General features: G+C 46.9%; 1 protein-coding gene across 1 annotated transcript; it reads left to right on the top strand.

The window, feature by feature from the left end:
- Positions 1–11,758: 11,758 nt before the first annotated feature.
- On the top strand, positions 11,759–58,290 carry TNC (tenascin C; the record flags this gene model as incomplete). The annotated part of the gene is made up of 23 exons (XM_082295404.1): positions 11,759–12,221; positions 13,177–14,397; positions 15,667–15,930; positions 16,948–17,063; positions 17,144–17,300; positions 17,891–18,160; positions 19,184–19,369; positions 20,077–20,166; positions 20,802–21,065; positions 30,678–30,950; positions 32,926–33,198; positions 40,342–40,614; positions 44,839–44,961; positions 46,166–46,309; positions 47,505–47,624; positions 48,177–48,320; positions 49,117–49,247; positions 50,175–50,307; positions 52,266–52,417; positions 53,246–53,342; positions 55,387–55,548; positions 56,788–56,951; positions 58,180–58,290. 23 exons carry the CDS (start codon positions 11,759–11,761, stop codon positions 58,288–58,290), a joined length of 5,331 nt encoding a protein of 1,776 aa, XP_082151530.1.
- Between the last annotated feature and the right edge of the window lie 13,317 nt (positions 58,291–71,607).

Below are 71,607 nucleotides of genomic sequence, written 5' to 3' on the forward strand. Positions count from 1 at the left end.
CTCCAGAGTGACACACCAGGCAGTGCAGGATTTGAAAAATATAAAAGTTAAAACCTAAGGCATCAGTATTCCCAGATTTCACAAAGGTCCATCCTCACAGCACCACAAACCCAGGCTCTGTGGTAAAGCAGAGGTGAGCTCTGTGCTCCCTTGTCTTCGCATCACCTTCCACATGTCCCTGCAGGACAAATCCAGAAGGAATTTGCTTCTTTCCTTATGCTGCCTGAGAACCAGGATCAAAATCACACCCACACGTGTGCCACTGTTGGAAATGTTAGCTGAAATACATTCTAAAAAATAAGATTACTCCAAATGAGAATTTGTTTGGCTTTTCCAGCTCAGCACTCAGAGTTTCACCTCCTCGCATCCTAAAGGGAATAAACCTAATTTGTAAGAAAAACCCTTTGCATTTCATGGCTGCAGCTTTTTCATTTCCTGGGCTTTGCACCTCTAAGAGAGAGCAACACAAACCATGAGTGAGACATTACTTCAGGCAACCCACTCCAGGCTGCATCATTCCCTTGAACTCATTCAGCAGCATCCTTTTTGCATGGCCTTATCCTTTTTCTGCCTCCAACAAAAACAGTATTTTTAAAATCATACTACACAGGCATATTTTTAGCTGCTGTGAATCCCTGCAGTGCCACGGGTCAAATCCACCAGCTGGTCTAACATGTTTGGGAGGCAAAGGGGAAGTGGAGTTGTCTAAGACACCAGAGCAGCACCATCAAATCCCAAGCCTGAGAAATCTCCGTGTCTGTCTCCTCTGCTGCCCCTCCCCAGCTCTGCTCTCTTCCCTTTCCCCGCTCTTCCAGGCTGTTTGTTTTACATCTCGAGCCAAGCTGACTCCCTGCCAAACATCCTGGGGGGGCAGGGGAGTGTTATTTATCCATAGTTACAATTCTTTGGTGGATAACAAGCAGAATCCGCCTTGGGAACAGGAGAATCCCTGTCCTTGAAGATGGTAACAAGCTGAAGGTAATTGGGCAGAGCAGCCAGCAATAAGGAGCCCTCTGGCTCCTGGACCAGCATTTTTGAAGTATCTTGCTGCCTGAAAATTCAGTTTGGTGTTTGAAAATGCATGGATGTGTTTTACTCCCCGGTGGGCACAACTCTGAGCTTTTGGAGGTGGGAGCGAACATGAGATTAATTCTCTTTCTTCTGTCCTGGGGTGCAGGAGAGCACAAGCACTGTGGGTTCACTTTCATAAATTTTCACTTAGTAATTGAAGGCCAGGCTGCTCTGACTTTTATTAGAAAAAGGAGCAGGAATCCTTTGAAGAAATGATTGAGGTGGTTATTCTTTCAAACAGCCCACTTGGTTCAAAGCAAGCCATTACTGGTTTCAAAGATTTAAAAGAAAGATTTGTCAGGGAATTTTTTCCCAAGAATAGGAGCCCCTGAAATGCTGCCGATTCTCTCTTGGTGTCCTTCTTGCTGAGTCCTCAGAATCAAGTGAAAAATGGCATCTTTCAGTGACCAAATATGTGTTGAGAAAAAATTTCACTTGTACCTGTTATTTTATCATCACTTGGCTCCAGTTCTTTTGTAAGAACAACTTTTATACATTTTTATTTGGACATCCTATGGAGAGGACAGGGAAATGCTGAATGAAATTGTACAGAATGAGAGGAACAAAGGTAATTTTTTTCCTCTAATATAGGGGACCACTAGTGCCACCAAATAGCTCATCTGAAATACTGTAATTCCAGTAAGTACAGCAGATATTTTATCATTTATAAACATCCTTGAGTGCTTACAGAGAAATCAGTGCAAACCAGCCAAGTCTTTCCTCAAGTCAAATAAAAAAATGGAGTGCAATTTGTTCCATAACGGAACAAAGTCCCAGTTTTGGTGAAGGATTTCACTGCTGCAGAAGGTGGGTGCTGGGTCACTCCAGCAGGGAGAGGCGTGGGATGGTTTGTGCTGTTTGGATGGTGCATTGTGACCCTCCCAGGTGCTATTTGCCACATGGATGGGTGTAACTGGTGGCTGCCACAGAGCTGGGCTCTGTGCCACTGCTGGGCTCTGTAGAAATCTTGAAAATAGGTGAAGGCTTTTGTTCTGCCATCTCAGAACAATGAATCCGTTCCTTATGCCCCTTTCCCATCTTATTCCTCTTTCATTTTCCTGTTGGCCAAAATGAAAAAACCAAAAAAAACCCAAAAAAAGCCCAACCAAATTCAACTTATTTATTCACTTCTCAATTCTGCCTGAGCCTGTTGTTTAAAGACCCTTCTTTTGTGAGTTTAATCAGATGCTTGATAAGAGAACAAGCGTTGCTAACTAACAGCGCTACAAAGCAGCCCCTTCAGGGAACACATGACCTCATCCCCAGGATTACTCCAGCACAGGAATTCAGCCTCCAGCGCACACCCAAAATAAACCTTTGCAGGGAGGTGCTTTATCCACCTCCCCTTGGCCCGGCATCTGCTTTGCCAATGTCCTCCTCAGCGGTTGGGACGAAAGACGTATGGAAATTCCGATTTTCCTGCTCCCAAGCAGCCTGCCCCGCTGGCTGGAGCTGCCTTTGGGCCGCTGCCCTGCTGCAGCAGCCAGCCCTGGCACAGGGCTGCAGTCATGGAGCAGGGCTGGTTTTCACTCCCAGCTCCCATTGTGTGCCCGGGTTTTGTTGGATGCTCGGAGCCTTGGCAGCCGGGAACGGCTCTGGGAACACCTGCGGGGTCACACACAGCGCTCCCAAAACTCCCCCTCTGCCAAAAGGTGGCATAAATCCCTCCCTGATGGATGAGAAGTGACACCAGTGTGTTGTCTCGGTGCCTTTAGCACCTAACACTGGACAGCACCAATGTCCTGAGGATATCATCCCTGCTTGGGAAGCTGGTGGGTTTCCAGCCAGCTGCTTTGGGATCTCAGTCTGGGTGTCAAGACTTAGCTCCTGTTGCCCCCACGATGAGGAAGAGGACGTGGTGAGCAGCTCCCCACCCTGGCATGCTTTTGCTGGACAAGGTCTCCAAGGAAAGGCAGAAAGGACTCCTGCAGTCCTTGAAGCAAAATGAACTGAAAGGCAATATCCGGTCAGGTCCCAAGCTGGTTTAAGTCCCGTTGCCCCTAGTCAGGAGCTCATAACCATGCTGGAAGGAAACACATCTGCGGCTCACGCTGAGATGTATCATTTATTTATTTCCAATTATGCACATTTAGCAGCAAGTTACATGAAAGATTAAACACCACGTTACGAGTGTGGTCTCATTAATTCTGCACCACGCATCTAAGTCACTCAGCAATTACCTTCACTCCTTTTTAATGTGGATAATTTTATTAAATGTGGTGATAGCAAAAATGAGTTAAGAGCTTTGGATTCCTGTTTTTCATGCGCTCTCTTTCCGAGGCTGGCTGGCTATATATAATTATTGCATAATGCCACGTTGGATGCTTCTCATTTAAACAACTGCTTAAATAGCTGCAAGGCTCTGACAGGGTTCAGCAGATGCCTCTTCCTTGGGCTCTGATCTTGTAAATGTGAATTCTTCATCGTGCCTGGGATACCTGTTGGTGACAGACGTTGCAAAGCCTCAAGATTTGAGTTTATTCTACAAAAAAATCGGCCTGAAGAGTAAATTCTGCCCTAAACACCACAGTGGTGGTGTCAGAGCAGCTCTGCTCCATCCAGGTTGTACCATTTCCAAAGGAATCTCCTTTGCCCTTTTCCCCACCAATCTTGTCCCCACCTGTGACCTATTCAGAAGGTGAATGTGATTAAACCTCATTAAGAGCTGCAGCCACTTGGCTCTTCTAATTTAACACACTTGGGGCTTCCTCTAATCCAGGTGATATATTAAAAGAATTAAGAGATTCTAGCATGAGGAGTATAGAATTCAGGCAGAAAAATTGAGAGCAGAGGAAGCCTTTTCACGGGGGTAAACTGAAGAATCTTTCCAGAGGAGCAATTGGAAACATAGAATTAGGGAGTTTAGTTATTTGTACTTTGGTTAGACTTATTAGAAATCAAGGTGAGAACTGACTGGTCTGAAATGTCTGAGCTGAGGGGTGATCTCAGCTCTCCCAAGTCCCAGCTCGGTGCCATTCCCACATTCCTGGTTCTCCCCTGAGCTCCTGCTCCTTTGCTCCCGATGGAGTAGCAATAGCAGTGGGATGTTCAGGCAGGATTTCTTTGCTTTTCTCATCATCAGCCAGGTAATTCCTAAGAAACATAAATCAGAAGAGTCCGTAGGACCCAGAATCTGGAAGGCACCTCTTGGTTGCTGAGTTCCATACCCTGTTATTGCAGGCACCTCGTCACATAATCTGTTTTTCACTTCTGTGTAATTATTGCATGTTTTCAGCAGTCATTTTCTCCCCGCTGTACCTCTGCCAGCTGATTTAATTTTTCATTTAATTCATGAGATTTGCTCAACATATTTAATATTCCATTGACCAAAGGTGTCACTGATACTGGAAGAAGCCCACCTCCGATCCCTGAACTTTCAATCTGCTTTGAAAATCAGCCAAACTCATTGTTTTGTTTGGAAAGTTCTGTTCTCTCTCTGAGATCCTGAACAAGGATAGACCTGGAGAGATTTTCCATGGCTAAGAGGACAAAACTTCTGAAACAAAAGTGGTTTATAATGGAATAATCACGCTAATTTGCCTCCAAACAGTCACTGCACAACAGAAGGTTTAGCCTCTCATGGGTCTCCTTTTATGCTTATCATTCGGAATTTACCAGAGCTCTTTCACATTTTTATGGATGTTGGCTTCACTGGGTTATTTCTCCTTTCCTTTTGTGGCACTGTCATGCTGATGGCTTTGAAATATGAGCCTTTGCTAAATTCTAAATTGTACACAAAGCAATTAATTAAAATTCCTTCCGAAACAGCCCTGGCAAAGCCCTGTCAGTGCTGCTTTCCAGCCAAGGTAGGATGGGTGGAGGCTAAAATGCATCCAAGTGGTTTTAGTTCAAGATGATGTACAGTAGGATCTGTGAACCAGAAACCCTGCAGCTTCCCCAAAGCAGGAACATCATCTAAGAGCTGTGGCCAAAGGTGAAAAGTGAACTGGAGTGAAGAGTTTGGGCTTAGCTGGGTGATATTTAATGCAGGACCTCAGGGGCTGCACGGGGCAAAAAGCATCCATGAATTGTTTTAATTGCTGTTCTTTGAATGAGTCTGAGGTATAAATGTGATCACAATTCCAGTGATCACCAGAGACTCTTGTAGGATTTAAGATAATCTAGAATTCCTTCTGTTTTTACGACTAATTCCAGTGGCATGGGCAAGGCCCTTGGAATGGATGATGGATGCATTCTGGGCTTGAAAACTCTAATCTGTGACAGCTCAGAAATCAATCCTGAATTAACTGTGCAGAGCAGTTCCCACCTCTGCACTCAGAGTGTTCTTGGTTGTAATTGTCCTCAGTCCCACGAAGTTTCACTGCTCTGAAATGTGCAGTGCCAGCACCAGATGGGACACAGGTGGCTTCAGGGGGCATCCAGAGCCCTGAGCTGTGGCTGCTCACCCACATCAAACACAAACTGCTGGTTGGCCCTGAAATGAAAAGAATTTAAGTCACAAAGGCAGAGAAAAATGTGCTTTTATGTGCTTTAAGTGCTATAAATGCCTTCTGGGAGCTGCTGGCGCTTGAACCACTGTGGTGGGACTCAGCAAAGCTGGATCAGCTTCCTCTGTCTTGCAGTGGGTAAAACACCTCAGCAAAAAAGGCAGAGGCTCCTGGGGAGCTTGGGAGTCTCAGCGTCAGCCTCTCCATGTCCCAGTTTTCCATATTTAAAGTGGAGGATTGTGCTTTGTTTATCCATCACAATTACAGAAGCTTTCAGAGAAGAGGCTCTTTGCCTTTCTCCAGCACACGTGGATGCCGTGAGGCTCCTGCTGTGGGGCTGTGGACATCCCTGAGTCCCTTCTGTGACAGAAAATGTGGATTTGTGTCACTTGTATCTCTAGACTCCAACTCTTCTACTGAAACGAGTTTTCAACCTTCCTTCCCAGCTGTTTCCTCTCTGCCTCTTTCTCCATGGAGCTTTTCCAGAGGATGCTTTCTTGCTTTTTCCCTCTTTTTCACTCCCATTGCACTCCCACAGACAGCCAGATCAGTTTGGTTAATGCTTATCTCCCTTTGTAATTTCCAGGAAGAGCTTTAGTCTGAAAATCTGGCGTAGGTGGGTGGCAAAGGTTTTCTATTCACATGTTGCTATTTATTAAAGGGAGGTCACTGAGCCTGGATCCACAGTTTTGTGTGGGCTTTCCAGATGTGGGATTTCTTATCTAGAAAACAGCAGAGCATTTGCAGGATGTTTATTCTTTATGACCTGGCCATGGAGGTAGAAGTGAAGCTGTTTGACTGTAAATTAAAGGTAAGTCCTCAACCTGGAACCTGGATGGATTCCTGCTTATCACTGTGCATTTTATCTGTTAGAACCATTGAGAAAAAGGCCATCAGCTTCTTTCTGTCCCCTTTGAAAGTTATGACCCTCTTTTCACCTCTTCATGCAGTTGATTTAAGACTTTGAAGAAAATTGCTGAATTATGAAAATTTCCCTTTGGAGTTTCACACCCTCAGGGCCTGTTCATATCTGCAGGGTCTGATTGGGGTTGAAACAATTGCCACATTTCTTTGCACCCACATTCTCCAGGAGCCTTGGGGAACACAGCAGAATTTCTGAATTACTCTGAATGCAGCTGCCCTGAAATTCCTCTCCTTAGAATGGATACAGTGTAAATAAAGAGGGGGGGAAAAAAAGGCGACAATTTGGCTTTGATCATTTCTGCTGAAAAGGTTCAGGACTGATGGCTTAGGACTGTTACGAATTTCTGCTCTCCACTGTGATTTCATGTAGTTTGATCTACACTGAGTATCCCTGCTGATTCCTTTGCCCTGTTGGAATTGGGAATGGAAAGAAAATGATTTTCTGCAGTTATGAATGTCTTCCACAGCAGTGGAAGATGATGAAGTCAGAGCTGTTCATGTTTTGGCCTCTCATGTGAAAACTTCCAGGCCCCCCCCAGTCCCTTGCTTTGAGAACATTTCAATTGACTTCAGCCTTAATCCACTTCTGCCGGAGAAGATTCCTGGAGCCTCGGGAGTCACAAGCTCTTGGCAAAACCACAGCAGCACTTTGGCTTTGAAAGGTTGCATCTTCTGAGGCCTTGCCTTGTGGAAATGCCCTCTGGCAGATGGTCTCAATTTAGGAGTCCTGTGTAACAGCACTGCCTGTATTCCTTGCAGAAAATGCACCAATCCCCCAGGTGTGCAGAGAGAGAAAGATCCGGGTCAGAGCCAATCCTGCTGTGGCTCTTTGGTCTTTGTGGCAGTGGATAAGGAGAGGGCCACAGTGATAGCGTGGTGCCAGTGCCTCCACGTGTGCTCTGCTGGGCACCCCAGGCTGGAGGGGACACACGGAGCACGCCTTGGTGGAAACTCTGGAAATGTGAAGTTCCTGCAGTTAACAGATCACAGAAAACTATTCTGGGGTTAGCAATCGACAAACCTCAAAATGCTCCTTGGTGTGTTCCCTGGAGAGGGCTTTGGCTCTTCTCCAGCCGAGTCTTCCTCCCTGTCAGAACCCAGCCCGCTGCTGTTTTGCCCAGATTTTAACAAGATGTGCTCAAATCCAGTATGTGCTGACAATATTTGATCCCCTCCTGCTGTAATGTTGGAAGTATCTGCTTAGACAGGAATTGCTTCCTTCTTTTCCTCTCTTTTTTCCCTGCCATTTTCATGTCTAATTTCCAAGTCATGACATGTACAGAGTGTCTGAGAAAATCTAATCAGCCTTCTGCCTTCGTTAGGAAGGACAGCTGAGATCGTTTCTAACACCTCCATTCCTTCCTCACTGCAATCTGTTTTGATTAAAATTGCACAGGGCTCTCATCTGCATATTTATCATCCCACATACCCTCAAATCATCTCACAACTCTGCCACCCCTGAACGTTCAGGAGAGACTGGATTGCTACACCAGGACTTTAAAGTACGCAGACATTAATTTAGTTTCTCACACCTGCTGCTTTCCAGCAAATGTGGCTTTGGGAAAGGGAAATATTCATACATTACCTTTGCTTAGTATTCCCCAGGAGTCGGGATTCCTGGGGCTTTTTTCAAGATTGATTGAAAATTTCCTATTAAGAAACAAATTTCTAATTAAATGGAAAGGTCCTGAAAAAGTTCTGATGCCAGGAGGGGGGCGAGGGGAAGGGGGGAATGTCTAAACAAAGAAATAACCCATTTTAATAACATTTTTTCAGCTTTTGACAGCCAGATTGTGACGTGTTTTCAGATCTTCAGATGAAAGGGCTGCAGTGGAAATGAAAATTATTCCTTCCCTTTGTGCAATTGACAGTCCATCTTACTTCCACCACATATTATTACGTGTATCACCAGGCAGTGATCAGGTTTTTAAGGAGTGCTTTCTAGAAATAGCCTTTTTCTGCTCTTTGGTTAAAATCTGACTTTTAAAGTTACTGTTTATATAAGAATTTTTTTTTTTTTTTAACCTGAATCTCCTTTTGCCCCAGCTGGTACTGCAGAGATGCTATGATTTGCTTCTCAATTCATAATCTCTATTTTTTAATCAGATATTTAAGATGTGTGAGAGGCCACAACAACTTTTCTTCTTATTTATATTGAGGTTGTGCTCAGGGAGCAGGAGATAACTCTTGCCCAAGGAGGGTGGAAAGGTGCCAATGATCAGATGGGGAGGACATGAGCTCCAGATTTATTGTCCTGCGTGACAAGCAGAACTTTTTGCAGACCATCCACATCATCGTTGCCAGGATTTTTGTACTCAGGGTAGCAGGAAGACCTGAGGGCACAGCTCATTAGGATGAGTGGTGTTCTCTATTAGACAAAATATTTGTAAAAATAGAAATACTCTGGGTCATACAAACCTACCTGAGAGATATCAGACATCAGCCAGCTCCTCTGAGAGACCACAAAGCCAAACTCATGCTGGGAAGGGTCATCTTTTGCCAACCCTTACTGCAAGACTTCTGGGTGCCCCTAAATAATCCAGCAGCTGATGTCTGCAAAGAAAATATTGAGAGGATTTCTCCAAGAGGCAGCTTTAAAATACAATCTACACGAGCTGTTTGGAAGGGAAGATGAGGAAAAATGAAGGGACAACAGAGCCTGGCAGACGCTGTGGCTTCATTTCTCTGCTGCTCCCGGGTGGTCCATTGTGGTGGGAGCTGTTGTTTGAGGAATTGGGGTTGGAGACAAGGGTGTCCTCTTTGTTCTCCCTGCCAAGACCATGGCTAATGTATAAATAATTGGAGGAAGGTGTCTGGTTTTGTAGATGTCAGACCCAGGAGTGGAGCTCAGCTAATGCTGCTGGGCCCTTGGCAGATGGGATGGGAAACACCCTTGGAGATGAACTAAATTGCTCAGGCATCACACCAGGTGTCAAAGCATTGGGGTCACAGAGCAGGCACGGAATGCTGCTCCTAGACCACCACAACGTTTCTCCAGAAACTTCAAAAGGACATCAGCCAAGACACATTCATTCTTCCAGTATCATCTATGGGCTGAAGGTTTGGCTGCCTCTAATGCAACGCCACTCAAAGTTCTGGTGTTCACGTGGATTTCATCAGTAGTGAAGGTGACAATGACAGTGGCTCTTGCCAGAGCAGGTTTTTCATTTTCCAGGCATATTAAAGAAATCAGTTTGTACCATCATTAAGTGATTTGTCAGCTCGCACCGGTCAGCAGCAGAAAAAAGTGCAATTTCCTTGGTTTGGGAATGGCCCATATTCCTGTAGGCTGGGATTTACAAAAGCCATAAGGAAATGGATGCTCAACTTTCACTAAAATTCAGTGAGAATTAGATGCAGAGCTGCCTCCAGTTTGTTCCATTTTCCATTGGTGATCCATCTGTCAAGCTGCTTTTGCCTTTAATGACTACTTGAGGGTTAGGCACTAATTTTGGCTGTAATGACCTTGTCCTGGGGCAAAAAGTGCATAGCAGCACATGGAATTGCATGGGAAGCAATTTGCAAAACCCAGGTGGGAGTGCTTGAGACCAAAATCCCACTTCAAATACAGTCCTGAACATGTTTTGTGAACTGGCAACCCAGTTTAGAGATTGAGTCAGAAATGAGACCTGGACCATGTCTGTCTCTGTTATTCTTTATTAACAACCTTGTGATCTCTTCTGGTGCAGGCAGGGCTTGCAGAAATATTTGAGCAAATGGGGTAAGTGTTAGAAATGCCTTAAAGCTGAATGGTTTTCCGTGACAGGGAAAAAGCCTTCCCTTCTGCTCGTTTAGTTCTGATTTATTCTCCAGTTAAAAGGGGCGAAGTTTGTCCTTTGTGAGCTCAACGTTGCCTACAAAACCCCCTAAACTTCAGTGAAGTGTCTGATGTATGATTGTCATTCCCTCACAAAAGCAGCTGGGATAGCACGGGAAGAACAATCCCTCCATTTTGGGGCAAGCAGAAGGGTGGAAGAGGCTGGTCTCTCATCTGACAGATAAATTAGCATCAAAACGATGATGTTTAGAGAATAAATTGGTGTTTCCTCCGTTACTGGCATTTCATAGCTTGCAACCACTGAAAGCACAGTCACTGATCTCACCATTAAACCAAGCCTTTCTGGGAGAGGGAAGGAAAACAAACGTTGAGATGACATTTATTAGGTGTGCTTGTTCAGACAGTCCATTACTGCTTTGGCTCCTCTCTCTACGTGCTGAGGGGTTATCCTGCACAGAAGTCAACGGATGTCTTTCCGCTCCCCTGGCTCACTCCACTGAAAAGGAACATGCACAGACCAAGAAGGAAGAGGAAATATCAGAGCTAATTGAAAAGAATGAGGTTCAGGAAGAGCTGTAGAGCCCAGCCAGGTGCTTGTAACCATACACGAGTTACTGTGTTAAGGCTGAGGAAAGATCAGACAGTGGGAAATGCTGCCTGGTGGAAAGGGAGATGGGCTGTTAAAAAGGCATTTTTACACATGTAGTTTTATTGCTGTCTCTGTCGTTGGAGTCTCAGCTTCTCTTGTGTCTCACTACTTTTATACTGAAATATCCCTGTGATACAAGCACTGACACCAGAACCTTCCACCTGCAGAGAGCTCCATTTATCTTCATGCTCTAGATAAATCATCACATAGTGGAACTTACTATGGAAATACAAGCCCTGGAGTTCAGATTCCGCAGCAACTGGAGTAATTTAAAACATATAGAAAAGGGATGGAATGAGCTGGTGGTGTTGATGCACCTTTTGACAATGTGTCAAGCTTCTTAAACAGTCCAACCTTCAGCAGGCTTCAAGCAGTGGAGGGGTGAAGGAAATACAGAATTTAACATTGGTTAAACCATAATAGAACATGTATTTATTTTATTTACCTCTGTTTTCAGCTGAGCTGAGACTCAGCAGGTGTCTTTGCCCCAGTCTTCTGCTTGAGGCAGTTGAACTTTCTACAACCCCCTGTATTAGCTCTAACCTGGAAATAACAGCAGCTTTCTTCATGTCTGGTGGCATTTGCTTCAGAATCACAGAGATCCTGGAAAACCACTGTTGTTATATATCAGAGCAAGCTCAGCAGCTTGGGTGAAGTGATGGTCCTGTTCTCTGAGGATGCAGCACACGAGCAGTGTCACACCTCCAATAGGTGCTGCAGCTGCAGTTCATCCCTTACACTGTTCCTTCTTCTTTTAGGAAACAAACACACTGGGAAAGAAAAGGATATCCAGCGTGGTTTGACCTGGCTCTTCAATTTCTGCTCCAGATTACCAAGGCCAAGCAGACCTAAGACTCTCTCAGCCTCGAAAGGGAACCGGGCACCACAATGGGACTCCCCAGCTGGGTCTTGGCCTGCGCCATCCTCGCTTTGCTGTCCCAGCACGTCACTGGGGGACTCATCAAGAGAATTATCAGGCAGAAGAGGGAGACTGGGCTGAACGTGACCTTGCCAGAGGACAGCCAGCCTGTGGTTTTTAACCATGTCTACAACATTAAGCTGCCCGTTGGCTCTCTCTGCTCTGTGGACCTGGACACGGCGAGCGGCGACGCTGACCTGAAGGCGGAAATTGAGCCCATCAAGAACTACGAGGAGCACACGGTGAATGAGGGGAACCAGATTGTCTTCACTCACAGGATTAACATTCCCCGCCGGGCTTGTGGCTGTGCAGCTGCCCCAGACATTAAGGATCTGCTGAGCAGACTAGAGGAGCTGGAGGGGCTGGTCTCCTCCCTGAGGGAGCAGTGTGCCAGCGGGGCTGGATGCTGTCCTAATTCCCAGGCAGTAGAAGGTAAGGCAGGCTGGGGAGCTGCTCTTGGGGGAAATTCTTTTGCTGGCTGTAGATGTTGTTTAGAGTGATACTCCAATCTGTTTCAAGAATGAGCACAAGTCAACCAGTTAAATCTGAAACATAATCAAAACTGGGAATGTGTTTGGCCAGCGTGCAAGGTACATCCATTCACAGTTCCACGGCTTTACGGACCTGTGGGTCAGGAGTTGGCCTGGGACCCTTTGTAGCTGTGGCATTGAGCATGGATGGCACTTGGGCATGGTGACAACCTGTGTCAGAGTTAAGATTAAAACTCACACAGTCCAAGCTCTTGGCTCCACTTTTTGTCCCCTTGAGGAAGCTGCCAATGTAACCATTTTTGCTTCCAAGTTTTCTTTAGTAGAGACCAATAAAAATACAGCAGGACATAAGGCAATAGACAAGCACAAATAGTTATAGAAGAGGGAAAAATGTGTCTGTCTGGTTGATTTTTAAATTGAGGGAAGGGGTTGGTCATGCAAGAGAAGAAACACAAGTCTTCTTCAGAGTGATGTGTCCCTCTGAGCTCAGAGTGGCCTCCCAGTTGCTGATACAGCGATGACACAAAGTGCTGCCTGGCTTTTTGGTGTTCTGGGGCGAATGGAGGAATGATGTTTCATGGTGCATGCCCTAATGAAGCAGTCAGGAAAGCTGCTCAGTCAATGGAAGAGGATTTTGAGAAGGGATGAGGAATCCAGCATGCTCAATTGCCAAGTCATTGGCAGGGGCTCTTCCCTGGCATTAGAGCAAATTAAAGCTTTCCTGGTAAAGTAAATCTAGCTAGAGGAAGCAAGAGATATTCTCATTTAAAAACTTAAAAAACTGATGTCCTGTAGGGAATTAGCAAACTCAGAGTCCTTTTAGGTCATATGTGCCGCGCTGGCCTAAGGCATCTGCATGCCAAGGGAGTAATGAGTTTTTGGGATCGTTGGTACAGGTCGCCTGGACACCACACCCTATTGCAGCGGGCACGGCAACTACAGCATCGAGATCTGCGGCTGCGTCTGCGAGCCTGGCTGGAAGGGCCCCAACTGCAGCCAGGCCTCGTGTCCCTCCGACTGCAACGACCAGGGCAAGTGCGTGGACGGGCTGTGCGTGTGCTTCGAGGGCTACACGGGCCCGGACTGCAGCCAGGAGCTCTGCGCCCAGGGCTGCGGTACCCACGGGCGCTGCGTGGGCGGGCGCTGCCTGTGCCACGAGGGCTTTGTGGGTGAGGACTGCAGCGTGCCCCTGTGCCCCCACAACTGCCACGGCCGCGGGCGCTGCGTGGACAGCGAGTGCGTGTGCGACGAGGGCTACACCGGCGAGGACTGCAGCGAGCTCATCTGCCCCAACGACTGCTACGACCGCGGGCGCTGCGTGAACGGCACCTGCTTCTGCGAGGAGGGGTTCACCGGCGAGGACTGCGGGGAGCTCACCTGCCCCAACAACTGCCACGGCAACGGGCGCTGCGAGAACGGGCTGTGCGTGTGCTACGAGGGGTTTGTGGGCGACGACTGTGGCCAGCTGCGGTGTCCCAACGATTGCCACAACCGCGGGCGCTGCGTGGGCGGGCGCTGCGTGTGCCACGAGGGGTACCTGGGCGAGGACTGTGCGGAGCTGCGGTGTCCCAACGATTGCCACAACCGCGGGCGCTGCGAGAACGGGCAGTGCGTGTGCCACGAGGGCTTCATCGGGGAGGACTGCGGGGAGCTGCGCTGCCCCAGCGACTGCCACAGCCGTGGGCGCTGCGAGAACGGGCAGTGCGTGTGCCACGAGGGCTTCACCGGGGACGACTGTGGCCAGCTGCGGTGCCCCAGCGACTGCCACAACCGCGGGCTGTGCGTCAACGGGCAGTGCGTGTGCGATGAGGGGTACACGGGCGAGGACTGTGCGGAGCTGCGCTGCCCCCACGACTGCCACAACCGCGGGCGCTGCGTGGAGGGACAGTGCAAGTGTGACAATGGCTTCACAGGAGAGGACTGCGGAGAGCTGGCGTGCCCCAACGACTGCCACGGGCGTGGGCGCTGCGTTGACGGGCGCTGCGTGTGCCACGAGGGCTTCGTGGGCGAGGACTGCCGGGAGCGCTCCTGCCCCAACGACTGCCACAACGCGGGGCGCTGCGTGGACGGGCGCTGTGTCTGCGAGGATGGGTACCTCGGGGACGACTGCGCTGATGGTAGGTGCGATGGCCCGCTGAACTGCTTCCCCCTGGGCCATCCAGCAGCCTTGGAGGCTCTCTGAAGCTTTTCCATTAGAGCTGGGCCCTCTTGCTGCTTTTCCAACACAGTCCAAACAGCAGGATCAGAGATGCAGCAACACCGGCAGATTTTGGCATCCCTGAATTGTCAGGACGAAGCAGTGTAGCAGTTTCTGGTGACTTTTGGTCGTTGCCAAGACAACAGGCTGATGATGGTGTTGCAGTCCCTTTGTTCTCTCTATTTCTGTTCCCACCACAATGTCACTGATGCTGTAGCCAACACTGGCTGGGATTTGTTACCATGACCCTTCAGTTTCTCATAGCACCTCTTGATGCCAGAAAAAAAAGCTGAAAGAAGTTGTTCTAGCTAAGGGGAAAAGGGACATGTTCCAGAGTCTTCTTACTCCACGTGTGTGTGTGTGTGTGTTTATATATATATGTATATGTATATATGGAGCTGTGTATATTAGATCTGACAGAAGCTTAGAGGAAAATCATGAGATCAGCTGGAGTGGAAACTTAGCTATAAAGTCACATGCTTGGTTTCCCAGGACCACTGACTCTATGGAAATTGATAGGAAATTCTGGCAGCCTGATAGTGACAGGCAATACACCATAAATGAGGTCGTTTTCTTTAGTGGATCCCCGGGGAGAAATTGGGAAACTAAATTTTGGTAGAGTAATCAAAGAGTACTTTGGGGCTGGGAACACTATAAAAGACAATGAAAAGCCTTTAAAAGAAATTCCCATCTTTCATCTCCTCCTTCTGAAAGATGCCTAAGCCCCAATTTGTGATCTTACACAGGCAAATCTATTGTAAGTATTTACTCAAATAAAAATGTTTTATTTTACTTTGGAAAATCTGTGCAAATCCCAGGACTTGTAGCTCTACATTCACGTGCTGCTGGCAGTTGAATTAAACATCTGAATCCCTCGGGACCCAGCTACAGCAGTCTTGTGCTGCAGCCATGAGAGGAGCAGCTGGAACACAGTCAGCCAGAGGTTGTGTGCAAGTGTGAGAGCAGAAATTGGCCCGTGGGTTCTGGAAATGTCTGTAGTCTCCATCAGCTGAGCATTCCTTTCCTCAGCAGCTAATTTGTGGGACATGCCTTCCCCATTCCCTGTGTGCGAGATGAGCCTTAGGAACCGCTGCTGGGAAAATGTGAAACTGGGCAAGTCATTATTTCCTGAGCCTTGAGAACTTCTTATAACTTCACTTTGGCTTCTTTTTCCCTCTCCCATTCCCAGTGTCTCCTCCAACTGAGCTGACTGTGACCAACGTGACGGATAAAACTGTCAATCTGGAGTGGAAGCATGAGAACCTCGTCAATGAGTACCTCGTCACCTACGTCCCCACCAGCAGTGGGGGCTTGGACATGCAGTTCACCGTGCCAGGAAACCACACAGCTGCCACCATCCATGAGCTGGAGCCGGGGGTGGAGTACTTCATCCGTGTCTTTGCAATCCTTAAAAACAAGAAGAGCATTCCAGTCAGCGCCAGGGTAGCCACATGTGAGTTTAATATTTCCTGTATTCATCCTTTTGTCTATTTCCTTTGCATCCCTATTTTGGGATGTTGCTTATTTTGTATTTTCTATTTTCGGTTCCTGTGTGTTGACTTGCATCCCTTTTTTGGCTGTATTTATTTTGCATTTTCTATTTTCAGTTCAGACTTGATCAGTATTGATTTACATCCCTTTTTTGGCACATTAATTCTTTTGATTTTTTCTACTTTCAATTCAAATGTTGGCCTGGAAAAAACAGCCTTCTGCACTTTCATTTTCTACTTTTTTCCAATGCCAGGGTCTGCGTTAGAAGCACAGTTCACAAGCTCTTCTGCTCTCAGTGTCTCTCAATATGGGGTCTTCGTGAATTAAGGACCTTAGCTTCTTTATTAGAATGCTCATTTCTTTATTATAATGCTCATTTCTTTATTATAATGCACATTTCTTTATTATAATGTGCATTTTAAAATTCTGGTAAGTCTTCCTGAGAAAAAGGTAAAAACATAGCAGCATGTAAATGAGCAGTATGAAATCACTTGAATTCAAACTATTTTGGCTAAAATGGAGGTTATAGTTGTTTTGCATCTTCACTGTGTTTTACTGCACCTTACCTTTTATCTGCCTGTCTGTCCTTCTGTTGTTCATCTTCCCTTTTGTTTTGTGCACATCCCTGTCATATCTAAACATCCCAATATCAAAAGATGCTCGCCTTCTGTCACTGGGCTCATTTCTAGAGAGCTGGGGCAGGATTCAGCTCTCCTGACTGCCAAAGTCCACACCAGCCTTCTTTCAAGAGGGCACAAAAAAGAGATTTCAAGGGTAAAATTCTATTCCAAGATGACATGTAAACCAGCTCAGGAAAGTCTCTCCAAAGCCACAATAACTGGATCTGAGAAGAGTTTAACCACCTCAGCTGCAGATCCTACCTGGCAGATATTTCTAGTGGTGGAAATATGTGCCACCCCCCTGCCCTATTTATGGGAATTTGCTGTTCATGTGAGGATATCCCTTTTTTCTGCCACAGATCTGCCTGCTCCAGAAGGTCTGAAATTCAAATCTGTTCGGGAAACGTCCGTCCAGGTGGAGTGGGACCCTCTGAACTTTTCTTTTGATGGCTGGGAGCTGGTCTTCCATAATATGGTGAGGAAGCACTTTCACATCCAGAGTGAGAAATCCTGGATTTTTATGCTTGTACTCACTGATTGTCCCATGTGTTCCAGAAAAAGGATGATAACGGTGACATAACCAGCAGCTTGAAAAGGCCAGAGACATCCTACATGCAGCCAGGTTTGGCACCTGGGCAACAGTACAATGTGTCCATCCATATAGTGAAGAACAACACCAGAGGACCAGGACTGTCCAAAGTCATCACCACAAGTAAGCACAGATCGTATTTGGTCTGGTTTTAGTTGGCCACCAACAAAACATCTGCAGTTTGGGGGTTTTTAAACAAGAGAAAGTCAAGTTCTACACTGTAAATTAATGGGGGGAGGGGGGAGGGAAGTAGTGGAGCTGCTAATGAAGAATACATGAGGAAAAAACAATTCCTCTCCACATTACCTGTTTGAAGCAGAAAGGAAATTTATGTCCAGCTAGAAGGTAGCAGGCAGTAGGCACTTTATTCCTTTTTCAAGGTGTACATCAGCAGGAGCTGAATTCTTACTAGAATTCCTTTCATCCTGGTGATATTTGCATGAAGAGTGTACGAAGGCGGAGAAGCTCTTAGAGCTCCTGCTCATCTTTCCTTTGGCAGCTTCTGGTGTGAAGGAGTTTTGATGGATTTGCTTCTGATGGATTGACTCCATTTGGAACCTAAAACTATAGGAAGAAAAGGAAGAGAGTAAATGAGGATACTAACTTTAATTTTGCTCTGAATCAGCAATTAAAGGCAGAAGAATGTGTGTGTGCTTTCATGGCAAGATTTCTTTAAAAAAACCCTTTTTTTCCTCTCTTTTGCTTGGTAACAGAGCTTGATGCCCCCAGCCAGGTGGAGGCCAAAGACGTCACCGACACCACCGCTCTCATCACGTGGTCCAAACCCTTGGCTGAAGTTGAGGGCATAGAGCTCACCTATGGCCCCAAGGACATTCCAGGGGACAGGACAACCATCGACCTCTCTGAAGACGAGAACCAATATTCCATTGGGAACCTGAGGCCGCACACAGAGTATGAGGTGACGCTCGTCTCTCGTCGAGGGGACATGGAAAGTGACCCTGTGAAGGAAGTCTTTGTCACAGGTAAGGGGCTGGGAAGGTGACACAGGCACCACCCATCCTCCTGTGCTGTTTGTGTCTTGTTGCTGGAGTTGGCAGTTGCTGATCACACCAAATCAGCCCAGTTTTAGAGGTACATGAAAGTAGAGAATGATTTCCTGTGCCTTTTATGCCTTGTTGGCTCACCAAAATGTTTAGACCCCCCCTACAAGAATCTAAACGTATTTTAAAAACGGGAATTAGATTATTGTCTCTCCTACCCTAAATCCCTACTTCAGAAAGCAAATTCCTTGGGATCATTTGTCTGAAGAGCTAAATGTCTTCAATAGTTCTTATTCCACCTTATTTCTCTTTGCTTAATTAGTTCAGAAGCAGAGAACTGGGTTTTTTTCTTCTTCAGTTCTGTAAATATTTCCTGTCATGCTTTTATAAATTTACTGTGCTCCTCAGCAATCCTGGGAATGTTTTTGGAAAGTGTGGGTCCTTTAGCAGGTTATCAAGGCTTGATGCATTAAGGGAGCTGAGAATTGCATCCCTTTTCATCCTAAAATACAGTTGTTATTTTGGAGCAGGATTTGAGGCTACAATAGGTGTGAAAAATGAAAGCTCATTGAATTTCTCTATAATATTCACCTTTTTTTTGGAGGCTTAGAGTTCCTTCCAGCCACGAATGCAAGATGTTACTGAACAGAAATTCTAGAGATGACCAGTTCTTTTTTCTTTTTTCCTTTTGAAAGCTGAGGTATTTATAAAGAAAAACAGTATTTTCATCCAAATATATTTTTCCACAAGCCTGTTCTGTAATAAAAACTAATTATTACAAGTGAAAATGTTATTTTTGTCTCAGGAGATAAATTTCTTGCACTGAAGCTGGTGAACTCTGCTTTTCATGCTAAAGGAACTCTGGCTGTTGTATTTAAGACATAACAGGAATCATGTGAGAGGAAACTTTATGGGTCATTTCACCTCCTGAAAAGCACTGTCACAAGAGACTGCTGTCAAAGAGAAATATTCCTAATTATTTCTTTATTGCTTGGTTGATTCCAGACCTGGATGCTCCAAGGAACCTGAAGCGGGTGTCCCAGACCGACAGCAGCATCACCTTGGAGTGGAAGAACAGCCACGCCAATGTCGATAATTACCGAATTAAGTTTGCCCCCATCTCTGGTGGGGACCACGTGGAGATCACGGTGCCCAAGGGCAGCCAGGCCACAACCAGAGCTACACTCACAGGTAGGGGAATGGAGAGATTGTCACCGATGTCACATTGCACAGGACACGGAGAGCAAATGGGCTTGTGGTCACTACATATTGGAGGTACAAACAGAGGTTACAAATGTTAAATTCGATGTTAGGAAGGAATTGTTCCCTGGGAGGGTGGGCAGGCCCTGGCACAGGGTGCCCAAAGCAGCTGGGGCTGCCCCTGGATCCCTGGCAGTGCCCAAGGCCAGGCTGGACATTGGGGCTTGGAGCAGCCTGGGACAGTGGGAGGTGTCCCTGCCCATGGCAAGGGGTGGAACAGGGTCTTTAATGTCCCTTCCAATGCAAACTATTCCATGATTCTATGATTATGAGTAGATCAAATTGAATTAAAATCCATGTGAAATGGATTTACACACCTGCAGATGGATAACCAGCCAGCAGAAGAACCATTTCACTTCCATGTGCATCCCTGAATCCAATGAGCCTGTTCCCTTAATTCTAAGCAGCTTTGTGGAAGCGGCTTCACATCCCGAGCTCAAAAGGTATTTTCATGTGCTAGGAATGGGATTCACTGGTGCCAGTCTGCAACTTGTCAGCTGGAGGGTCAACAGAAACCTCAATTTTCTGCATAGAGGAAAGCAGATCTCTTACCTTGTATCCATTCAGCCTTCCTTACTCCAACAAATGCCTGCAGGCATATTCCGTGGACAGGAACTCATATTCTCCTCATCTCATAGGTTTGAGGCCTGGAACTGAATATGGCATTGGAGTGACAGCAGTGAGGAATGACAGGGAAAGCGCTCCTGCTACCATCAATGCTGGCACTGGTGAGTGTCCTGATCCCCTCTGTGCTCTGGAGGTGGCAGCAACTCAGGTGGAGCCACTCCTTCCTTTCTAAGAGATGCTGGAAGAGATATTTTAGGAAGTTCTTGATTTCATTTTGCTACATTTTCCCTCAAGGAAAAGAAAAAAATTTCCCCAAAGGTCCTGACCTCTGACTTTGACTTGTTTTTCCTGTTCCTCTTAATGTTCCGGGAGTTTCATCTCCAGGTGAGCTCCTTAATGATAATTACGCTTACACTGATCACTGTGCCCATCCTCTACCCATGAGGGTTTCTGGCAGGAATGGTGGTGGTGGCCAAAATGTTGATGTGACAAAGAGTAGTTGCAGTACTCCTGACTGACCTTCCAATCCAGAATTTTTCTCACAGTATCCCCCTTTTCCTAGGCAGATTATCTTCTTGAGTGCTTCTGCTTCTTGAGTGTAAGTGGGAGAGATTTGTTCTGGCTTTGTCTGTAAAGGAGAACATCCTCATCCTCTACCTATTTCAAAAGGTCCCGAAGGTGGGCAGACCCTGAGCTGCTGCCAGACACCCTGTGGAGATGTTACTCTGCAGATGCCTGAAAAACTGTCCCAGAACAGTTCAGAGACACCTCAACTTTGCCTTTTTTCACCCTGTAGATCTCGATAACCCCAAGGACTTGGAAGTCAGTGACCCCACTGAAACCACCTTGTCCCTTCGCTGGAGAAGGCCAGTGGCCAAGTTTGACCGGTACCGCCTCGTTTACACCGGTCCCTCCGGGAAGAAGAGCGAGGTGGAGGTCCCTGTGGACAGCACCTCCTTCCTGCTGCGGGGGCTGGATGCAGGCACGGAGTACACCATCAGCCTGCAGGCAGAGAAGGGCAGGCACAAGAGCAAACCCACCACTGTCAAGGGTTCCACGGGTGAGTAACAGCTTTTGGTGGTCACTGGGCAAGGACTAGCCCAGGGATAACTTCACCTGATTTTCTAGTCCATACCTGGGGAACCTTCTGCAGAGCAGACACAGCTCTGCCAGCATGAGAGACTGAAGGATAGCTCTGTATCTCCATCCCTGCTGTGTTCACCTCCATGTTCCCAACGATTTCTTGTTCATCCTTTGAGAGGCCTCACAAAGAGCTCAGCCACTGGTCCTGCATGGATGTGGAACTCATCCTTTGTTTTAGACAAGGCTGGGTATTTTTGTGCATCATGTCTTCTAACGTGTTTTGCTTTCTACAGCCAAAAAACTGAGAGGAAGAGCAACCAGAATGTGTTTAACATTGTTTGTTCCTGCCTAATTGATTCTCTTCACAGCAGGCCATCATCGCTCAGCAGGGCCACTGGGGCTCTGATGTTGCTCTGTTTCAGTTTTCTCATCCAAAAGTGGGAAAGGCTCCTGCCCCAGTCTGGTTCCAGCCACCATTTGCACTGGCTACTGTGACTTACATTTGTCTGTTTCTCCCATCTCCATTTGTGTAAACCACTCCCACTGACCAGTACCAGAGGACTTATTGAACAAGATTTTATCCTTTGTAAAATCTTGTTCAATAAGTTCAATCTTTGAAACACTTTGACCCAAAGTTTGTTGCACACAGAATTATATCTCAGTGTAGAACACAAGTCTTGAACCTTTAGGTTTCTCAGCCTAAATCCTGTGAGGTAAAGTTTTAACTGCTCTAAGTGAGCAGAGACAGTAAAATCAGGATTAGTTGGACTACAATTATTTGCCTTAGATAGGATATCACGGTGTTTATCCTTTTCTCCCCAAAGACCCTCTGGCAGACATTGTGGATTTTACAAATTAATAACTACACAGCTTAAATGATCAAAGCTGGGTTCATATCCCCTGGCAGTATTCATGCCAGCACAGCCTCTGAATGCTTTATGGAGACAGCAATCCATCAGAGAGCTCCATGGTCTGGAAACCATCAGTCCTGAATGAATTGTTCGATGCCTAAGTCAGGCCTGTGTCCAGTGTGGGGAAAAATTAGGAAGCCTTGAGGCACTTACAGAAGAAAGGAAGCTGAAGGTTTATGTGGCAGGAGTAAGCAGGCTGCAGTTTTCCCAACTTTCTCTGCTGGAAGACTGAGAGGTTTCAAAGAAGTCTGCAGTGCTGGTGAACAGGCAGAAACAATGTGCTGTGGAATCTCACAGCCTGCTCTTTCCAGCACCAGCTTCCAAAGCTTCACAAGGTGGCTTCTTTTTCCTGGTCTGCCTTTTTCTTTTTTCTTTTCTTTAGAAATACCTTCATCTGGCCCCTGTATTTGCTTTCTGTCTTTACTCAGAGCACTGGTAAACAAAGAGGGCTCTGCAGTGGGCTCCTGGGAGCAGCAGTTGACATAACCTGGCTCTGTGACCTTTCTCCTGCGTAGGAATGGACAAATCCAAACACAGAGCACAGGGAGCAGAAATTCTCTGGAAGCCTGGGCAGTACAAGACAAGTGGTCTCTTCAGTTTGCTTTTCCATTTACCCTCAAGACACTCCTCTTTATCTATGTTCCAGCACTTGGGAGGTCCCAAGCCCTCAGGCTAAGCCAAACAATCTTGTTTTGCCCTCTCTCGCAGAGCTCTGAGAGACCTTGGGTCCATTGCACCGCTGGGGAGAGTCCTTGGAGCAGGCAGGGAGAGAGAGAAGTGGGAACTGCCAGCAGCACAGGCAGGACTGGGCTGGCTCGCTGTGGTGGGAGGAGGAGACGGTGCTGCTGCTCAGAGGGTCTGTGCCACCCCTGCTGTTCAGCCAGAGACTGCAGAAGGGCTGACAGCTTTTCTTTGCAGCTTCCTTTGCTCCTGAACATTGCCATTTTTTCATGTCACGCTCTTCCCGTGCTCTTGGTGGTTCAGTCAGGCCAGAAGGTGTTCAGGACTTTCCCACACATCATTTTTATTTGCTTGCCTAGTGGATTTTACAGCACTTGAGGGTAAAACTTCCCTTCAGCTCCAGAGCTGGGAATCTCCTGTTGGAGCCTTTTCTCCTCTCCCACACTCTTCCTACTCTCTGTTATGTCTATCAAGTCTCCCTACACAGGCAGCTGAAACATTCAGATCTCCTGAACCTCTAGCAAAGGACACATCACAAAATCTTCCATAGTGTAGGATGGCAGCCACCGTGGCTGCTGTCTCTTCATAGGAATGAAGTGCAGCTCAAGTGACAAAGTCTTTTTGAACTGATATCCCTGATCCTGCACTCAAGAGATGGCAAAGATTACAGAGTGAAGTTCGCTAAGTTTTGCTGAAAAGGAAAGACTGAATATTTCACATTTCCATTTGCTTGTTTGTCTTTGCAGCTCTATAGTGTAACTCTAGTGCAGCCACTGAGTCCTGACCCAGAGGAGCTCCCTGGCTCTGGGAGTTTTCTTACTCCAGAGGCTTCAGGGATGCAGGGGAAATCCCTGAGGGACCTTGTGGTCCCTTTAGTGTCTCATGGTGTGTGAATAGAGGAGCCTGCAGCAGTTTTGTGCTGGAGTATATGGAAGTGTCACAGCTGAGCCCTTCCTGCCCAGACACCCCCTGGGTGCTGGCATTGACAGCCTCCAAACCAACACTGCCTATAAAGTCAAGGTGTGTGGGTTGGCTGAGAGCAGCACTCTGCTCCTCTGGAAGCTGTGGCTGCAATAAGAAACTCCTTTCTGATATTAGTGAAGGTATCACAAGGGTCCCACCTGGCATAGCACTAAAGTTTGACTCAGAAATTAAAGAAAATGACGCATTTTATTCCTTGGAGGGACCTTGCCTTGAGAACGTCCCAGCAGAGCAGCAGCTCATCTATAGGGCGAGCACGTAACCCAGCTCTGAGCAGCTCAGCACTCAGACTGCAGCTTTGTTCTCTCCAGCTCTGCTTCTGGAACCCTGCCTGCAGAGCACAATGTGGGGCCTGGAGCAGGATGGATGGCAGTACATCAGGGCTGAGGGGCTGGGGAGATAAATGAGTGAGCATTAGAGAAACCAAGAGCCAAGCTCAAATTCCTCTGCTGAAGGACCCAGATTGTGCAGCAACTGTTGATGAATCGTGGATGTGATACTGTCTTGCCTCTGGAAGTGAGTTTGTACAGCAGAGCATGGCTTGGAGAAGTAACTTTTCCATTCTGCTGAATGTTTCTCAGAAGATTTATGCTGTTTATCAAAGGCCCTTGTCCGTGTTGTGCGTCAGCCCCTCTTCCTCTCCTGGCTTCTCCAAGGCTCAGATTGCACCACCCTTTTTTATACAAACTCAAAGAAACATCAGCAAGAATGATTAGGTGAGCCAGTTCCATGGGAAAGCACAGTGCTGACCACTGGGAAACTAAACTTGCCAGGGAATATTGTCCATTTGTTCAGCTGAGTCCTCCTCTGAGAGCACCTGGAGCCTGAGTTCAGGATGAGGGATTTTAGTGGTAGCTACTCCAGTATTGCTGGCTTGTGATGTGCTGCAGTGGTTTCTTCATGAAATTCAGAGGTGCACAGGTGCTGTAAGCCCAGTTGAATCAGCTGATTAAGAGAGGGGAGAGTGGTTTAGGCAAAGGGGACTAAAAAGGAAACCTTGCTGGGTCATCATGTCTCACACAAGATTGGGAACGTGGCTGAGAGCCCCGCTTGGGGAATAATATAAAATCCCAGAGTCAGGAGCAAGAAGTGATACAGAATACTGCTTGCTCTATCCCAGGAAGCTGGGGAAATGTCCTGGCAGCACACGAGCATCCTTTTTTAGTAGAATCACCAGTGAAACATTCCAGTGGAATTCCTCAAAAGGCCAACACCACACCACAGACATATTCAGGCCAGGCTCAGCCTGGAGATTTTACCAAGAGATATTGAGCTGTTTCCTAAGCTGACAGTAAGAAGTATTCCAGCCTGGGGAGGAGTGTTTGCTTGTTATCCATCCAGTTTCCCTTTTACACAGCTTTCAGCTTGGTTCATTCATCTCACCACTGAATCACTCTCTGGCTGTCACCCACCCACCTAAAGCTCCCAGAGCTCTTTTTTTTTCGTCCATCTATTTGCCTCATTGTTAAATCAAGTGTTTGAGCTCCACTGCTCTTGTTATTCTACAGTTTGATCATTTTCCAAATTTTTCATTATCTGTTACAGCATTCTGCCTGCTAAACAAGGAACACTGATCCTGTCTGTGGTATCAGAGTATTTTCCATGTATTCATATCATTTTCATTTTGCTTTTTCTTGTTTGTTTGTACACAAAGCCACACATTCCCCTGATACACATGAATTTAATGTGGGATATATGTGTGTTAACATCTGTGGTAGAGGGAAGCCACTCTTTCTCACCCACAAATTCATTTGTGGAGTCATTAAGTCCAAGGTAATATTCAGGATTATGTTCTCCATATTCCATGGTACAACCTGTTCATGGCAACCTCCCATGTAGCTGCCAAAGCTGGCACGATAAAATAAATCCACTTGTGAATCCAGCAAAGTTCTGGATTCAAATCCCACATGGTAGTTGGTCCCACAGGTTTTTATGACACAGCTGAGCTGCTGCTGCATTCTCCATCCAGGCTGAAGTAACCAAATCCTCTTGTGGCTGTGCTAGAACAGGCAGGGAGCTGGGAGGAATGTGGGGTAAAATGAGGGAAAAGGAGAAGCCAGTTTTGACTGATCTTGCACAGGGTTCTCTCACACACCCTCAGTACATCAGGAGTGTATTGCCACCCTATTTTTTTTGCCCTCTTGTATTTTTGAATGTTTTTATCTTCCAGTTCAGGGTTCAAGGCAGGGTTTTGTCCTCAGTTTCCCCGTTCAGGGTTCAGTTTCCCAGGAGACCATCCATGCACAGAGCTGTCCCTGTGGGATCCACTGTTGCCATCTCCTCCCCACTGGGCTGCCCACTCTTGGCTTCAGCAGAACCCCTCCCAGTAAAGCCCAGCTACCTCTGTGCCTGTTCCATGGACAGCTTCAAGACTAAACAAGTGCCAGTGCTCTTGATGCCATAATTTTTTGCCAGATCCCAGAACAGGAAAGACCTGCTTGGCACCTGCACAAGCAGCTGGGAGTTGCAGAATGGTTCCAAGCCTTCTTGCTTTGTTCCACGAGCTCAGCAGCCCTGGAGCAGTCAGATAACAGTTCTGGCAGTGGTTTGCTGGGGCAGAGGGAGTGATGACAGAGGTGAGCATTGCAGATGTGCTGGTGTGATGGAAACATGGTTGTCTCCAGGCTGCAGCAGGTAGGGCCTGTTCAGGTCATGTCTGGGGTGATTTAAGGATAGTTATTACCTAAATCAAGAATATCAATGACATGTGTAAATACAAATATTTATATTGTATATAAATATAACATAATTATAATATAATATAATATAATATAATATAATATAATATAATATGTACTAGCAATTATAAATTATAAATATAATATATAAAATATAATTTATATTTTATATATTATATGTAATTTATATTATATATATAATATAATTTGTATTTTATATAAATAATATAAAATTATATTACAGGCTTCTTCCCAGAGGTGAGCAGCAAAAATTTTCACACCTGTAGTTGACCTGAGAGTGTATTTACAAAATAACATTCCTGCATCTCTTTGAAAACATTTCTAATTGATTTTTCTCCTCTGAAAAATGTATTTCTTTGTGCTGGATGTATGTGTGAATTTGGAGACATGTAATGAATCCTGAGTACATATTTGTGCTGAGCTGATGGATGGTGCTCCATGACTTGCTCTCTCTTAATTGAATGCAAGTGGAGCATGAAAGCAGGGAAGCCACTGAGGTGTGAAATGATGTGGGTTCCCACTAATGAGGAGATAATTCTGCATGTCAGAGAAATCCCCTGCCTGGTGCCTTGGGGCTGGGATCACAGATTCCCTGTGATCTCCATGGCTCGGATTTCCAGAATCTGGCTGTTCTACAGGATATATCCACAGATCATTCAGCCTGTGGAAAGCCAGGGCTTTCCCTTGTCCATTCCTTGGGATCTCTCATAAGAAATATTTTTTAAGTTCTTTCTGCCCTAGAGTTTAGGTAAGGATGAGTGCCCTCTTCCACTTTTTTTTTGCATGTATCACAATGGATGACTCATCCAAGCCTGGTTTTGGTTGGATATGAGGAGCCTCAGCACGTTTCTGCTGTGATTTCGCAGCCTGGGTTTGGATGTGTTGGTGATATTTGGCATGAATTCCCCTCGCGGTTTGTATCAGGAGCACTCACTGGTGGGTGTAGGAAAGAGAAAGGGTGTGTTGGGTACTTAGGGGTTCCAGTGCAATGTAAATGAGCAAAGTTCTTTGGAAGTAACCAAAGAGAACTGATTTCCATCAGCTGAGGATGTGCCAGTTCCCTGCTGGAAGCACTGGAGGATCTCAGAGGTCTTTTCCAACCCAGTTCATTGTGTGATTCTGTGATTCCAGCTCATCTCTGTGTTTGCTGGTTTTTGCTCCGGATGTGCAGCTCAGGGTGGCTCTGTGAGAACCAGGGTGTGCTTGCTGATGCTCCCTTTGCTCCAGGCCTGGATTCAGTCTCCAAAACCAGCAGAACTCCTCTGTTTTCTTTGTTTTCAGAGCTCCTCAGTGCACACAGAGAGTGCTGGAGCAGGTGTTAGCTGTTGTTTGGGGGGTTATTATCAGGAAATGTTAACTCGCAGTTTTACCTCTGTTTAGCACTTCCCATCACCTCACCTGGAGAATCAATCCATGAAACACCATTTGATCCTCCCAGCCCTGCACCTCCCCAGCTCAGTTATTTAACATCCCCCAGTCCTGGGACTCCTGATCTGCTTTCAGTGCCCCCTCACCTGCCCAGTTCAGAGGCCACTGGGGCTCTTCATGACCTTAGCATAACCCACAGGGCATCCAGCAGTTTCACCCTGTCCTGGGCAGCACAGGATGAGGTATTTGATCAGTTCCTTACCACTCTGAAAGACCTGCCCAGTTTAAACAGAATGCAGGAAATGTTTTTGCTGGGAAATCTTCAAGAAACAGAAATTCCCAATCTCCCAGCTGGCACACAATTCCAGATTAACCTCCGTGGAAGTACTCAAGGCCAGCTCTCTTGGTCCCTGGAAGCTCTAGCTACTGCAGGTATTTTCCATGGATTCATAGCCACGTGTTCCTTTTCTGCTTCGAAATCCAGAACTTCATTTCCATACGGCTTTGGTACAGATTTCAGGCTTTGTGAGTGATGCTTTTCCTCTTGGTTGGTTCACTCTTTCTTTTGCATGGGATGAAACACTTCTGGAATGAGAGGCTTGGGCTGTGCAGCATGGACAATGCCCATGGAAGGTGATGCAGCATCAAATCTCTCTTTTCAAATCACAAGCAGAGAGAGACGTTGATGTGCCAGGTGTTGGTGAGGAATGTGGGAACAGCGAGATGCTGCAGATGCTTGTCTGGATTGTGGTCAAACACAGGAGGAGTTTGCAACATTGGCATGGAAGTGGTGATGTCAGAGGAAAAAAAGAAAGATTGTGGCACACTGGGAGTTTACCTTTCCAAAAACTCCCACCTCTTACCTCTCTTCCATGAATTTTGTGAGGTAACAGGGCTGAGTTCAATACTGACCAAAGTACCAGGGTGTGAGTTCAGCTCTGGAGACTGAAGGCTGTGCCTGTCCATCCCTCAAAACCAAATGCCCAACACGAGGCAAAATGTTTACGTAGAGACACAAAGATTATTTCATAGAGCCAGAACGGTCTCACCTCTCAATGGTTTGGTCTCTTTTTTTTTTTCTAAATAAGAACCATCATCCCTTGATGTTTACCATGACACTGATTGCTTTGCCATCTGTGTTGGATGCTGGGTGGCTGAGGTTTTTGGAGGTCCCTGACAGTGCTGTTTGGTGCATGATTCCACAGGAGAATCCCTTGGTCCCTGGAGAGTATGAGGGGGTTGTTTGCGTTTCTGTCTCAGACGTGCATGAGAAACAAACAGCAAGAAAAGGAGCTCTGCATCTTGGAGGAGAATGAAACTGAGCATTTTCAGAGAACTCTGAATTGTTTTTGAGATGGTTCCTGCACTGCTTATTGTAACCAAGCTTATATTTAAAAGATTTAACCTTACTGTAATTTTAGTTTCATTTTCATTTTAAGGAAATGTGGTTGTTTTATTTGTTTCTGTTGCCATCAACAGATCATTATTTCTGATGCAACCAGTTCCCTTTCTGTTTCTCTTTCCCAGATAACAGTCCTCTTCTGACAGAATTAATATTTTACCTCAATGAATCTCCTTTCTGTTCCTGATAAGGGAAGACAGCTCTGAATTACTGAATTTCTTTTATTGTTGTTGAACATCAGCGTTATGTCATAACCAATCTCTTTCCTTCTAACAGGATGGGAAAAGCTCAACAAAACTCATGTTCCTGAATAGTAGCAATTTACTGATTTGTTAATGAATTTTACCGAAGATCATTATGATCTATGAGTGCTCAACCTCTGAAAATCCAGCCCCAGCTGCCTGTCAAGGCTTTGAGCAGTCATGCAATAACCACTCTGGTTTTACACGGAGAAAGTTTATATGAGGGATGCTGCTGAGCCCAAATTTCATTTATTCCAGGGCCCCCTTAACTTCTGTATTCAAATATGCATAAATTGACAAATCAGATCCCTTTCCCTTCACGCAGCATCTCTTATGAATTCTCAGTCATGCAGAATGGGATTATTCAGAGGCACTCTGTTCTTACTGTAACACTTGTGTGTCAGCAATTCAAATAAATCAGAAGGGTGCTAGAAGCTCATCAGAGGCCGCAGGTCAGTGACAGAGCACAGGAGTTTCCAGGTAGAAAAATCAGGCAGTGCTCTCTCATTTTCCCATATGAGTGTTAATGAGAAATCAGTTGTATTGCTTTTGTAACAAGGAACTTTCCATTCTTGCTGAGCAAATGACCTCAACTTTCAGATTTAACAGCATCAGAGCTACCTCTGATGGCTCCCAGCATCCTCGGCCACCCCTGTGGGGCGTTTGTGAGAGTGTTCATTTCTGTGAATGAACATTTTGATTTTAGATGAATATCAGTAACTCTGGAAGTCCTATCCCCACCCACAGGAAGGTTTTGTGGGCAGAATAATGGGCTAAAGGAAGACAAATCCATTAAAGACATGCAGACGTGGAGGCATTTTCCTCTTCTTTATTGTTTTGTATTAGAAATAGTTTGGAAGTATGAGCAGTGGATGCAGTTAAAAGCATAAATATCTGAATCCCAACTAATCTAAATTGTGTCCTTCCTACCCATACAGCACACAGTTACTTCAGAATGGCAAACACTGAGTAAAGTTGTTATAGTAATACCTACTCATCTCATAGGGAGTTGTAATTAATGTTGACAAAGCACTCACAGCTGTAAGGTTCTCTATGAGCTGCCTTCTGTGAGCAGTCTCTAAATATTTATTAATTATTACAGTCCTTTTCTCACTGTTTTGCCATGTCTCCAAAGAGACTTTGTTGTAGTTATCTGGGGCAGCTGAGGATATAAATGGGGGGAAGGGGGCATCTCTGTGGCCCTGATTGTATGTGAAATTCATTAACACAGAACCTCATTAAATAATCTGACCTCAGCACCGCTCTGTAACCCGAGTAATGGATTGACTCTCTGTCCTTATCCAGAGGAGGAACCTGAGCTGGGAGGATTATCAGTATCAAAGACTGGCTGGGATGGTTTCCAGCTCACCTGGACAGCAGCCGACGGGGCCTATGAGAACTTTATCATTCAGGTGCAGGAGTCTGGCAACCCCGAAGAAACCCGAAATGTCACAGTCCCGGGGGCACTGAGCTCTGTGAATGTCACCGGCCTCAAGGCCAACACTCCTTATAACATCACCCTTCAGGGGGTCACTCGGGGCTACAGGACCAAGCCCCTTTCTCTTGAGACCACCACAGGTATCTTTCCTCCAGCCCCACATTCTTTCCTCACAGGGATGTGAGCCAGAGCTCTTCCTAGTGCTGGGCAAATCCTGCTCTCTGGGTCAGCTTTGCGTGGGGTGCCCTGAGCTCATTAAAGCTTGGCTGGACATCTCTGGCATGGAATTCCCTCCTGGTCAGGCTTTCCAGCCAGAGCCTCAGTGCCCTGGCGCAGCCCTTCCCTCTTTTAGGAATGCTTTTCCCTCTCACCTCAGAACAGCTTTTTTTTTGTTCCCTTTCCTCACTCACCTGGCTGACACTAACAGCAAACCCAGCTGGCTGTTGTACCTGCTTGGGAAAGGCCAGTTTGCCTGGTAAAACTATAAAAAACTTTTCTCTGTTAGCCCAGATATTCAATGCCTGAGAGTGTGTTCAGTTCTTACCCTCCAGAAGCTGCCCCTGAAATTCTGCAGTAGCTTCTGTGTGAATTCAGAGTCAGCGTGTGTAAAAGCTGTGCGTATCTGACTCAGGGCAAGGACAAACACCTTCTACATGTTCTCATATAGGAAAGGACACAAATTAATTCCTAGTAAGAGTAATAAAATGCATTAAGCCATCTAAGATCATTAAACAGTCTGATTGGCCTTAAAAAGTTAATGCAAAAGATCAAATTCAGCAGAACTGCCCTGGCATAAAACTGGCCTGAAAGGAGGAAGGTGAGCTCTGCATTATCAGGAGCTTGCGTGAAATTCATCAAGAGCCCTGAAAATAATTTTCTGGCTGATCATGTGAAAGGCAACAGTTTTAAATCAGAGCTTATCACACGCTTTGACCACGAGAGATAAATGTATATTTACATCTCTGCTGTGTGGCTCTCTGGTCCTCCCAGGTGTTGTGATCACTGGTAATGAACAGAGAGTGAATTAATTGGCACTAAAGGGGCACCAGAGGCCTTTCCTTCAGATAATTTCTTGTCTACAATTTCTGCTACCTCTGGGCTTCCCTGCAGCCCTTTGCAACCTCCTGCCACTGTGAGATAGCCAGAGCTGGCTCTGCCCAGATTCCCCCAAGCAAATATTACCCAGCACAGAAGGGGATGAAAGCACCTGGAAGAACTAATCGGAATTAAACCATGAAGTGCAGCAGAGCTTGCTTGTTTCTGTAGTGCTTCAAGCAGCCTGACTCGGGCAGGAATGTGTCTGTGCTGTGTCCCAGTAAAAGTGCTGAGCTTTGAGAGTCCTCACTGGGAGCTGGGAGCAGATGCCCACAGAAAACAGAGCAATGTGCTGGACAAAGGAGACAAAGCAGGAAACACATCACGGGTGTCCTGCCTAAATATACAATGTGCTGCCTTCCTCTCACCCTCATGAAAACAGCAGAAAATGCCCTGCTGAGGTTTTCCCTTCCCTTTCTGGGTTAGGCTCAGCACCCGGCTTTTCAAAATCTTCCCTTCTGGGGACTCCCAATTGTTAAAAATATCTGAACCTTCCTGTTAACGCTACGGGGGTGTCTGAAGAGAGGAAGAAACCCCAAGGCATCTCTCCCTGTTTTGCATTTTGGCCTCAGCTTCAAAATTACAAGCCAGCTTTCATAGGCTTAAGCTGAAAGGGAAAGTGGAAGAGTAAACAAAACACCAGATTTTGCTTTGGATAAAGTAACAGCTTTGGTTTTAGCCTCTCCTAAAACTGGGAGCTCTCTTTTCCAAATGCCCCAGGGGCATTCAAGAAAGTCCTTTTGCATCTGCTTTCATGCTCAGAGCTCAAAGACATGGCTGCTCCTGCAGAGAAAGGGAAATAGCCGTAGTTTTAAAGCGTATTTTAATTTTTTTTTCTTATTTAACATTTTGCGACGCTTTCATTTGATTTCCTCCCCTTAGTACCTGTCTGCTTGTAGCAAGCTTTTACTCACACCCTCTTGCCCAGCTCGGAGTGCTGCCAGCATGGCAGAGAGGAGCCTTTGAGAGCAGGAGGAGGTGCAGGAGGGCTCTTCTGACCGGTGTTGTTTCCCTCCCCAGGAGAGCAGCCCGGCGTCGCTGAGCTAATGGTTTCCGACATTACTCCCGAAAGCTTCAACCTCTCCTGGACAGCCTCCAACGGGGACTTTGACATCTTTACCATTGAAATTATTGATTCTAACAGGTTGCTGGAGCCCATGGAGTTCAATGTCTCAGGCAACTCAAGGACTGCTCATATCTCAGGGCTTTCTCCCAGCACTGATTTCATTGTCTACCTCTCCGGGATCTCTCGCGGGTTCCGCACACAGGCAATCAGTGCTGCAGCTACCACAGGTACACAAAACCTACCTCAGTGCTAACTCTGCTTTTTTAAACTCTTCCTTACAGGTTGAGCCCCTTTCCCTGCCCTCAGCTTCCCCACCAGCCCACCCATTTCCTAATCCTCTCCCTCTATGCCTTCCAAGGAAGAGCAGCCGGGGACATTGTGAGCTGTGAATGTTGAGCCACCATCCCATCCAGCAAAGTCAGGCATTCCCATCGTGCTGTGATTTCATTCACACAATGAGTTCAAACATTAAGGTTGGGGCAGCCTCTGAGGCAGATGAAAAGCAAAGCAAATTTCCTAAGAACCAAGTGGGAGGTGATTCCTGACATTCACCTTCCAACCTGCGTTTGCATCTGTCACACAGCACAGAGCAGACAGTTCCTCTCAGATAAGCTGATTTTTAGACACAGATTCACCCTGATTCTCCCAAAAGATGTCAGGCACGTTTCAGTCTGTGCCAGCATAATCTTGCAGGGCAAGTTCACTGCTTAAATTCAGCTTCAGTGTCCAGGTTATGTTGGGTGAGAGACTGAAAAAGTCCATTTGAGTTGATGTCAGAGAATGGAACAGGCAGGCATTGGCACATTGCACATCTCAAGGTTTTACAGCTGACAGTTTTCCCAGAAAAGACAGGGAAGCCAAATGTTCAGGATGAGAGTGGAAAGTGAGGACTGGACTACAGAAAGAGAGCATTGTTGTTGTAGGCAGATAATGGCTCATGTTGCGATCGTTTAACACCTCCCCCAAATTTTGCCCCTCTAGGGAAAGTTGCCATAGTGATTTGTCAGAGAAATGGAGTAACGTGGTCAGTGAAAGCAAAATAACAAATCTGAGCTATCAGATAATATAATTTCAGTTTCCAGCAGCAGCAGACTGTGAATATCCTCATTTCATGAGGGGTGGCAGGGTCAGGGTGACTGCAGGGGTATGGGAAACACAGGGAAACACAAGGCTGGGTGACCTGTGGGACCTGTGGTCATGTGAACTCGAACTTCTCTATTAATTTATTTTACTGCTTTGGCTTTTAATAATGTGATACATTTCCATTTGTTTTTCTTCCCGTAGTAGAGGAACCTCTCCTTAGCAAACTCAGTGTATCAAACGCTACCTCAGCCAGCCTGTCGCTCACCTGGGAGGCACAGGACAAGGCCTTTGACCATTTTATTCTGGAAGTCAGGAACTCTGACTTCCCCTTGGACTCCCTGGTGCTCACAGTGCCGGGGGACTCCCGGCACTCTGTAGTGACCAACCTCAAAGCTGCCACTAATTACACAGTCCAGCTCCATGGGGTAATTGATGGGCAAGGTGGGCAGACCTTGACAGCCATGGCAACCACAGGTATTTCAGCATTTCACCTTCCAGGTTTGCTTTTTATTCTCCTTTCTCTTGCTGTCCACCCAACTGCTCTAAAACATGGCTCCAACTCATCGTCGTTCCTTCAGGGAATTATAGGGGGATCACTGTGAGGGGAGGCTGGAATGCACTGAGAGGGCTTGGAAAAAGATCTGAGGCGATGGAAAAGGCTGAAAAAGTGCCCCCAGCATTAAGAGAGCCAGTAGTAAACCATGATTGGTTTCCTTATATATACACACCTGCCTGCAATTCAGTGTATATATAATTGCCTTGCTCCCGATGGTTGATATGTTTCACTCAGCGTCTTTGCACTTGGTCTTGAACGAAGTTGTTCATCCTGCCCTCACTTGCTTTGCTGGGGGTGGGAGGCCTTCATGTGGTTCTCAGCCTGGAAAGGCACCTGCATGTCAGTTTTGTCCTCCTTAAACCCAAATGTCTCCCAAGGCATTTGCATCTCTGGTGGGAGTTTGGTGCAGCATGTGAAATGACCAACCCGAACTGCATGGAGTGGTCTGGCCACCACCTGCTGGTTCTGATATTTTCTCTGCCCAGGATTTTTATGTTCTCAGCACAGAGCAGGGCTCAAAAAGCAAATTCCCCCTTTCTTGGTGGTCAGCCCACCACTCTGTCCCTTGCATTGCTCCCTTTGAGTCTCCATGACCTGTCTTGTTTCCCTGGGTGTCAGAGCTTTTCCCATGCTGGTGGTGATTCCAGGATGGCAGGAGATCACTAAGACTTGCCTGAGGATATGATTCCAGCTCATTTTGCATGCAGCATTGCTGGCAGTCAGGCTGTCATGATGGGAATGTGCCTGATGGGATGCAGGTGTCATGAGAAGGAATGTGGCCATGCCAGGATGAGGTTGGAAAGTCTCCATTTGCCCTCTCTGAGCTGCATGTGGGGCTGAGGGCTCCATTTTGCTGGGGTTTCCACCCAAACCTGTTTGCTTTGTGGATTTTTTCTCATCTCCTTGCTTGTCTTCAGGAGCACTATGGTGGCACCTTCCCTGCTGGCCATGAAGGCATCCATGGTCACTGGTTGATAGCATGACATCTGTGACCTCTGTGTCCTTAATCGGGGCCACTTCCATTCACCTCTTCCCAGACAGTTCCAGAGAAGGAGGTGGATTACTGTTTAAAAGTCTTGGAATGAGGGACGGGAGTAAAAGTTGGACCATCTTGCAGCAGTTCTTGTTTTAGCAAAGGACAAGATTTCTCTCTTTCACTGCTCTCTCTGCCAGTGGGATGCCTCTCTCTGGATTTTCTCCCAGCATGGATCACTTTTCCATCGTTATTTTTCTGTCTCTCACTGGCTGCATTTCCCAAGGTGCTCTTGGTTCCTACTCAACTGGCAACATAAAAAATAGAAAATCAGCCCAGAGAGCGAACACAGGATTCTCTGCCCATCTGACTGTTGGGTCGTGTTTGTTCTCTCTCTGGGCTTTAATGAAATTTTAATGATTTTTGTGCTAAGTGGAGGAGGTTTAAAAGAGAATGGGTAAGGACCTCTCCCTCTCCTGAAGGACAGTCTCCTCTGCTGGCAGGGGAGAGATATGAATTTGAATTTCCTCCAGCAGAAAAGAAAAGTCTTTGCTTCTTAAGGAGGTGCCCTGACCACTGAACAGTCAGGCAGGAGAGCAAGAGCAGCGTTGTGGGGTTTACTGTTTATTAGACATTCTCTGATTGTGCCTGACCAGAGGATGAGGAACACTTTCTCTGTGGAATCCAGGGAGGTTTTGGCCTGAGATTAGTGCTGAGATAATCACTGTTAGGCCTGAAATCCCTCATAAACCTCAAGGTCCAAAAATAGAAGTATCTCCAACTCCAGGCAGCAGAAACACCAAACAGAACCTGAACTGTGATTTCAAGGACTCCTGCCTGAATCCTACTTTCTCTATTTTGGAATTGCTGTGGGTCTGTATTCCCATCAAACTCCCAGTGTGGAATTCCTGCAATTTGTATGTGTATGCTGTTGGTGCTTCTGTAAACCAGGCCCACATTTCATTAGGCAAATTGAGTTTGTTTAAGAAAATTTAATGACGAAATAAAAATTAAACATCAGCACTAATTTCAGTGGCTTCTTTCCAAAACCTGAGAAAATAGCTCTTGAAATGCTGCTTTTTAAAAATTATTTTATTTCTTTTTTTTTTTAATTCAACCACAGCAAAACAAGGTTAAAACATTATTTTTGAGCGCCTACAATGCCCCTCTGCTGATTCCCCCACCTCCCTGGAGTAAAGCTGCCTGTTCACCTGTGTTCCTTTCTCCCTCAGAGGCTGAGCCACAGCTGGGCACGCTCACCCTCACAAACGTTACCCCCGACAGCTTCAACCTGTCCTGGACCACCCGAGATGGGCCCTTTGCCACGTTTGTTATCAAAATCCGAGATTCCCTGGCGGCACAGGAAGCCCAGGAGCTCACGGTGCCGGGGGGCACCCGCAGCGCCCACATCTCAGGCCTCACAGATCACACTGCCTATGACATTCACATTCAGGGGACCACCAGGACAGGTGTCCACACAGAGCCCCTCACTGCTTTTGTCACCACAGGTACCTGCTTGAAGCTTTGGAGTCCCTTTCTTGGCTCAGGGAAACGTGCATCCCAAAAAGCACAGAGTCTCTTGCCAGCAGCAATGGGTTTGTTTGGAAACCTGGTGCAAGGAGGGGTCAGAACAGGAATGTTGACCTTAAAAAAAACTCCTAGGAGCAGGATTAGTTTAAAGGGAGCTAAAAGGCCAGGCTGGATGGGGCTCTGAGCAAGCTGGGATAGTGGAAGGTGTCCCTGCCCATGGCGGGGTTGGAACTGGATGAGCTTTAAGGTCCCTTCCAACCCAGATTATTCTGTGATTCCATGATTCTGTGATTCCATGATTCTCTAATTAAGACCCCTCTGGAGCTTTTCTCCCATGTCTGATAATCTTTTTTAACTGCTGAAGTTTGAGGGAGAAATTTGCCTGCTGCTCAGCAGTTGCATCAGACAGGACTGGCATGTGGAACACCTCCTGTCCCGTGATGTTCCCTTCCAGAGACCAACCCAAAATGTGAGTCTTGGGGATTGCTTGATCAGAAGTAAACAAGATGCAAAAGTATCTCTAAAATGAGTACATTTGAGCTGAATCTCTGGCACTCAAATGTATAAATATTAACACATGAGGACTTCCAAACGCATGAGGAGGGAATTTTTATGCCAAGTTCTAACAAAATCCATTTCAGCCTTTGTGAAGTGTCAAAAGCAAACCCAAAACCCTTTTCAGGAGAAGGTTCTGCCTTTAACAAACTGGTGTTTTCTGAAGTGAGTGGAATTTGAGTGGTTGGAAGATTGGATGAATCAGCTCCTGAGTCAACAGAGCAAGGCTGAACAAATAATGTGGAGAAATACGAATCCCAATCCTGGGATCCAGGATCAAGGCCAGGGCTTAGCAGAGCCACCTGATCTTCCTATTTCACTTATCAGATTTTTAGTGAGCAAAATACACTGAGAATCTTGTGAAACTTTGGCCTTTTTTTTTTTTTTTCCTCCTGAGACTTGGTGGGTAAATTTTGAAGAGTTTTCCACATCTTTTCACTTTGACAAATGTCACACTGATGTGAAATAAGGACCCCTCAGTGGAATTTCTTTAAGTTGTCAACAGAGCACAGCAGCAGCTGATTTGCACTGGCTGTGACCCTGAGTGATTAATGTTCCTGTCCTGGCACCTCTGACCCCACCAGCTCTGAAAATTAAAGCTGGAGATATTCATGCGAAATAGGTAAAAAAGCAAAATACAGGAGTTGTGAATGCCCAAATTGAGGCTTGGCCTTAAAGCTCTGATGGTGGAGAGAAGTAAAAAGAAGTGAAAGCTTTCTGTGTGTCTAAAGCAGTTTTGGTTATAACTTTCTTAGAGTGCATGGGTAGCAGGAGAGATGTGCTCACACAGTGAGCCTGGGAGGAGTTTCGATGGAGTTTGTGAGAGGAGGTGCTGAGACATCCTTGAGGAAAATTCAGTATTGAGCTCCACTGAAAATCCTCATGTGGTCCTGGCTGTGCCCTTCTATTAAATCCACGCTAGGGGGAAAAAATGTGATTTTTGTTTGGTGGAATCTGTGACACTTTCTAATTTGCAATGTTTTTCGCTTCTTTGTGTGTGTGTGCGTGTGTTTTTGCACCTTCCCTTCTTTTAGAGGCCATGCCCCCACTGGAAAACCTAACAGTGTCTGATATGAACCCCTATGGGTTCACAGTGTCCTGGATGGCATCGGAGAATGCCTTTGACAACTTTCTAGTAGTCGTGGTGGATTCTGGCAAGCTGCTGGACCCACAGGAGTTCCTCCTTTCGGGAGCCCAGAGAGAACTGAAGCTTAAAGGCCTAATTACTGGCATTGGCTATGAGGTTTTGCTTTATGGGTTTGCCAAGGGGCACCAAACAAAGCCCCTGAGCGCTGTGGCTGTTACAGGTATTTCAATGTGAGCAAATTGTTCCCTTCCACCCTTTTGTCTCTTGCTTTCCTTCTCACATGGAAGATATTTCATGCAAACCTTGGCTTTTGCATCCTTCTCTGCATCGTGGCTCCACGTAACTCCTCGTGACTGATGGGTTCACCAGTGGAATTCTGTCCCCTTTAACTTGATCTTTCCCTGTGAGGGGTCCTGTGGAGGAGCATGTGGGGGCCTGAGGGGTGAAAGTTCCTTATGGTCTTGCAGGTACCTCTAACAAAGTCTTTAAAGAAGAATGGCTGCATGCAGAGCTCGTCCTGTTAACAGCTGGGCACATCAGCATTCTCCAACAGCATCATTCTCCAACTTTCCGGCCATCAGGACCTTCAGGAAGAGCCATGGGCTTCTTCCCATGGCCTCCTTTCTTTCCCTCTCCGTGTGGGTTCCACCCACAGTGGGACCATTGCCACCCCTAAAGTTGGCACCTCTCTCCTCAAGCCAGCTCATGTTTCCAACCACATCAGAGCTGCTGTTTCAGCAGCACTTGAACTTTCTTGGGAAATCATTGCAGGCTGATTCTCCAGCCCCAAAACCATCAGTTCTCATCCTGTCTGGGCAGCAGTGAAGCTGGGGGGAACTGGTGGGAGGTTTGAGAGGAAATAATAGGAATGTGTGTGTGTGGAAGGGAGGATTGCATTGGAGGTGCTGCAGGACACAACCACTCCAGCAGCATTTCTCTAGGTAAAGGTGCCTGGCCATACTGAGTTAGAGGTGTTTTGCAGGTAATTAATAACTTACAGCTCTTGGGATCCTTTGGAATGGGTTCATTAACCGAAGGCAGCAGGTCTTGCATTTAGACTGAAGGGTGCTGTTGAAGAGAGGAATTTTCATGATTCCCTTTTGCTGTTTAGGAGCACAGTAAAGGATTCATCTGATCAGAAGCATCACAGATGCCAGAAGTGCATGAAATAAGGGGTTTGCATGGAGAAAAAGAACAGAGGGAGGCCTGACAGTGTTCCAGGCATGCAGTTCTGTAACCAGAGCTTGTTTTTATTGGCCATAAAGGTGTCACACAAGTAGGGAAGGAGAAATGCCCAGGAAACTCACCTTTAGCATGTGTAACTCTGCATGTGGGAGACAAACCTGTGTGTCCATGCAGTGGATTTGCTGTTTCAGAGTGAAAGCTGGAATGGGCCTGCACACACTCACATTTACCCTGTTCTGTGTAACACTAATATTTATTATTTTAATAGCTGGCAGATTGCTCCCTTGCTTTGAACTGTGGTCGGATTCTTGCAGTGTGCTGTAGCCAGACCTCGGGCAGGTCTCTGATCAACTGATTAAAAAATCATTTCTTTTCCCCACTGCTATCTTCTCCTTTTTTAGAAGCAGAACCCGAGGTCGACAACCTTCTGGTTTCAGACGCCACTCCAGACGGATTCCGTCTCTCCTGGACTGCAGATGACGGGGTTTTCAACAGCTTTGTTCTAAAAATCAGGGACACCAAAAGGAAGTCTGACCCACTGGAGCTGATAGTGCCAGGCCATGAGCGCACCCAGGACATAACAGGGCTGAAAGAGGGCACTGAATATGAGATTGAGCTCTATGGAATTAGCAGTGGACAACGTTCCCAGCCCGTAAATGCAGTAGCATCCACAGGTATTGTCTTTGCAGTGGCAAAAGTGTGGCATTCCCTGTTCCTTTCAGCATCTCCTTTTCACAGCCAGCTCGTGCTGTCCCTGAGGTGTCCTGGACTGTCTCCTGCATGTCCCTTGTCCAAGTCACTGGTTCAGCGTGGTGTGGTTCTTTGTAATCAGTCTCAGCTTCCCAAGCTTTGTCACTGTCTGTTTAATATGGTTTAATTGAATTACTTTAATGATCAGGAATTAGGCAGCAGAGTGTGGCAATTAAAGCTCTGTCTTTGAGGGCCAAGAAATATTGTCTGTGCACCAGCCTTTTTCAGTGATTTTCTGTGACTAATTACATCTCAGCTCTGCACAACAATTTACCTCCTTGGGAAAGAGTTATGACAAAACGAATTTACCAGAGCCATTGAGAAGTTTATTTATGGCTTGACCAGCAAAGGCCTGAGCACCATTAGCTTGGGCTGATCTTACCAGGAGCAACATGTGCTCGGTAATTCAAACTGACTTGAGTTTCTTTGCAAAACCAAAGCTTTGATTGAAGTTCATAATGGAAGAGTTTCATTTCAGCACTTTTAAATGAAGTGTTTCAATCTTTTTTTCCACACTAAAATTGTGGTTTCTTTTGGAAACATATTTAAACCTGAAGCATATGATGCAACAGCCCATGAGCCAAATTTGGCCTTTAAAAAATGCTGAGCTTGCTGATGTGAAAATGTAGTAATTTGAAGTCAAATTAATTATGGGAGGAAAGGAAAAGGAAGGGGACAGGAAAGTGAGGGGAGATCTCAGCGGGGGCTGCAGCTCCTCCCGAGGGGCAGCTCCGATCTCTGCTCCTGGGCCAGGGACAGCAGCCAGGGAGCGGCTGGAGCTGGGCCAGGGCAGGCTCAGGCTGAGAGCAGGGAAAGGTTCTTCCCCCAGAGGCTGCTGGGCACTGCCCAGGCTCCCCAGGGAATGGGCACGGCCCCGAGGCTGCCAGAGCTCCAGGAGCGTTTGGACAGCGCTGCCAGGGATGCCCAGGGTGGGGCTCTTGGGGGGTCTGGGCAGGGCCAGATTGATGATCCTGGTGGGACCCTTCCTGCTCAGGATATGATTCTAAGTCTCATGAGTGAGCAAACCAGCAGAAATTGCTAAAGGAGGCATTTCCCTGGCTGTACTTCAGGCAGCACCCAGGAACAGGGCAGCAATAACTCAGCATTGAACAGCTTCTCCTGGAAGAGCCTCCCAGCCCTCACCCTCCACCCTGCTGTCTGTGGGGCCAGCTGCAAGCACAGAAAGGCCCCAGCTCCACTCCTGCCATCACATCCCTGGAATAACCAGCCAGGCCACCTTCACACTGCCCCAGACACTTCCATGAAGCAGAACTGCATCCACCAGCAGCCCCCCTTGCCCAGGCTCCTGCACGTTGGCTCCTAATGGAGAGGGATGTTTAAAGTCCACTGCACTTGTTAGCAGCATGTCCCCACTCTCACTGACTCCCAGGATATTTGTAGGAAGCCACTGAGAGTTGTCATTTTCCTCATGATTACGTCCCTGTGCAGCCCTCGAAGGGAGATTTAGCACATGTCACCCCCTGGAGCCAATAGCCCAAGAGATGTTTGTCAGCTGTAAATAGCCCATGAATAATGGACAATAGAGCCACAAGAGTCCAGCTAAATAATTTGGGGGGCAGGTTACACCACGCTGGGTGGGTGGCTGCCAAGGCATCCAGCTAATTTCTTTTTTAGGAGTGGATTATTGCGCAAACATACGGGTATTTATAGCATTTCCAGTGTGGTGGCAAGGAAATATTTCTATCCCCAAAGAGGGAATTTATCCACTGCTGCACTCAGAGTTGGTGTCTTCTAGAAATTTATCTGTAAAATCTCAGTTAAGGTGCAATTTAACCCCCACTGGGAGACCACGACACATCTATGGGCCAATTAATATCCTTGTGGGAAGTGTGGGGCTCATGCTGCTCCTTTCCTTTTCTTCCAGTGCTGTTTTGCCACACTGTGACCGTGTGGTTTTTTCCTGAGAGGATCACAGAACACTTCACATGCTCTTGATATGTGATAAATGCAACCTGCTGCTTCCTGCAGATTAGGAGAAGAAAGCCAGGGAACCAGGGAACATCCTCCTCTAGTCTGTTAGGAATGAAAGAACAATTAGGAAGAAAACATCGCTAAAAAACCAGCAGCTCTAAGGTACCAAGGGTGCTTTAGCAGCCTCTCAGGAGAGTTCCTTGTCTCTCATACAGCTCTGGGGATGATGCTGGAGGGTAAAGACAATTTACCTGTGCCTGCCCAAGAGATGACCTGAGGTTCTCTCTGAGTGCCAGGTCAGGAGCACCCTGGCTGCTTTCCCTGCCTGCTCAATTCTGGCTTTCAGGTAGCCCAAGAAGATTATCTCATTCGCTTCTTTTTCATTCCCCTGTGCTCAAAGGTGCAAATCTCTCCCATCTCTGGGATTCATTCCAGGACAGATTCTCTGATGGTCCATTATATTTCTTGCCAGGTTCTCTCCCAGGAAAGCTGCAGTTGGGGGACTTGGGGATGCGGAAAACTCACATCAAAGCTCTTCTTACTGCTCCTTGTCACGCAGCTCACCTGGTGCAGAAACACACCTGGGGCCCATGGAAGTGGTTGCACAGCAGAGTCCAAGGGGGATGGATTGGGTATTTTATTTTCTGGGAAAGGCTGAAATTCTCCATGTGTATGAAAACCAAGTGCTGGGCCATCTGTTTGGTCTCCAAAATCACCACTGGCCCTGTTCTTCAGCCACTCAGGGCACCTATAATGTGAAGCAAAACCAATGTGATTTTCATTTCTCTCTCTTTCCCAGATTTTCTTTGTTTTCTCCGGTTTCCTTCAGTCTGTACCCAAATCAGCAGCACCTTTTTGTGCCACGTAGCTTTTCCAACCGCACCTTGCTTCCTTTGTCATCTGTAATTCTTTTCTTCCCTTGGCTTTTCCACGTGAGCAAACCCCACAAACACAACACTTCTAGTGAACTCCGAGATATATTTTACATTTCTCCTGAGAGCTTGGTTGTTTTTCTTTCCTTGCCTTTCGGTTGATTTAGTGCCCTGCTGCTTTGGGGACACATGGAACAAACAGCCTCTGACTCCTTTCCTGCAGGCACGTTCTTTCCAAGCTATTTCAAGCTCAGTCCCTATTTTTTTTGCCTCCTCTTGCCCCCCTTCCCCTGCTCTCAGCCTGTCTCCACTCCTTTTCATGTGGATGTTTGGGATCTCTCCTCTTCATGCTAATGGCCTGCTCTGTGTGTGCTGTTTGTTTTTTAATACCTCAGGGTTGTTTTGGTTACAGCCAAAAAAAGCTGGAAAGATTGGAAGTGGGATGCTCAATGTAAACCTGGAAGTGGAAGCTCTCTTTACCACGTCCTTCCAAAGCCCTTTCCATGCCTGTTTTGCAGGATCTTAATTAAGCCTCCAAGTGGAATGTTTCAGATACATGTTGTGTTTAAGTTTGGGTCATTTTGGTAAAATCTGGGCTTTGTTTGCCCAGCTGACTGATTTAATTTATGTGGGCAAATGCAGTGCTCAGGTCTGGACAGGGAAAGGCTGAGTTTTATGGCAAAGAGCTGCAGTGGAGCCTTCCTCATGGTGGTTGTACTTGGATATTCTCTGGATGGATGTGCTTGAAAGAAAAACCATGGGCTCAGAGAGAGATTCCAGCAGGAAAATCTTGTTGCTTCTGGTTGGACACCAACAGAAGTTCCAGGAGTCAGTGCTTGATGGACTCCCACACCTGAGTCCAGGTCTCCTTGGAGCATCCTGCATTAGGAACTTTATGCTCAGGAAGGGAGATCTGTCCATGGCTGTCATTACCGTGTGGGACTCAGTCTAAAAATCCTCCAAGTGAAACGGGGGTAGAAAAAAAATTCCAAATGCAGCATCTCCTGTGTAGCAGAATGTCATTTCTGTCCATGCTCCTCCCTGCTGTTCTACAGCACTGAAATCTCTGTTATTTCTATGTGTACACACATGTTGGGTATTTTTAACCTTTGCACTTCTGGACTGCTCCTGAAAAAAGGAAAATTTGGACCAAACAGGCTGTTGCTGTAATAAAAGCCTTCAGTTTTGTACCCCCTGCATTAGTGTTGCTCAGAGCAGAACATTGACAGCACCAGCTCTTGGTTTAGGGTGATAAAACAAATCAGTTTTCCAGCGCTAAGGTCTGATAAACAAATGATTTACCTTTTCTTCCTGTGTGGTGTGTCCTCTGCTCTCCCCTGACAGTCGTTGGCTCTCCCAAGGGAATTTCTTTCTCTGACATCACGGAAAACGCTGCCACAGTCAGCTGGACCCCCCCTCGCTCCCGTGTGGAAAACTTCCGGATCTCCTACGTCCCCGTCACGGGAGGTGAGGAGGGACAGGGGTGGGCAGGGAGAGCAGGAAGGGTTTGCTGGGCTGCCATCCCTCCTTTCAGTGCATCTCCCAGGTGATCTTGCACAGATCATCTCTTTTTTTCCTTCAGGAATGAGGGTGTGTAGCCAACCTTTGGAAGCAGCGTCCACATCCCACGGGCAGGGCTTGTAAGGGAGCTCAGAGGTGGAGGCTCGAGTGGTTGTACTCCTACTAAGTCTCTCTCTGAGTCTTTTCATCAAGGATTAGTTTCCAAACTGTCCTTGTTTTGTAGACATTTCATGAGCTGAGCACACAGGAAAAGACAGCCCTTGGAAATAATAATCATTATCCATGGTAATAAGAATTTTTGAAGGCAGTGGTTTACTCAGTGCTCCCCAATGTTGTCTCATTCTGGTTTAGCGTTCAACTTGAAAAACTTCCTCTACTTCAACAGGTTTTTAACCTAATTTAGGGACCTCTCTGAAGGGAAACAGCTAAAGAAAAAATACTAAAGACCTCAGCATGAAAAAAAGTCCTGCTGTTGACTGAGACAAGGAAAGATTTAGGCTTTTAGACAACATAGCCTGCAAGAACATGTGCAGCTATAAATATACAGCGGTCCCAGAGAAGAAAAGGAATCTAGTCATAAAGTTAGGCACTTGTCTAAGTGCTTTCCTGGAATAAACCTAGGATTCAGAGTGAATATGGGTGCTAAGTCCTCAGCCACACACAGAGCACCTTTTAAAATAGCATTTACTGTATCTTAATTCTAAATGAGGTGGGTGGAGGAGAATCTTCCAGCCCTCACCACAAACAAGGCAGATCTGAACTGCAAGTCCTGTCCTCAAGGTGTTTGAACTCCCATGGAGAGACTGCTGTGCTTTCTGCTTACATCTTGTTTATGAAATTATATTTTTCTGAACAGAAATCACAGAGTCACAGAACAGTTTGGGTAGGAAGGGACCTTAAAGCTGCTCTCATTCCAACCCCGTGTCACAGGCAGGGACACCTTCCACTGAAAATGTTAACTTTTCTTATGAATACAAACCAGTGATTCAGATTTAGGTGTCACAGCAGCAATATTTGACACCAGTGGCTGTAACTAACTGAGGAAAATTCATCTCCTGCTGTAGAAGCACATCTTTAACTTGAAAAACACCCTTCAAGCATTTCCTGGAGTATTGTGTCACTCATCCCGTGGCATTTGGCCTCATCCTAGGTACTCCAAATGTTGTCACAGTCGACGGGAGCAAGACAAGGACCAAGCTGGTGAAGTTGGTCCCAGGTGTGGACTACAATGTCAGCATCATCTCTGTGAAAGGCTTTGAGGAAAGCGAGCCCGTCTCTGGCACCCTGAAAACAGGTAATAATATAAACCCAGGAAACAGCAGCTTTCCAAATGGATCAGCTGGGCCACAGGAGAGACTCAGGGACTGGAGGTGCCAAGATCCCATTTTTGCTGTCCACACAAACTGTAGGAAACTCTTTTCCCCACTCCTTTATATGTTTGCATTTTGGATGAGGATAGAACTTTTGAGTTTGGTCAGGCTCCCATTTGCTAAATGCTAAACAAACTTATGAGACACAAACAGTTCGTTTATTTACAGTTCTAATTCATCAGAAAAAAAAAACCCCAGAAGTTTATTTGCTTGTTTTTTTTAATTAATTCCATTTTTGAGTTGAGGGAGCAAATGGCCAGCTCAGCTGAGCACTTCAGACCAGTTTCTGCTGTGAACTCCACATCTCCCACGTTCCAGACTGGGAAACTTTTCTAAGCACAAAAACATTCTCTCTCCTGATTTTTTTCTTCAGTATTCTCTCAATATTTTTTTTCAATATTCTGTCTCCTGATTTTTTCTTTAAATATCCCTGCAGGAAATGAGGGTCCACTTTGCTCCTGCTGACCCCTCGCTGCATCCTCCATTCATTCTTTTTGGGGGCTAGCAAGCATCCAGAGAGCTGAGGCAAGGAACAAGATGATGAGTATTGGATGACAGGGGATTTATAGCCCATTCCAGCTGTTCTGGAGGCAGATATCCATCAATTCAGGGAGAGCATAAACCCCTGTGAAAAGTAGAATCCTATGAGGAGGCAATGCAGGACGTGTGGGGATTTTGGATGCCTGGCTGGCTGTGGGATTGGTTTGTTCCAAACAGGCTGCTGGAAGGTCACAGTGGCCATCAGCTGCCGTCACTTTGGTTATTTTTCCCAGCTCTGTCTCCTGAGTTTGCTCTAAAAAACAACCCAGATTTGAGGGTGTGGAGAGAAATACATCAGCTCTGACAGAGCTGTTGAGATTGACGGTATCAAGAGTGATCTGAGAACGTGGCTAGTTCTGTTTGCTCCCAGACTTTCATCTCTTCCAGCACTGACCTCCCTTTCCAGTGGAGGCTTTTGGTGTCTCTTCATAGGCACTGACATCTTTCCTGATAAACTCCACTATTCCAAAGGGACTCATAAAAGCTGCACTGAGCTTTGGGCATTTTCTGTATTTACAGCAGAGCACTGCACAGAGCTGAGAGTGTTTGTCAAATTCCTTCAACCTGTTTTTCTTGCAGCTTTGGACAGCCCGTCAGGCCTGGTAGTGGTGAACATCACAGACTCAGAGGCTCTGGCAACCTGGCAGCCAGCAATTGCAGCTGTGGATAACTATGTGGTGTCCTACTCTTCTGAGGAAGGTGAGAGCAGTGAGGGATGGGTCAGGGAGCTGAAGGGTTAAAGCTCTCAAGAGGTGCTCATTGTAACTCCAGGAAAATCACAGACTATGCCAAGTTGGAGGGACCCACCAGGATCGAGGGACCCACCAGGATCGAGTCCAGCTCCTGTCCCAGACACCCTAACAATCCCATCCCTGAGAGCATTGTCCAAACGCTCCTGGAGCTCTGGCAGCCTCGGGGCTGTTATTTGGAGGAGGAGCATTGCTGGAAGCATTTAAAAAATGATCCTTTTTTATTCAGCACTCTCAGTTTGGCCATGAAGAGAGAGAAGGGAGATTCCCGGGAAGCAGAGGCGGTGTTGTAATTCCCATGAACACTAGAGAGAGCTCACACTTTTAGATAAAAGGCTCTGGTGTGACTCCGAGCCAGCAGAGATGTCAGCACGGGCACGGGCTCCGGGCTTTTATTATTCTGCACTTGCACCAACCAGGAATAAAACAAATCAGTGAGTGGAGCATGGAGTTGAGCACATCATGATGCCGACACGTCCTTTCTTCTGTGTTTTCCTCTCAGAGCCAGAGGTGACTCAGATGGTCTCAGGGAACACCGTGGAGTATGACCTGAAGGGGCTCCAGCCTGCCACCGAGTACACGCTGAGCGTCCACGCGCTGAAGGACACGCAGAGGAGCGAGACCCTCTCCACCCACTTCACCACAGGTGCCACTCCCCACCTCCCCAGAGCTGCCATCCCTTCTAGTCCCACCTGCTCTGTGTTCCTCTGATGCTTTTTTTCCTGGAAACCTGAAGTTTGTTAGTGTTTGCATCAACCTTTCTCCGCTGGGAGCCCGGCGTGGCTGAGCAGAGGTGGTTTTCCGTCACCAGCTCTGCAGATTCTCACACAGAGCTGGAGCAGGAGCTCTTCTCCGAGAGCTGGTGTTGGCTGCTGAAGGTGCCCAGCTGGTTTCATGCTCATGGTTTTCCATGAGAATCAATGAAATCAGGGCGGTTTCTCATTTTCCTGGCTTGGCTTGTCCCAGGGTGTTAATTAGGGAGCCAGGAGCTGAGCCACACCAATCCCGTGCCATAATCACAGAGGGCAAGGGCAGCTGGAGCTTGGAGCCAGACCAAGTAGGAAAAGCTTTCCTATTCTAAAAAAACATCATCGGAACCAAAGTTTTATTTCCTGGGAATATGTAAATACAAATCACCTTGTGAGAAATAATAAAATGCACAATTTTGTCTCAAAGAACATTTCAGTGGAACTGCTCATAAAATAAAGTGCCTGGAACAAGCCAATATTTTAACTTAGATAAAGTTAACACCTTTATTTTAAACTACCAATGGGAAAATTAATCCTTAACCACAAAATATAGGTTGAAGTGGTTTTTTCATTTCAAATTTCTCTGTAGAAAAGGTTTGTTTTCCCAGCTTCTTTTGATGTATGGCCCACAAGATAATCTGTGTAATTAACTTTGTATGGATGTGATTGTAATTGCTCTGGTTTCTTCTGTAGGGCTGGATGCTCCAAGAGATTTGAGTGCCACTGAGGTGCAGTCAGAAGCAGCTGGGATAAGCTGGAGGCCTCCCCGTGCTCCAGTCACTGGATATCTTCTGATCTATGAATCCATTGATGGCAGAGTAAAGGTAAATAAACCAGAGGGGCTGTGCCTCCAATCTGGGCAGTGGAGATGCTCTGAAGTGTCCGCAGTGCAACATAATTAATGTTCCTTAATTTGAATACTTAATTTTAAAATACTAATTGCCTCTTTCAGTGCTAGACTGAACACAGATGCATTTAAAAGGCCTTACCTACATTACACCCTGAAACAGAAGCTCTGTTCCAGGCTGAATTTTGCCTTTCATCCCTCTACAACACAGGAAAAAGCACAAACGTTTTCCTGCATTCCAAACCTGTACCATGGATTAAACTCACACCCCCCAATGGATGTGATTCCCTTCTCTGAACTCAGGAGAATCCCTGTGCAGTGAGGTGTCTGAGGCAGAGGGAGCTGCTTCTGGAAGTGCCTCTTATTTTCCTATAGTTTTATTCTGTTCCTACATAATCAGATCCCACTAAATGCTTAAATATGAATCAGGTGAATCCCAGCAAAAAGAAAATTTTGGATGCCCAGCCTGGCACATTGGAGACGATTCTGATTTTCAGGAAGGCAAATTCCCCAAGCACACTGAAAATCAGTCTTTTAATGTCACAGCAAAACAGCCTTTTGAAGCCTGGAGTGCAACACTTCCTTGTCCTAAAGGATGAGTCTTCCCAGTTTTTTATGAATTTCACAATCTGTACATTCAGGGCATGTAAACATTTATGCTGCCTTGCTTTTAAACCCCCAGTTTGGACATTATGATGGTAAACACTCATTTCCAGGCAGGCTTTATTGAACTTTTTAAGATTAGCTTGGTAAAAGTCTTAGAGGAATATCTTTATATTCCTTAATCTAGATGGCTAAAAATACCATCAATAATTATGACAAAAAATAATGTGACAGACTAAAATATGCACCCATTATGATTTATTTCTCTGAGATTTCCCTGTATTATTTCTTCTCCCTATAGGAACTCATCCTAAACCCCGAGACAACATCCTACAGCCTGACAGAGCTGAGCCCCTCCACCCAGTACACAGTGAAACTGCACGCCCTGAGTGGAGCCCTGAGGAGCAAAACCATCCAGACCATTTTCACCACAAGTAAGGACATCAGAGCACAGCTAAAATAATCTAAATCACTGCTCTCAGGACAGAGCTGAGCTCTGCAAGGAGGACACACAGACCCCTCACAAGATTTTAATCCTTTTGTAGTGTCGGTGAGAAGTCCCTATTCCCCCAGAGCTGTCATCTGTTCTCCCCTGGCAGGATGGAATTCCAGTATCCATCCACATCACCCTCACAGTCCTTTCTCTGGTGAAACATCCTGCCTTTCCCCTGTGAAATACCAGCAGGAATTCTTTCAATTTCGGCTGACACCTCGATTTCCCCCTGTATCGATCTCAGCGAGCTGGGAAAACAAATCAGAGTTTGGAGCTGGCATGAAGCAAAGTACACACACACAGATCGGTGCAGGGGGCTGAGGACATGAATTTCTGGGTGGGTTTTTCTCCTCTCTCTGAGATGGACTGTCTCAAAACCCCTCTGCACATCAGCTCCAGCCCTAACAGGACAGCTCTGCAAGGATAAATTGGCTTTTCTGATGGTCACTTCACAGCTGACATTAAAAAAAGAAGTTGTTCAGTATTAGCTGTGACACTTTGCCTTCACTTGTCTCACTTGTCCCAGTTTCCAGCCTTTCAGGCCCAGCAGGATCTTCAGTCATTCCCATTCCTCCTCCTGCTGCTGGTACCAACTCCAGCCCAAGGACTGCCAGAAGTCACCCAGCCCTGAGTTTGCCCTGTCACTGCTTGTGTAGAGCAGGATGAACTCCACCAACACATCCAGAAATAGGAGAGGAATTAAGGCTGGGTCTATTTAGGTGATGTTTGGCAAATTGACCATGAGCAGGGACAGACCAGGTGCCTTCAGCCATGTGAACAGTGTCAGACTCAGGCAGAGGGTTAAGCCTGGCCTTAACTCTAAAAATACATTTGTGTCTATTTAGTGACAGGGAAACACTGAAGGAGCTCCCTGCAGAGAATCACTTTTTTCCAAATCCCAAAGCTGATGGAAACTTGCATGGCCTTAAGTTACACCAGAGGAGGTTCAGATTAAATACCAGGAAAAATCTCTTCATGGAAAGAGTTGTAAAGAATTGCAATAGGCAGTGTTGGAGTCACCATCCCTGGAAGTACTCAAAAAAACGTGTGGAGGTGGCACCTGGGGACCTGGCTTAGTGGTGAGCACGGCAGTGGGACTGTGTTAATGGTTGGACTTGATGATCTTAAAATTCTTCTCCAACCTTAACAACCCCATGATTCTGTGGAATTCTCTGGAGTTGAAGCACAGGCAGGGGTGTGTAACACTGGCAGGGACCGGCAGCCACCCTGTGAGAAGTCACAGTTGAAAACTCTTCTATGGACACACCTGCAACCACACTTAATTGGCTGAAAAAGTTAATGGCCTGAGTGAATGAGAAGAAAAAAAGGAAATCTTTTTTGGGGGGTTAGGAATTGTTGTGACTGCAATGATTTTATTGGCTTGTCGTCAGAAAGAAAAGATTAACAATATTTTCCTGCAGTTTCAGCTGCTGCTGTTGCTTTGTTTTTTTAAAGTGTAGCTTTATAACACATTTAATATTCTCCTTGCTAGCAAAACACTCCAGTTAATTTATTTTTGATTGAAGTCCTGTCTTTGTATTCCCCCTCCTTTTTCTGCCACATGATCAGAGATTGGTAGATTTGGTTTTCCCCAAAAGTTGCTGTCACACAGCTCACGAATTTCAGTCTTTAGCTGGAGGATGCACTCCCATCCTAGCAGGGTTATCTGGAATTCCCAGCACTTCCAGAAGTGTAGACAGATGTGACAAAATGCATTGAAAAGAAGAATTCACCTCATCAGCTGTATACTGTGAATGTTCTGTGTGCTGGGTGTAAGTACAGACCTGTTCTGGGATCTGTACCTGACCCACGAGGCCATTTCCTCAGTCATCTGCATTGAACACATTCCTTGTAACTGCTGATTTCCTAAGTAATGCTTTCTCTTCCTTGTGTGTGCAGCTGGGCTCCTCTATCCCTACCCCAAGGACTGCTCCCAGGCCCTCCTGAATGGAGAAGCCACCTCTGGGCTCTACACAATTTACCTGAACGGGGACAAGGCTCAGCCTCTGCAAGTGTTCTGTGACATGGGCGAGGACGGGGGAGGATGGATCGTGAGTATGGGGACAGGGGCAGCACATCCCATCCCTGCTCAGCCCAGGCACCCCTCAGGGTGTTGTTATCACAGTAGGGCTGTCTTGTCTACAAATGTGGGGAGTTTTGTCCTGGGTAGGACACTCCAGTGCCTAGAAGAGGGAGCAGCTCTTTCTGCAGTTGGAGGAGAGAGAGGAGTCTCTGAAGGATGGGGCACACCAGTGGTTTCAGCCCTGATCTCTCTCCACTGGTGAAATGCTGAAATGACCATCTCAGATAACACATTTTCTAAATAATCACCAAGGAAAGGGGAGGGTGAACTGACTCTGAATGAGAGGGAGTGAGAGAGATTAAAACCCAGCCCAGGGGAAGCATTTGTTCAGCAGCCACAGGGTGCAGTGGCTTCCAAAGCCACTGTGCAAGAGCCACATCCCACCCAGGCAACAAAGGAATGGCAATAAAATGCCACCTCTCCACAGTGACATCCCCAAATTTGAACATGCCAGAGGGACCCAGGGCACAGAAAAGCAGAAGGAGCTGGAGGAATGCTTGGCTAGGAGAGTAGGGGATGGAAATCCTGGGAAATCCAGAACTGCAGGATGGGTTTTAAAAGGGAGAGAGGAGGAACTGAAAGGCCCCATTGTGCAGAAGAGACTGGGAACCCAAAAGAGAAATTGGAGACTTAAAAAATACATGGAGCATCCAACAGCCTGGGTTCAACTCAGTCATTGCAGTGAGACTCTGCTGGGAGGGGTAAAGGCAGGGCAGGAGCAACGCTGAGCTCTGTGTTTGTAAAAGCTCATTTCCTCTGGCCAGGGCAGTCTGCCCATGACATTTCTTGCTTTTAGGTGTTCCTGAGGCGTCAGAATGGAAAGCAAGATTTCTACAAGAACTGGAATACTTACGTGGCAGGGTTTGGAGATCCTAAGGATGAATTCTGGATAGGTAAGTGCAAAGAATTTGTCTTTTTGGAAAAAAAAAAAAAAATCACAAAACAGAAACACAGCCTGAAAGTCCAGGAGCCACTTAGAGGCCTCCATTTAGCTGGCAGGAGGATTTGTAAAGGGGAACAGGAGAAAAGGAGCCAGGGACACCCTCTGGGAGGGAGACTGAAAGGGCCAGGCCAGCCAGTCCCTCCAGCTGCAGGCAAAGGATGTCATGCTGGGGTCACCAGCTGTACCCACCCCGTGCTCAGTGGGGCTCTGGGAGAAGTGGGAGGTAACCTGGGGAGCAGGTTCTTCTTCCTGTCCTCCTGGGACACCCCCAGCAGCAAAGGCTGATGATCCAGAGAGGAAAAACAGGACAATAAACCCACATTTTGGTAAAATAGAAGTAAAACCTCCACATTTTCAAAGGTTGTGCTGTGTTTTTCTGGTTGTAAATGAAAGAGGATGACAATGACGATGATGACACAGCACAGGTTTGGTTGTTTTGCCCAACCAGTTCCTATGATTTGAAGGGAAGAGCTCTCCCAGTCAGCGTGGAATTATTTACTTGCTTTTGTGCTGACAGCTGATGTAGCTCAGTGCCCTGCTCTATTTGTACAGTTCAGTGTGGCCCTGTTTATGGAATAATGGGATGGTAGAGAAAAAGACATGGAGAGACTGATGTCTTAAGGAACCTGGAAATAAAACTACACACTTTTGAGATAGTATCAGTGTAGGAGGTAATGTAAAGGTTGGTCTTTATTGGAGGCCTCTAGGGACAGACATGGAAAATGCCCACAAAATGCCCACCCCCTCCCCCCCCACAGGGTGAATAGAGGTTTATAAGTTTAGCAAATTAGCATAATTGACACAAATCCCCAATTGTCGCTGTTGAGGCGGACACGACACATACAGACCCCACACCAGTTCCAGGCAAAAAGCCATTTATTAAACAAAGCAGCTTCTTTTATACACTTTTTGTACGTTATCATTCGTGTTACATATTCACTGGCTGCTGAACTACTACAGTAGACTCATTGGCTATTTGTTGTAACCACTGGACTCTGGCTAGCAGGCTGCAGCTCCCTGGAAGCTCAGCGAGGGTTTCCTGGGGCCATGCCATTAATCACATCCCGGAGCCCATTTCGGACAGCCCCACGGTCTGGCTCCAGCACACAGCAGCGTTACAGCCCAGTGGTGGTAAAGAAGGCAGAGAAAGGGCTCTCACGAGGGTTTGAGATGGCTTTAATCACACCTTGTCCCCACGATGTTCAGAGGTGGAGAGACAGCGTGCTCTGAGTGCGGGCTGGTTTTGTCAGGGGCCCAGGGGCGGTCCCTGGGCGGGGTTGGGGTGGAGAAGCAAATGGGGAGAAACCGAGGGAGCAGCCAAGGCGAGGGAGGGAACTGGAGGAACATACAGGGTTAGGGGGTAAATAGGCCCCCACAGCTATTGCTAACTGCAGCATTCTACCATTGGCTACCTATGGCATAAGCGTTCAAGCATTCAGAAAAATAACAGGTGCGAATATGTTGCTGTTTTTCTCCTTCGACTGTTTAACTTTCTTGCTTCTGCTGATACTACATTCTCTGCATAAAAACGAATTGTTTTTCTTCTCATGGGCTTTTCTCACAGTCCTTCTCTAGCCGAAGTAACAGGCCTGAGCCATAATTTTACACAGGCAACAAGGCCTTCATTTTATAAGGTTTTACTTAAATGCCACACCCAATTAGTAGCACAAGAGGTGATGCAATTCCCCCCCAGGTCAAAGCCCCTTCTAAATCCTCCCCCCTCAGATGGGACTGAACTTTGTTGATGAAAATGTGTCTCGAAGAGCTGGTTTTGGCCTTGGTTCCCGAGGAGAACCGAGATGGGATAAGGGCTTTGGAAGGTGTTTTGTCTTTCTGCTTAGGGAAAAAGTAGGGAAAAGCACCGGGAGAACTAGCCATGGATATACCAGGCTACAGAGCTCCAAATGTATGTGTGAAGAATACAGAGGATATATAAAAGAAAAAAGGCAATAAAATCATCCGGCATCAAGACAAACATTCCTTCCTGCCCACAGGTCTGGAGAACCTGCACAAAATCACTTCTCAGGGCCAGTACGAGCTGCGGGTGGATCTGAGGGACAAGGGGGACGCGGCCTACGCCGTGTACGACCGCTTCAGCGTCGGAGACGCCAAGAGCCGCTACCGGCTGCGGGTGGACGGCTACAGCGGCACAGCAGGTGAGAGCAAAACTTGACTTCTTCTCCTCCTCATGACCAGTTTCCTCCCCGCTGACTCAAGGTAACCGTGTGAATGTTGCAGAGCAGCAGGTGCCTCTCCTGTGTGAGGTGCTGGAAAATCAAAGGTATCGATATATTTTATGAGTCCGTTTTAAATCCTCCAGGCGCTTTGGTGCCGTATTTTATGGCCTGCTTATGGCAGGATTGAAACAAGCGTATTAAACCACAGTAGATCTCATTTGGCCAATCTTGGCTGTCATTTATACAGCCAATAATAGCCTGGCACAGCCTCTTTTCTTGTCAGGAGAATTTGCAGCAAAGCCCTGCTGTAATGTGATTTATAATTTTGCTGAACAAATCATCTGCCTTTAGTAATCATAGTGGGGTGAACCCTGCAGCCCTTGTTGAGTCTTCTTCAGGGCTTCAAAGGATTAAGAGATAAATCCAGTTTAACAACATGTCTTAAAAGGAGATAATTTCACAGTGCTGGGTGCATAAACCAGAGCAGAGATGTGGGTGTGGGCTCTGCCCTGTGACCAGCACAGGAACTTTTACCCAGATTACAGAGATACAAAGGAAATGCAGCAGCAGAATTAATGTCTATTTAATTTAGATGGGATATTGGGAAGAAATTGTTCCCTGGGAGGGTGGACAGGCCCTGGCACAGGGTGCCCAGAGCAGCTGGGGCTGCCCCTGGATCCCTGGCAGTGCCCAAGGCCAGGCTGGACATTGGGGCTTGGAGCCACCTGGGCTACCTTGCCCATGGCAGGGGGTGGAATGGGATGAGTTTTAAGTTCCCTTCCAGCCCCAACCATTCCATGATTCTATGAATTAAGGGAAATATTCTGGTGCAGAGTAGTTGTAGCTGCTACCACGAGTAGGATTCAATCAGTGTGGAGACTCCTTTGGTCTTGATTCCTTCTTTGTGAACTCCTCTTTGGTCTTGGCTTGTCCACACTGTAAAATTCAGCTTTCAGCAAGAAGTGCAGAAATTGAGCTGCATGAAAAAAAAACACTTCATATTCATTGGGGATTAGAGATCACCTGGAAAAATATTTTGACCTGCCTGCAACAACAAAAAAGTTGTGTATTTGCTGTATTAAAGCAAGTCAATTTTAAAAAATTTAGATGCAGACAGGGCATGGCACAGTCCCAATATTTTCTGCAGAATGGGCACTGCCATGAAATCTAAACCAGGCAAACACTGAGCTTGCTCTTTGTTTTGTCCCTCCATTCCAGGTGACTCCATGACCTACCACAATGGAAGGTCCTTCTCCACCTTCGACAAGGACCATGACTCTGCCATCACCAACTGTGCTCTGTCGTACAAAGGAGCTTTCTGGTACAAGAACTGTCACCGAGTCAACCTGATGGGCAGATATGGTGACAACAGCCACAGTCAGGTGAGTTTGGGGTCTGAAGGCTTCTGTAATGCATGAGAGGAAGGGGAATTGCAATTACGGATCTGTCTGATGGTTCAGCCAGCCAAAAATCACAGCATCCACTCCTCCCACTCTCCAGGATCATAAGCAGCTGCTCACAAAACAAGAATTTAACAGCAGCTGGTGAAATCTTGTTGGCTTTGTCTGATTTTCCAAAGGAATATCCCAAGTGTGCAGGGAATAATTGTAGTTTTCAACACGTGAAATAAAAATGTTCTTCCTGCCATGAAAGCCAGGCAAGGAGGGACAGACAGCTCTGGGGGAAAGAGGTTTAACAAGGCCAAGCTCAAGGTGCTGCTCCTGGGTCGGGGCAACCCCTGGGATCAATCCAGGCTGGGATGAGCAGCTGGAGCAGCCCTGGGGGAAGGACCTGGGGGTGCTGTGGGGGAGAGCTGGACCTGCCCCGGCCCAGAACCCCCTGCCCTGGGCTGAGCCCCAGTGTGGGCAGCAGGGCAGGGGGATTGTGCCCCTGTGCCCCTGTGCTCAGGTGAGACCCCACCTGCAGAGCTGCCCCAGCCCCGGGGCCCAGCACAGGAAGGACCTGGAGCTGCTGGAGAGAGGCCAGAGGAGGCTCCAGGGGGATCAGAGGGATGGAGCAGCTCTGCTGGGAGGAAAGGCTGGGAGAGCTGGGATTGTTCAGCCTGGAGAGGAGAAGCTTTGGGGTGACCTCAGTGTGGCCTTGCAGGGCCTGAAGAGGCCTAGGGGGAAGATGGAGAGAGACAATTTCCAAGGGTTTGGAGTGGCAGGACAAGGGGGAATGGCTTTCCACTGACAGAGAATAGGTTTAGATGGGATATTGCGAAGGAATTCTTGGCTGTGAGACTGGTGAAGCCCTGGCACAGGGTGCCCAGAGCAGCTGTGGCTGCCCCTGGATCCCTGGCAGTGCCCAAGGCCAGGATGGACACTGGGGCTTGGAGCCACCTGGGCTAGTGCAAAGTGTCCCTGCCCATGGCAGGGGGGAAACTAGACAATCTTTAAAGTCCCTTCCAACCCCATCCATTGTGTGATTCCATGATTCTGTGACCTCACGTGGGTGGGTTTGTACAGGTTGGACATTCCACACCCCCTGTGCTTCCCAAAGCCCCTCCCCTTTGCAGTGCCTCTGTGCCCAAATCAGAAACATCCCTGGTCTGAACCAGGGGCAGCAAATGCAAGTGTGACCTCCCACCCCTCGCCTTTGCCTTCACAGGGCGTCAACTGGTTCCACTGGAAGGGCCACGAGTATTCCATCCAGTTTGCAGAGATGAAGCTGAGACCCTCCAGCTTCCGGAACCTGGAAGGGCGCCGGAAGCGAGCGTAGAGCCCCGGGGGGGCTGCGGGCAGGGGATCGGGGGGATGGAGAGCGGGGTGTGGGGAGACCCTCTGGCATCGCCGGCCTGGGGGTGTGAGGAGCTGTGACTGGGACCAAAGCATCGGTGACCCGTGGCCCGACAGAGGCTTTGCACCATTCCAAACAACAAAAAGCCTTAAAGCATCCCAGAGTTTCCAGCAGAGCAGCTCCAGCTGCCCACCAGGAACGTCGTCCTCCACACCAAAGACAACGATCTCAAGGGTTCTGTGTTGTTTTATCAGTTTGGGTTTTTTTTATTATTTTTGCCAGAAAGCGTCTGGGATAAAGTTCTTCCGACGTCTGACGATCTCTTGGGTGGCCCAGGGGAGGGGAGGGAGAACAGCTTTGTACATTGGTAGTTTGTTTTAGAACCAGCCATACACACAGAAATGGTGTAAGATGAATTATCATTATTATTATTATTAGTTCTAAGTGGAAATAATTGGTGGTTTGAATGCCTTTTTTATATATATATATCAAGTACCACAGAGAAGGAGGGAATGGGAAGGGAAGGCAGTATGTTTTAAAACCTAACCATAAGATTAATATTATTAATATAAAGATAAAGTAATAATAATAATAATGATAATAATAATAAGCTACATTTTGTCATTTTTAAGAGAACCATGCTTTTGGAAACACAGCAGGACAGTGTCTGATTGTAAATTTTTTTTTTTTAATATAAATAAAAGCACAATTACTTTTAAATAAATTTCTACCTTTTTTTTTTCATCCATGTGGAGTTCGTGCATGTCCAGGATATATTTACTTAGGTGGGGAAATAAAGACAGGCTGAGAATAATTAGGCTGCTGAGCCCCTACTGAAAACTGTTCCTTTTGTCAGTGACTGCTTGTAATTATTCTGGTGGGTTTGTTACAGTGAAATGCCCGTGAAGATTTGGGTTCTTTTAGAACATAATTCTCTTTTTTTTTTTTTTTCCTGCCCAAAAGCTTCTCCCATGTTTTTCTAAGTGTTACTGACTCCATGCTTGCTCCATCTAGGTGGGAATAACTAACAAAGCAAAACAAAGAGGACCCAGAGTTGTTGCTAGGTACCGTGGGCAGCTTTGAACACTTGTGTAAATAAAGGGCTCTCTCTTTTTTTTTTTTTTTTTATATGAATGAAAATCCGTGTAGTTCCTCTGTATCACACTCTGCAGTTCAAGACAATAAAAGATCTCTTGTTTTAATCCCGTCTCTCTGCCCTGCTTCAAGGTTGCATTTTGCAAACATTTTGCAAACGTTTTGCTAATGTTTCTCGCCTCCCTCCCGGCTGAAGTTACGCTCCTGAACATTGTTTGTGTTGCACGGGGAACACGAATCTCCTCTGACCCCCCAAAGCACTGGCAGCACTATATTAAATTAATTCTCTGAAATTAATTGCCCTTCCTTGGTGTTTATCACAGTAAATGATAGGCAGTGTAAAAGAGAACAAACCCAGTAATGCAGGAACACGCTCTGCTCTCCAGATGCTTTCCAAGCTATTAGGAAATGGCACTGGCTCTGTGTTTCTGGGCGCTGGAAAGCTCTTGCAGTCTGTTTGCAGACATTCAGGGGAAGAAGTGACATTTATGGAATGATTTCCTCATTTCTAGCAACATCCCAGAGCTGCCTGGCTCTGGCTCTGGTGTCATTTACCTTGGCAGCTCCGAAGAGCTACTGGAGACAGGCTCAGGTTTGTGCCTCGCCCCAGACACAACTCAAACACCCTGCATAAAAGGAAGATGATATTTCCTGTAATTACTCACTGACAGATGCCCTGCTTGGTATTCTCCATGATTGCCCCTGTGAGAGGGAAGCTGGCAAATCCTTGGAGTCAGACCTGCCAAAACACCCGTCAGAGCTGACACAAGCTTGATTTGGTACCAGCAGCTCCACCACGGGCTGAAGGCAAAGTTACTGGCTTTTCCCCCTTTCCTGTCTGTGACTTGTGAGAAGAGTTTAAAAACACGCTCAGATTTGAAATCTGTCCATGAACCTGCCAAACCTCAGCGCTGGTGTTCATCTGAACGTGATGAAGCAGTTTGGGAGCCTCAAGGGGGCAGGAGAGGAAGGGCTTCAAAAAATATTTCCTCCGCCGGGTTTAAGGTCCTAAAGGCACTGAAGGGGATATCTGGGGGCATGAGAGGGGTTTGTGGGGTTAGGGCTGTATCCATAAGGTATTTTTGAGAAAAGTGGATGGAAAACTCCTTTTCTAGTGTCACTGTCCCAACCTTAACTAAAGTCTGAGCAAGACCTCAGGCTTGGATTTCTTAGTTAGGTTTGAGTGAGGTGAAAGCTCCAAGCCAGGTGGGCAAAAGTCAGCTGGATGGATAATTTGGGGGAGTGAGGATGGAGCTGATGGCAGCTTTTAAGTTATTACATCCCCTGGCTTTTTGTGAGACTTGGACTCCTGAGTGATGTGGTTTTCTCTGACTCCAGGCATGAGTGTGCAGCCACCCTGAGCGAGTGATTAGAGCACTCCAGAGTGATGTGGGAGATGACAGATACCTTAAATTCCTCCATCTGACAGAGTAACACCTTGGTGTCAGCTCAGCTGGAGCACCCACATCTGCTGCATCACCTCTGGGTGCAGCTCCCTCACCTCCTCTCCTGATGCAATTCCAGCTAAGGGAACTGATGTCACCCATTGCTGGGCTAAATGCCACCAAAAGGCAGGGAATCCTACCTGAGCCTGCAGTAGTGAAGAAGTAGCCCAGTGACTTGTGACAGAAAACACAAATTTCCCATCTTTCCTGCACAAGGATGTCCTGTCATTCAAAATTACAAGTTTGGCTCGGTTTGCTTTAAGAGCAGCTGAGCATAACTGAGGGTTAGAGAGCGCAAAAACAAGAAATTGAGCACACAGTGATCCAGTGGCTGTCCCTGCTGCTCATTTGGTTTCAGTCTTCACTGCCTAAACCCAAAACTGCAGCCTTGAAAAACCTTCTTGCAGCTGCCACGTTAATCCTGGGGGGTGTTAAACTCTGAAGGAGCAGGACTTTATTTCTTTGTTCTTTTCTTTTTTTCCCTCTTCTTCTTCTTCTCAACCCTCTTTGTGCTTAACCCACTGAACATTCTCTACCAGACCTGGATTAGAAAGGAAAGCAGGATAGAAATGTTTAGGTGTCATCAATAAGCAGCAGCTTGATCCCAGAAAATGGTGAGACAGTGGCATCAGCCCCACAGGTACCTTGGCACTTCTTATTTCTGCCTTCCAGGGATGAGGACAAGATGAACCAGGGCACTGGAAAAAAATACAGCTGGGATTGCTGAGATGGTGCTTAGCTGGTTGCTTCTGGTTCTCTGCACGCCATCAGAACCTCAAGGCAGAGTGGAATTCTCCACAGAGTGTTACAAATACAGGGGATTGACAACATGATAAAATTTATTTAGTGGCAAGTGGGAAAAGATAATGTAAAATGAAAATAAAGAAGACATTAACCTCCCAGCAGCTTTGGAGCCTCTGTTCAGCACTGCCTTAGCATTTTCTTTGAAAAACCTCTGCTCCAGCCTTTGTTCCTCTGCCTTTTCCTCGGTGATTTCCCCGGCAGGTACAGAAATCTCAGCCTGCAGAGCTCCAGCAGCTCTGTGTGTGTACAACATATGTTGGTGCTGATAAACAAGGTGTGGTTTGTCAGCAGGAGACTGCGAGCAAAGCTCAGCCAGAGCTGCACCGATGATCTTTATTCTTGGAGGGCCCTGTAAAAACACACATCTTAATCAGGCCTACAATCTAAAGGTGAAGGAGTTGGTGTAGGTGAGAGAGAAAGACAACTCTCAGCAAAAAAAAAAGCAAAAAACAAAAGCCAAAACCAGAATAAAAGATGATGTAAGAACTGCTCTGGCTTTCTGGGTCACCCTCGCCTGCTCACAAGCTGTTCCTGGCTCCATCCCAAAAGGTTTAGGAGTAGAAACACAACCTGATGATTGCACAGTGAGGTTTTCACTTGACTTGCAGCCTTGGCCAGGAATTTCCACAGGGCTGAGAATGAGTCTCCATCCGGGCTTGCATCAAGCACGCTCCTGCTGCAAAATGAATCAGGCCTGTTACATTTTGCAGTGGAACTGAGATCCCGAGTGGAGGCCGGAGCAGGGAAATGTAACCACACACAGGCATTTCAAGGAAGGTTTCCTGGAGGGGGTAGGAGTTATTGGACAGGGGAAGTTATTGCAAAATAAAGAGGCTGGTGCTGTACCCAGCTGTGCCATCTCTGTGTCCCTTCCACTCCTACATTTAGGCCCACTCAGCTGAACAATCCACTTCAGCTTTAGTCACTCGTGCAGTGTGGGGAGCTCATGGTCTCTCCGAGATGGTATCTGCAGGGTTACTCACTTGTGCCCTTTCAGCTGACATTGAGGGTAAGGGTTGGGGTTTTTTTAGGGCAAAAGTCCCCTTTCAAGACCTCTGAAATTGCAAAAGTCTGGCCTGAGCTTTTCCAAGGGGTCTTGCAATGGTGGGGGCCCAGGTCTCACTCCTGAGTGCTGCTGTTTGGCTTTCCCAGCTTGGCTTCTTGGCAGCCTGTGGGGAAGGGACAGGTTTGGAGTGGCAGCTAAAATTTGCCTGTCCCTCCCTAAGTACCCTCTTTGTCCCTCCCCAGGGCCATCCTGGCAGCCTCACATTCCCTGGATGCACAGAGGGGCCTCCACAGCCACTGTGGGCAGAGTGACTGTGGTTAAGAGGTTTTTGGTGTACGAGGTGCAGCATCACTGATAAATGTCTGCTGTAATTCACAAGTCACTAACAGCTGCTGTTACTCACAAATTAGTTACACAAAGTTACTCACAGGACTCCCTTTTCCCACAGGGAAAAATCCAATCCCCCTGTACCAGCCTGCCTGACGTGGCAAAAAAACCACTTCAAAGGCGCCTCTTCCAAGGCAGCACCTGCCTGAAACCATCAGTGCATGGGCAGGGATGGGCTCAAAGGGCCTGATGATTCTGCTCCTTCACCTCTTCGTCATGTACTTTCCTCAGAGGAAATCATTCAGCTTCCTGTGTTTTTACTGTAAATTCTGTGCTGCAAAGAGGAAAAAGAGAGAGACCAACACAGATAGAGAGACTGGGGGGAGGAAAACCAACACAGGGTGGTTTCAGTGCTGATGATCCCTTTCACTCCCACTTTTGTGGCTCCCTCTGCCAGAGGCATCCCCCTGTTTTAGAGTCATAGAGAGGCTTAAAAACAACATCTAAGCTGAAAATTGGTCCCCTGCTTAAACTGAAACTACTTTCAGGACTCAAAGTGCTCATTTCCTCCCCACCCTTCCTCTGCCTCTTTACTTTTACTTTACTTCGTGCCTTGTCCTTCTGTTTCTGTGATTCTGTGAAAGTGAGAGGAGAAATAATGTGAAAAAGGCTGGGTTTTGTCCAAGTGAAAGAAAAAATGCCTGGCTGTGTCACTAGAGAGCACAAGCATTCAGATTCAGTCTGAGAGACAATTTCCACTTTGTCATCACACCAATTGTGAAAGTCACAGCTTTAGGAAGAGCTGGGACTTTTTTATTAACAAGATATTCTAGGCTTTCATGCAAATAGGATGCTGCTTGCAAAGAAGGCACTCAGCAAAAGAAACCACCAGGTCTTCCCTAGAAAAAGGTTTTAAAGGACAATTTTGAATGTTTCAACTCCATTATGACCGACCAAAGAAGTGTAAATGGCTGAGAGAAATTGAAACAAAAATAAAATAATTGTATTCTGAGTTGCCTTATATCCTGAATTATTTGACTTTTCCACAGAAAATAAATAGTAAAAATTAGGTTGGAGCCCTGACATGATAATTTTTATTTGCTTTCAGTGTAATTTATGTGCTTTATAGTAACCAGACTACCTGGAAATTACACCCCCACCGCAGCACTGGCATACAGTCAAATTAATTGCAATTTTTTCGTGATAAAAATTACCTTCAGGTGGCAGCTTTGTGTTTTGGCAGTCTCACATCAGCCCTGAGGAGTCTCCTCTGAAGCCCTTTGCCTGAATATATCCCAGCCTTGGCTATACCTGGATTCATGGATTCTGCTCTTGGCTTTCCACAGGGCTTTTCAAGCACTCACAGCTCCAGACACTGCTTCAAATCTTCTCACTGAAATGGGGAAAAGCCTCTCAGCCACCAAAATTTCAGTGTCCCTGAGCAATTCTAAGCCCAAACCATCTCCCCCATGCCAAACCCTTCTCATCTCACTTGGCCTTGCAGGGAAAAGCAGCTCTGGGTTGTGATGCTGAGCAGGGAGGTCCTGTTCCTGTTGTTTTCAGGGAACAGGATTGCTGTGAGTGCATCGCCCCCGCAGCAGAGCTGCCACGAGGGAGTCTGTGTGTGCCAGGGCCCCTCAGCTCTGCCCTCCTGCCACCAGACCACGGGCAGGACTCGGACAGGAAACTGCCCTGGTGAAACGCCATGTGCTGGAGGATGTAAGAAGTCACCTCAGGTGACACAGCCCCGGTCACTCCTGCACCATCCCATGCTGCAGAACATTCCCTTTGTGTTGTTTTCTTCCTGCTTGCCTCAGGAGAGCTGCTGTGGGTTGGGAGAGGCCTTGGGGCTGTGGCTGTGCCAGGGCAAAGGCATCTCCTGGCGCTGGGTCACACCTGCCCTGTGCCAGCCTTTGCCTCCTGGGGTTTAAATGATGCCCCAAGAGCAGGGGAGGCACTGCTGTGAGCTGCCAGATGGGGACAGCCTCCAGTGGGGCAGCTGGGCTTCACCAGGGGGATGTGTGGATGTGTGGATGGATGGATGGATGGATGGACGGATGGATGGATGGATGGATGGATATATGTATGGATGGATATATGGATGTATGGATGTATGGATATATGGATATATGGATGTATGGATGTATGGATGTATGGATGTATGGATGTGTGGATGTATGGATACATGGATGTATGGATGTATGGATGTGTGGATGTATGGATATATGGATGTATGGATGTATGGATATATGGATGTATGGATATATGGATGTATGGATGTATGGATGTGTGGATGTATGGATACATGGATGTATGGATGTATGGATGTATGGATATATGGATGTATGGGTATATGGATGTGTGGATGTATGGATACATGGATGTATGGATGTATGGATACATGGATATATGGATATATGGATGTATGGATGTATGGATATATGGATGTATGAATACATGAATACATGGATATATGGATGTATGGATGTATGGATACATGAATACATGGATTTATGGATGTATGGGTACATGGATATATGGATGTATGGATACATGAATACATGGATATATGGATATATGGATGTATGGATACATGGATGTATGGATATATGGATGTATGGATATATGGATATATGGATGTATGGATATATGGATGTATGGATGTATGGATATATTGATGTATGGATATATGGATGTATGGATACATGAATACATGGATATATGGATGTATGGATACATGGATGTATAGATATATGGATGTATGGATACATGAATACATGGATGTATGGACGTATGGATATATGGATTCATGGATATATGGTTGTATGGATATACAGCTATATGGATGCAGAGGCGTGCATGTACATGTAAAAACGATCCATGCCTGTGTTTGCCCACAAACAGCCACATATAAATACAAATATAAAAATAAATGTGAATATATACAAGAATGATAAAACTATAATCATTTCCAGGCTCATACTCAGGCCCCACGGCGCTGCCAGCTCAGCAGAAATGCCAGTGTTTCCTGCAGCTTAGAAAGCGAGAGGAAACCACGGAGCTTTCAGGTGGCAGCAGGTGCTGATCTCAGAGCTGACAGCGCTGCCTGGGGCTGCTCTGGCCCTCAGCCCCACACCGAGGCAAACAGGGATCACCAGCACTCTCAAATATTGTGGTGGATCCCTCCCTTCCACTCTATTTTAGTGTGTGATTAAAGCACGATGGCCTGTCTTGTTCAGGTGTGATTATGAGTAGGAATTCTCTGATTCCTGAGGAGTCACTGATGTCTGTGCGTCAAAGGACATGAGAGGAAAAGACAGGGAGAACTAGAGAGTGTCTGTGTCCTGGGAGGGATTCAGCCCAGATCAGAGCTTGTGTTGTGTGCCTCAGGCCCAAGCAGATGGTGAATAAAATTAAAATAAAGGAACAATAATTGTGTGCTCCCAGCTTTAGTGCTCCTAGAAAAGTTGTGCATCTCCTACAGAAAATTTTCAACAATCTGTGCCCTTAGAGCTTCCTTCCTTGCTACAGTTTGGCACTTCTCAACAAATTTCCCACCTGTCCTGGGTTGCAGTGTATTCTGTTACCATCCTCATGAGCTGTTGAAATCAGGTGGGGCAGTGTTTCCTTGCCTCCTCCCCCCAGACTATCTTCTGTTCATGGCCCATCATTGTCCTGCCGCCTGACTCACAGATAACTCCCTCCGGGCCATCTTCTGTTAATGAGCCCAATCAACACTTGGCCTCATGACTCATTACCCCATTGTGAGATGCTCCACCCAGAGGGAGGGACCAAGAATCCCATCGTGGATATAATCTGGGACTCTGAACACCAGAGACAACCCTTTCCACTGGATTTCCAGAGGACAGGAGCTACACAGCCACCACTGGACCTTCTGAGGGAAAGCAGAACCTTTTTTCTACAGGATCACCGCTTCAGAGGGCTGCAGCCACCATTCTACCAGACTGCTACCACCACCCTGACTAACAGGGTGTCAGGTTGTGTCTTGACTCTGTCAGTTTAACCCAGTGTTATCTGCCTTTATTTTTTCTTCCCCCCTCCTTTTATATCTCTATTAAATTGTTATTCTGACTTGGTGTCTCCCACTAGTTTGTTTTCAAACTAGTACACCACCTCAGCAGAGCGTTGATTTGGGAGGCTTTGTGACACCCAGGCTGCTGGAAAAATCTGTTTTCTTCCTCTGAACTGAATGCTGAACAAACACCATCTGATCAGGTACCTCTGTGGGCACCCAGGGAATGCTGCAGTGCAGCAAAACTGGGGACACACAGCACCTCTGGAACAGGAGAGCAACTTTTCATCTGCAATAAAAATGAGGATTTTCCCTCAGCTCCATCCCAAAGGCAACAAAAGCAGAAGCAGCTGCCAGGGCTGGGCTGTCTGGAGTTGGAACAGAGCAGGAAATCAAATTGTGGGCACACTCAGCTGTCTGAGCAGCAAGGGCTCAGATGAGAGGGAGTAGCTGTGTGTTCACCTTGCTAGACCATGGACCTGGAGAAGAAATAGCAGCAAGGACGCAGTGGCTGGCAAGGGACTTTCATTCTAACTGCAAGGTGACAGTACATGGGGAGAATTCAATGTTTCTGCAGCAAAAAAAGCTCTGAGTTTTGCATTTGTTGCTGGCCAAACAAACTTCAGCTTTGTTTTTCATTTCCAGGCCGCAGGACCAGCTGCAAAGCCAGGACCTTTGCCAGGGCTTTGCTCCCTCCCAGGTGGTCAGACTGTCCAGGTACTGCAGGTACAGCAGGTTTCTGGGCACTGTTCTGCACTCAGCATTTCTGCAGCAAAGATCACCCTGTCAAGAGGCCATGTGGAGATCTGAAAACCCTCACTGAGAATCTTGCTTTGTGTTAGTTCACAGAATCACAGTCACCAGATGGGTCAGGCTGGAAGGGACCACAGGGGCCCCTCTGGTGCCACCTCCCTGCTCCAGCAGGGCCATCCCAGAGCCCAGGGCACAGCATTGTGTTCAGATGGTTCTGGAATATCTCCAGGGAGGAGACTCCACAGCCTCTCTGGGCTCTGTTCAGGCCTCAGGCACTGCCCAGGGCAGCAGTTCTGCCTCCTGTGCAGGGGAATTGCTGGGATCAGTCCCTGCCCGTGGCTCTGGTGCCACTGCCGGGCCCTGGAGCAGAGCCTGATCCATGCTCTGTCCCCTCCCTGCAGCCAGGGACACCCAGGGCTGAGGGGCCCTCAGACACCTCCTGAGATAGGTGTGGATGTGCACACAGACACGGAATCACATGGAGAGCGTAGAGAAAGTATCCACTTTCTATGATTTATTTCTATGATAATAATGTGTTGTTTCTTCTCATAAATCATTTCAATTTCAAACAAATTGGTTTCTAAAAGTGGGGTTTAAATCTTTTATTGGTGACCTGACTATGTGGGTATGTGTGGCTATATATATTTTTATATATATATGTATAGGAGAGAGATTATTTTCAAGAGTGTGTTGAGACAGGACAAAGGGGAATGGCTTTAAGTTGGCAGAGGGGAAATTTAGGTTGGATATTAGGAAAAAATCCTTCCCAGTGAGGGTGGGGAGGCCCTGGCACAGGGTGCCCAGAGAAGCTGTGGCTGCCCCCGGATCCCTGGCAGTGTCCAAGGCCAGGCTGGACGGGGCTTGGAGCAACCTGGGAGAGTGGGAGGTGTCCCTGCCCATGGCAGGAGGTGGCAGTGGATGGGCTTTCATGTCCTTGCTCACCCAGACCACCATGTGACTCTGAGCATGTCACAGAGAGCTGTTCTGTCTCTCCTGTAAATAGCCCAAGAAATGCCCCATCAGCACAACCATGAGCAGCACCAACAGCAGCCGCTGAGCAAGGACAAAGTGTGCAGAGCAAACATTTCACAGAAGGCTTTGGTGATGATTGTTGTTATTTGCCCTGCAGAACTTCCTAGAAGCCCTTGCCATGGAGAAGATGAAGCTGTTCAGCAGGGCTGCTGTGGGAGCTCCTCACACCCTGCCTGGCACTGGGCCCAGCTGCCCTTTTCTCAGAACAGCGCCTCCGGAGAAGGAACGCTGAGCATCCCGAGTGCTCTGTCCAGGCCATCTCTGCCCAGGTGTTTTTCCACTGACAAATCACCCCAATGCCTGGGCTGGCACGTGCCATGAGCTGGGAATGTTCAGCGTGGAGAAGAGAAGGTTGTGTGGACACCTCACAGCCACATTTCTTTGAAAAACAACCCCTCCTTCTTGAAAGCCCAGTGATGTCAGGGGTCAAACACTCCTGAAAAACCAACAGGCCAAGAGTGTTTGTGGGATCTGAGTGGAGAAACCTTTTGTGGTCATCCTTGCTGACCCCAGGAGAAAACAGCAGAGGAGCTGGCAGGTGTTGGCATCTGCAGTGGGCAGAGTGAGAAAATAATAAAGGAAGGCAGGCTGTCAAAGAGGATTTTTAGCACCCGGTACTCACGTTAATCCCCTGACCTACTTTCTAAAAGGCCTATATAAGGAAGAATACTCTCCACTGAGCAAGCAACTAATAAGCAGTGCCAGCATTTAAGAGTTGGGAGTGCATCAGTTCTGAGATTCAGTTATCTCTTCCTGGAAAAAATTAAAGCAGAGAAAACAAACACTCTTCAAATTAAAAAAAAAAAAAAAAAAATCCACCCGCAGGTCTATTTCTAACGAAAGCTTTGCACCTCAGCAGGGCTGGGAGTTGGCACCATGGCCCCAAAATGTGTTTGTGGGTGAGCTGCCCAATGGGCCTCACCAGAAAGAAAAATTCCTGCCCTCAAATTGCCATGGCTTATTTTACTGGAGTTGTGGCAAACATCCGTTGAGCCACAGGCAGCCACAGTGCAGTCTTGGCACCGAACTCAAGTTGTCTCATGGACTTGGAGCAGGTCCAGAGGAGGGCATGGAGCTGGTGAGGGGACTGGAGCACCACCCCTATGGAGACAGGGTGAGAGAGCTGGGAGTGTTCAACCTGGAGAGGAGAAGGTTGTGTGGACACCTCACAGCACCTGGGACAGAGAGAGACCCTTCATCAGTGATGGGACAAGGGAGGATGGGTTCAAACTGAAAGAGGGGAAACTTAGGTTGGATAGTGGGAAGGAATTGTTCCCTGGGAGGGTAGGCAGGCCCTGGCACAGGGTGCCCAGAGAAGCTGTGGCTTCCCCTGGATCCCTGGCAGTGCCCAAGGCCAGGCTGGATGGGGCTTGGAGCAGCCTGGGATGGTGGGAAGTGTCCCTGCCCATGGCAGGGATGGAATGAGATGAGAATATGTGGGGTATGCCCAGCCTCTGCCCTGGAGGGAAAGCCTGCTGAGATAAGGAGAGTGCTTAATCTCCCAGCAGAACTCCCCTGGAAAGGCAGCCACTTTCAGTTACTGTGAGAAGAAGACAAACCCAGAATCCTCTGGGAGACCCTATGCAGATCCTTTGTAGCCCATTGGCCTCTACCCTCTGACACCCACCCCCTGCATCCCTATAAGATCTAGCCCTCTGCCCCTGTGAGAGCAGAGAGAGCTCGTCCCTGGCCTCCCCTTTGCGGGGTGCGGACTAATAAAGCTGCCTCGTACGGAACTGCTACACGGGTCTGTTCATCTCCTCCTGGTCTGGCCTGGAGATTGCCCCGCAGAGCAAGAGGTGAAATCACGAGCTGACAATCACTAAAGAGCTGACAGCCTCTGCCGGGCCCTCCAGGACGGCTGAGGGAAGACCCCGGGCCCTGGGAAGATGGTTCCTCATGGGACCATCTCTCCGGATCGGTCACAGCTTCCTGGGTCTGAGCTACTGACCCCACACCAGCTGCCTCAAGATTAGATGAGCTTCAAAGTCCCTTGCAGCCCAAACCAGGCTGTGATTTTTTTCTTTCTTTCCTTTTTTTATGATTTCAAGCTGTAAACACCTTTAAGCCTACAGACCTGTGGGGGAGGCCCACGCTGGGCACAAAGGGCTCTCACTCAGCCCTTGTGACCATCCTGGTATTTTGGGAGCTTTCATTTCCACTTGGCCAAGGTGAGATGTTTCAGGGGTTCTTTCTTCAGTCTTAACAACAGGACCTCCCCTTTGACTTCCAGTGGGGCTGAAGGTACTCAGCACATTGATATGAGGTTTACTGGACTTCAACCAGCAGGATATGTAGAGCTGTTGTCAATATCAGACATCTGGCACATTTCACACCTGGCAGCTCTAATTTCACTGCTCATGCTGCTTCTAGTGAGGGGACAGCAATAAATGGCACTGGGGTTGTTTATATTTTGATAAGATGAAGGCTACACCCTTAGTCCTTGTAAGAGCCACAAGATTATTTTCACCTCTTCATCCTTCCAAGAGCTGTTTCATATGTTTTGGTGTAAGACATCACAGTGTTTCAAAGCTCCTTGCCGTCATTCAGGAAAGAAAAATACTGGAAATTTTCCAGAAGTACCTTCCCTGGTGAGAGCACAGTCCCTTTCTGAGCACAGAAACATCAGCTCGAAGCATCCTGGCCCTCAGGATGTTTGGGAGGCCCCTGGGGGAAAGTGAAAGCCCATTGTGTGGTGCTGTGGTTGGGGCCAGATTGATGGGTTGGTTCATTAATCACCCAGTGTTGTTGGCTCAACACCCTTCTGGCATTTGGCTTTCTTCTTGCCCTCTTCCACACAGGGA

The sequence above is a fragment of the Coloeus monedula genome (assembly GCF_965178545.1).
Source record: "Coloeus monedula genome assembly, chromosome: 21".
Classification (NCBI taxonomy): domain Eukaryota; kingdom Metazoa; phylum Chordata; class Aves; order Passeriformes; family Corvidae; genus Coloeus; species Coloeus monedula.